We start from the raw sequence: 72,089 nt of genomic DNA on the forward strand, positions 1-72,089 counted from the left end.
ATCATTATGTGATTTCTTTTATTGTGGAGCTACTCTTAGTTGAAATTGTCCTCACATGATATCCTTTTGTTGCCGGGTTGTTCCCATGCATTTAGATGTAGTACTAGTTCGTACCAACTCCTTCATTGTTAGCCTAATTCATACACTAGAGTCTGAAGTTTTCTATTTCATGGAAGTAATTTCACTATCGAGGTTATCCTTAAAAAATTAATTAAAATTGAAGTTATCGAGAGTCATTAATCTATTCTAATTGAAGTTGTGTTTAAAGGGGGTGTTATTCCTTGTTGAGTTACCTTTTTGTTCATTCGGTTGTTATTGAGATGCTATATACGTTGTGTTGAGCCGTGGGCTATTTGTTGTGAAAATATTGATATCGTTGAATCTTTGAAAAGGTTGTGGCCTACGGGTACTTGTGATACGAGTTGATATGTTATGTTATTGTGATGATAGCACATGTCAATTATTGTGTGGTTTAGTTGTTGTTATATAAGGGTGGCATTTCACCGTTGTTGTTAGACAGAGTATAAGGGTGCCACTTAACTGTTGTTGTTATGCTAGGCATAAGGGTGGCATCTCACTATTGTTGATTATACAAAGTGATACATGTCTATTGTGTTATTGTCCGAGCGGAGTGATAAGGGTGGCTATTATACGGAGTGATACGAGTGGCTATAGGAGGGATAAGGGTAGATAATGATAATTTCAGGGCGGAGTGATATAGGTGGCTATCAGAGAGATAAGGGTGGCAATATCAGGGATGATGTGTGATGATTTAGAGACATTGTGTTGGTGATTTCATGTGATGGTGTGCTTTTCCTTATGTTTTTCATACACCTTGCATTACTTGCTTTGTTATTTCGATGAGCTATTCGATGTCTTTGATATTACCTGTTGACATGGGCTGTAGTAGTGCACTCGCACAAGCATACAGCGTAGCATGCCACTTATACTAGCTCAGGAGTATGAAACTTGACATTTATTGATCATGCCTATGTGTTCTTGTATTATCTATTTCCATGTTGATATTGAGAAGTGACCATGCGGGGCGGATTGTGATTGTGAGCCTTTGACCATGCCGTGAAGAATGTGATTGTGAGTCTGTGACCATGCCGGTCGGATTATGATTGTCAGCCTGTGACCACGCCGGGCTGATTATGATTGTGAGCCAGTATTCATGCTGGGCGGATTGAGATATTGGCACGTGAGTTGTCCGTGTGGTTGTGATTCCAGATGTGGGCACGAGGTGTCGTGAGTACATGATGATAGTTTGAGACCCGTGACTATGAGATGAGGTATCAAGGGGTGATTTCGTTATGAATCGTGTGTTAGAACGGCTGGATTAATTGATTGTTCTTTGTGTTCCGTATTTGGGTTCAATGATACTTCACAGTGTTCTTGTTGCTTTACTGTTTATATCACATGTTGATTCTATTGCCATTTACTGATTTCTGCCTTCCATTATTAGCTTTATACCTCTATACCTTATTATTTTGACTAGTGAGTGTATTGACTTGTACTACCAGTCCTTGGGAACTCTTTGTATAAAAGTTCTGTTATATTATCTTCATTTCTCTTAGTAAATCTCATTTGAATTGGATTATTATTAAATTGGCTTACCTAGCGAATTGAGTTAGGTGCCATCACGACTAGTTGGATTTTGGGTCGTGACATTTATTATCCGAGATTATTTCCTATGGTTTTATTTATGATATTAAGTTATTTTGGCTAGATTTGAGCCGTCCAGATATTGTTTCACTCGAGAAGGTCATTTTAGAGTATCAATTTAGCTTCTTTGAGGTAAGTATCTTGCCTAACTTTTTGTGGGGGAACTACTCCTTAGGATTTGAGTCGTTTATGCTATTTGTATTGTATGGAAGCCGTGTACGTGAGGTGACGAGTACGTACTCGGACTTATATGTAGAAATTGACCGGTCTAGACTCTTAGGCATCTTTTATGTACTTATTTGGAATTGTTAGCACATGTTATATCTTTTATTGGTCATGTCTACTATCACATGCTTTATTTGAAGTTGTCGTTACATGACACACTCTTTACTTGTTGAGTTTGCTCTTATATGCTTTATTTGGAGTTGTTATCACTTTTATCATTATGTGATTTCTTTTATTGTGGAGTGTCAAATTACCAAAAAGGATAGTACCAAGATCTTATAATTCTTTTAAAGAGAAAAATGAACTTAAATATTTATCGTAAGAGACTTTTATTATTTTTTATTTTATTTAATTAAGATATAAAACATAAATTAAATAAACATATTAAAGATTTAAATCAATTTTACATATATAGTTATACCAAAGCAGGGGTAAGGAAACAACCTCTATGTCTTCTTAAAGGCAGGAGTAAGGTCTGTGTACACTCTACCCTTCTCAGACCCCACTTGTGGGATTCCACTGAGTTGTTGTTGTTGTTATTGTTGTTGTACCAAAGCATATAATATTATCTAGTATAATTACTTATTGTTACCCTAACGACCCGACCAGTCATTTTGAGAATTAGTGTCCCGTTCAGTGGCTTAAGGTCTCGAACAACTTCGTATTATGTATATGACTCGTGTGTGGTCGAGTTCGGATTTCGGATGATTCGGGATTGATATGGAAGGCAGATTTTTGTTTTAGAAACTTAAGTCAAAAGAGTTGACCGGAGTTTGACTTGTATGTAGACAACTCCGGAATGGTATTTTGATGATTCCAATAACTTTGTATGGTGATTTTAGACTCAGGCGTATCTCCGGATTTAAATTTGGAGGTCCGTAGGTTAATTCGATGCATTTTGGCGAAAAATGGAAAGTTGAAGGCTTGGAAGGTTAAGAGGTTTGATCAGGAGTTGACTTTGTAGATATCGGGTTCGGATTTCGATTCTCGGAGTTGGTATAGCTCCGTTGTACCATTTGGAACTTTCACGCAAAATTTAACGTCATTCCGAGTTAATTTGATATGATTCGGCACGAGTTGTACAAGTTAAAAGTTCATTAAGTTCGATTCGAGGTGCGATTCATAGTTTTGATGTTGTTTGATGTGATTTGAAGCCTCGAGCAGGTCAGCGTGATGTTATCAAACTTTTTGGTCTATTTCGACGGGGTCCCGAGAGCCTCGGGTGTATTTCGGATAGGCTACGAGCCATTTCTCCATGTTATTGGACTGCTGATTTGCTGGTGCCTGATGTCCTTATTCGCGATCGCTTAGGTCCAGCCGCAATCGCGTAGGCTATTTGGTGGGTGACCCCCTTTTCCTTATTCGCTTTTGCAGTGAATGGTTCGTGATCGCGTACGTGTGGGTTATGCTTCATCGCGTTCGCAGTAGTTGCTTCGCGATTGCGTAGTGGGCGACCATGCTGGGGAGGCCGGTACTTTGTTCTTCGCGTTCGCGTAGATATGTTCATGATCGCGTACATTGAGGCAGTGATGAACTGCGTTCGCATCCCTTGTTTCGCGTTCGCGTAGTGCTTTTGTGGGGACATTGTTATTTCTTCTTCGCGATCGCATGCTTATTTTCGCGATCGCGTAGTGCATTTTTTGGGCAGTTGTTTTTTCTTCTTCACAATCACATTATTATTTCCGCGATTGCGATGTGCAAATGCCTGGGCAGCAGATATTAATTCCCAAATCGAAGTTTTTGTTCCATTTATCATCTTTTGAGCTAGGGACCTCGGATTTGAGGGATGTTTGATGGATTTTCACGTGTTGGTTTGGGGTAAATATTCTTAACCCAGTTTTGATTTTATTTCATGATTCCATAATTATTTTTATCATTAAATTAGTGAATTGAATGAGAGAAAATGGGAATTTTTGTGAAAAGTTTCAAAAATATAAAATGATGATTTGAAGGCTGATTTGATGTCCGAATTGGAAAATTTTGGTATGGTTGGACTCGTATCAGGATGGGTGTTCGGATTTTGTAAATTTTGTAGGGTTCTGAGGTGTGGGCCCGGGGTCGGCTTTTTGGATTGGCTTTTTTCTTTTTATTTAAGATTGAAGCTTTATTATCCGGGATTATTTTCTATGATTTGTATTTATGATATTAAGTTATTTTGGCTAGATTTGAACCGTCCGGAGATTGTTTCACTCGAGAAGGTCATTTTAGAGTATCGGTTTAGCTTCTTTGAGGTAAGTATCTTGCCTAACTTTGTGTGGGGGAACTACCCCTTAGGATTTGAGTCGTTTGTGCTATTTGTGTCATGTGGAAGCCATGTACGCGAGGTGACGAGTATGTACTCTAGCTTATTTGTGGAAATTGACCGGTCTAGACTCTTAGGCATCTTTTATGTACTTATTAGATTGGTTAGCACATGTTATATCTTTTATTCGTCATGTCTACTATCACATGCTTTATTTGAAAAGTTGTCGTTACATGTCACATTCTTTACTTGTCGAGTTTTCTCTTATATGCTTTATTTGGAGTTGTTATCACTTTTATCATTATGTGATTTCTTTTATTGTGGAGCTACTCTTAGTTGAAATTGTCCTCACATGATATCCTTTTGTTGCCGGGTTGTTCCCATGCATTTAGATGTAGTACTAGTTCGTACCAACTCCTTCATTGTTAGCCTAATTCATACACTAGAGTCTGAAGTTTTCTATTTCATGGAAGTAATTTCACTATCGAGGTTATCCTTAAAAAATTAATTAAAATTGAAGTTATCGAGAGTCATTAATCTATTCTAATTGAAGTTGTGTTTAAAGGGGGTGTTATTCCTTGTTGAGTTACCTTTTTGTTCATTCGGTTGTTATTGAGATGCTATATACGTTGTGTTGAGCCGTGGGCTATTTGTTGTGAAAATATTGATATCGTTGAATCTTTGAAAAGGTTGTGGCCTACGGGTACTTGTGATACGAGTTGATATGTTATGTTATTGTGATGATAGCACATGTCAATTATTGTGTGGTTTAGTTGTTGTTATATAAGGGTGGCATTTCACCGTTGTTGTTAGACAGAGTATAAGGGTGCCACTTAACTGTTGTTGTTATGCTAGGCATAAGGGTGGCATCTCACTATTGTTGAATATACAAAGTGATACATGTCTATTGTGTTATTGTCCGAGCGGAGTGATAAGGGTGGCTATTATACGGAGTGATACGAGTGGCTATAGGAGGGATAAGGGTAGATAATGATAATTTCAGGGCGGAGTGATATAGGTGGCTATCAGAGAGATAAGGGTGGCAATATCAGGGATGATGTGTGATGATTTAGAGACATTGTGTTGGTGATTTCATGTGATGGTGTGCTTTTCCTTATGTTTTTCATACACCTTGCATTACTTGCTTTGTTATTTCGATGAGCTATTCGATGTCTTTGATACTACCTGTTGACATGGGCTGTAGTAGTGCACTCGCACAAGCATACAGCGTAGCATGCCACTTATACTAGCTCAGGAGTATGAAACTTGACATTTATTGATCATGCCTATGTGTTCTTGTATTATCTATTTCCATGTTGATATTGAGAAGTGACCATGCGGGGCGGATTGTGATTGTGAGCCTTTGACCATGCCGTGAAGAATGTGATTGTGAGTCTGTGACCATGCCGGTCGGATTGTGATTGTCAGCCTGTGACCACGCCGGGCTGATTATGATTGTGAGCCAGTATTCATGCTGGGCGGATTGAGATATTGGCACGTGAGTTGTCCGTGTGGTTGTGATTCCAGATGTGGGCACGAGGTGTCGTGAGTACATGATGATAATTTGAGACCCGTGACTATGAGATGAGGTATCAAGGGGTGATTTCGTTATGAATCGTGTGTTAGAACGGCTGGATTAATTGATTGTTCTTTGTGTTCCGTATTTGGGTTCAATGATACTTCACAGTGTTCTTGTTGCTTTACTGTTTATATCACATGTTGATTCTATTGCCATTTACTGATTTCTGCCTTCCATTATTAGCTTTATACCTCTATACCGCATATATTATTTTGACTAGTGAGTGTATTGACTTGTACTACCAGTCCTTGGGAACTCTTTGTATAAAAGTTCTGTTATATTATCTTCATTTCTCTTAGTAAATCTCATTTGAATTGGATTATTATTAAATTGGCTTACCTAGCGAATTGAGTTAGGTGCCATCACGACTAGTTGGATTTTGGGTCGTGACATTTATTATCCGAGATTATTTCCTATGGTTTTATTTATGATATTAAGTTATTTTGGCTAGATTTGAGCCGTCCAGATATTGTTTCACTCGAGAAGGTCATTTTAGAGTATCAATTTAGCTTCTTTGAGGTAAGTATCTTGCCTAACTTTTTGTGGGGGAACTACTCCTTAGGATTTGAGTCGTTTATGCTATTTGTATTGTATGGAAGCCGTGTACGTGAGGTGACGAGTACGTACTCGGACTTATATGTAGAAATTGACCGGTCTAGACTCTTAGGCATCTTTTATGTACTTATTTGGAATTGTTAACACATGTTATATCTTTTATTGGTCATGTCTACTATCACATGCTTTATTTGAAGTTGTCGTTACATGACACACTCTTTACTTGTTGAGTTTGCTCTTATATGCTTTATTTGGAGTTGTTATCACTTTTATCATTATGTGATTTCTTTTATTGTGGAGTGTCAAGACCCGAAATTTCCCACTGACGGAACCGTGAGGGCACCTAACATTTCACTTGCTAGGCAAGCCAACGTTAGAAAATCATTAAACTAATTCCTTATTTCCATTCAGTAAATAACAATAATTAACTGAGATGAAATATCATAAGTGAGGAATATTATAAAACTGTATTATTTACTACAACCCGGATCTGGAGTCATAATTCACGAGCATTCTAGAATTTTCTACAAGTAATAGTCTAAAAGAAATACAATTGTCTGAATGAAATAAATAGTAGGACAGAGGAGATAGACGGGGACTTCAAGGTGTGTGAATGCCGACAGATCTACCTTGAGTCTTCGGACAGCGGACCAATAGCAAAAATCTCGATCAACCCGAGCCGGTACCAAAATCTGCACAGAAAGTGCAGAGTGTAGTATCAGTACAACCGACCCCATGTATTGGTAAGTGTCGAGCCTAACCTCGACGAAGTAGTGACGAGGCTAATGCTAGGCACCTACAAATTAACATGTACAATTTAACAGTGTATATACAAATAATATAAATTAAGAACTAAACAGGAAATGTCGGGAGGGGAACATGCTGAGGGGAATACAAGATAAATAACTACAACAGAATGATCACCGGAGCAGTCAATATACCATGAATCAATAGAAATAGTGAATACAGTAAAGAAAAAATGCACGGCATCACCCTTCGTGCATTAACACTCTCCCTTACCATAATAAAATGCATAAATAACAACAGGGAGATAGAATAACAAGTACAAACCTTACTTCAACATTTGGTTCCACAATATAAATCTCAACTTTTAAATGAATACTCGATTACCAATAGAAAATCCGTAACCATGATAATGACGATCAATTTAACAACACTAGTATAAACATGTAGCATTTAGGCATAAGAAAGAGACAATATAAGAAAACGGAAGAAACATGGAATACAGGTAAATTGGCGGCGCATAAGTACTCGTCACCTCACATATACGCCGCTCACATGAATTTTACTTAGCAAATAATCTAAGGTTCCTAATTCCGTCAAGTCAGGGTTAGACACAACACTTACCTTGCTCCGAAGGCCACTTAATTCTCAATCACAGCTTTTTCTTTGGAATCCACCTCCAAACCACTCGTATCTATTCAAAAATTACTCAATAATATCAAATATTGCTAAAGGAATGAATTATATTTCATAAATTAAATTTCCCAAAAATTTCCTCCAAAAAGTCGAAAAATCGACCCCGGTCCCGCTTGGTCAAAACCCGAGGTTCGGACCAAAATCCATTTACCCATTCACCCCTAAATTTTCGAAATCCCTAGTTTTTACCCTAACCCCTAATTCTACCATGAAAACTCTATATCTTAGGTTGATAATTCATAAATTGTAATGGCTAATTGAAAGAAAATGGTTTAGAAGCACTTACTAATACTTTGGGAAAGAAACTGACTCATGAAAATTGCCTCTACCCGTTTGCTTCTTGAAAAATGTTGAAGAAATGGCTTAAACCCGTGTTGATTCTGTTTTATGCACTGGGCGACAGTGTTCATCGCGATCGTGTGAACACTGCCGCATTCGTGAAGAGCAGCCTCCTAAGGACTTACGCGATAGCGGGAGGCTTTACGCATTCATGAAGGCTTAGCCCGCCTTACCTTCGCCTTCGCGTAGAGCTTCCCCAGGTCCCCTGTCCAGCATAGCTAAAACTCCCCCCAATGCTCCGCGTTCGCGACCATGGTCTCGCGTTCGTGCAGAGTAAATGCTCCGCCAGCCCAGTTTTCCCTTCGTGATCGCGAGAGTGAATACGCGATCGCGAAGCACAGTATTGCAGACATCAGATACAGCAAAAATACCAGATTTTTCTAAGTTCAAAATATCCTGTGGCCTATCCGAAACTCACCCGAGCCCTCGGGGCTCTAAACCAAATATGCACACAAGTTTAAAAACATCATACGAACTTGTTCGCGAGATCAAATCGTCAAATAACACCTAGAACTACGAATTTAGCACCAAATCAAATAAAATACTCAAGAACACTTTTAAAATTTCTATCTTCTCAACTAGACGTTCGAATCACGTCAAATCAACTCCGTTTCTCACCAAATTTCACAGATAAGTCATAAATATTATATTGGACCTATACCGGGCTCCAGAACCAAAAATACAAATCCGGCATCAACAAGGCCAAACATCAACCAATTCTTAAAAATAATAAATTTTCATACTTTTAATTTTTATCAAAAGTTCATAACTCAAGCTAGGGACCTCCGAATTCGATTCCGGGCATATGCCCAGGTCCCATAATTTGATACGGACCCACCGAGATCGTCAAATCACATATCCAGGCCCATTTACCAAAAATATTGATCGAAGTCAAATAAAATCAACCTTTTAAGGCATAAATTCTTGTTTTCATCAATTTTCAACATAAAGCTTTCCGGAAACATGCCCGGACTGTGCATGCAAATCGAGTAGGGTAAAAATGATATTTTTAAGGTTTAAGAGCGCAGATTCGAGGTCTAAAACATAAGATGACCTTTTGGGTTATTACATGGAGCTACTCTTAGTTGAAATTATCGCCACATGATATCCTTTTGTTGCCGGGTTGTTCTCATGCATTTAGACGTAGTACTAGTCCGTGCCATCTCCTTCATTGTTTGCCTAATTCATACACTAAAGTTCGAAGTTTGCCATTTTGTGGAAGTACTTTCACTATCGAGGTTATGCTTAAACAATTAATTGGAATTGAAGTTACCGAGAGTCATTAATCTATTCTAATTGAAGTTGTGTTTAAAGGGGGTATTATTCCTTACTGAGTTACCTTTCCGTTCATTCTGTTGTTATTGAGTTCTATATACCTTGTGTTGAGCTATGGGATATTTTTTGTGAAAATATTGATATCGTTTAATCTTTGGAAAGGTTGTGGCCTACAGGCACTTGTTGTAACCCCCCGAAAAACTTTTCTAATGATTTAATATTTTAAAGTACGCCAACGGTATTAGAACCACATTGTTTATAAATGAAAAGTATATGTTTAAGGTGTGTTGAAACATACTAAGAAGTTTTATGAATGGAAAGAATTCTTGTGGAATAAGTAGGATACATTAAGTGGAAAGGATGTCTCAATTTGTATAAGATCCTACTTCAAACGTATGCTTATACCAAACTATAATGACTTATGAGGTGATCTACCTCTAAAATTAAAGCCTTTGAGTCTAGTTTCTAATGTTTCAAACCGTTCGTCATTCGGATATTCCTACAAGAAGTTATGATCAAACATCCAAAGGCTAGCCTGTAGCTCGCTACAGAGCTCGCGAGGCCATGTGTAATACCAGGCTTTAGCCTGGCGAGGCCAGGCCTGTAGCGCGCTAAGACCAGGCTTTAGCCTGGAGAGGCCAGGTGTGTAGCCTGGTCCGAAAATTTTAGAGTATCCATTCTTCTGTTGTTATAACCCGACCCAACTTCGATAAATAACCCTTGAAGCTCATTTTGGAGCAAAAAACTAATATTTTTAGAGAGAAGTGAGAGTGTTCTAGAGAGAGGAAGAAGCTCAAGTTCTTTGTTCATCAAGATCTTGTCCAAGCATTGAAATTCAACAAGAAATCCCTCAAGTTCTTCATCTAAGAGGTAAGGTTCCATACCCTAGTTTTCAATTTAGAATTTGGGCAAAAGATGGTTGATTTGGAGTATGATTCTTAGGTGTGAGAGTATTATTTATACATTCATGTACCAATAAGTTTTATGGGGAGATTGTTGAGCTCAAATGGGTAAATATTGGGTTGTGAAGTGAGAGAAACCTTATGGAAGAATCTTGTAACCAATTTGCACATATATTGTTAGATAAAATGCTTAAATGAGCTGAGACCATGAATATCTTCCAAATAATTGTTCAATTTTGTTATGTCTCAAAATAGACTGGGATTGCTATAATTTCCAGAACGTTGTAGTAATTTAAGGAAAGCTCAAAGCAAGGTATGTTGGCTAAACTTTCTCTCTTAGAATAGATATCCATAATGTTTCTGTAAGATCAAGTATGATTGGCTCAAGATTCTTAACTTCTATATTCCGGGTTATTCCCTATAAACTTGTTTATTCCGAATGACCCTTATGTCGAAAGATAGATGTTCAAAGTATGGTTTTCATATTAAAATGTTGTGGCTTGGAGTCGTGTTTTAGATTAGAGCTAGTATACTAATTGTGTGACAAAGCCTCAATATTCTCAAGACTCGAAATTGCTCATATGTGTACCTAAAGTCTGGATTGGAAATGTATTATTGTTGATAGCCTATAAAGGTTGTTGGAAATGAAATAAGCGAATTGAGATGTAAAGTGTGGCCAATGTGCAAGAGTGAAAGTTATACTTATGGCCAATGGTGCCAATGAAATGAAATGATGCGAGAAAGGTTATGAAATGACTCTCGATTCAAATGTTTTAAAATGACTTCGAAAATAGAATTGCCTAAAAGCTTTCATACTCAAGTCATGCCATAAGTGGCTGTTTAAACAAATACTATGCTTTGTGAGTATTTTCAATGTGTTTTGTGTTCTTACATATTCATGAGTGGGAATTGTGTATTGCCCTTTGTGGGGGAAAATGTGTCAAGAATAAATGGTGTGTTATATGCTGATGATTTAAACTTGCGCATCAATTGCCAATCGTTTTACTCCACTTCTCGGAAATAAATCTATGGTGCTTAAATTGGTCATTTCAAATGAACTTAAAATTGTGATTTTCGGAATATTATATGTATGTTGATATTTATGATGATGATATATTAAAGGAAAGAAATAAAAGTGTGGAATAACAAATATGGCCACGGTGCCTTGAATAAAGAATATTGTGAATGACCAAAAGAGCCAATGAAATATTGTTGTTATTATTGGTTGAAAATACTAGTGGAGATTTATACAATGTGGAAGATGATGAGGTAAATACATTTGTACCTATGTTATTTTTGTGAATTATTCCCCTTATTTGGGATGAGATTGATGTGATAAAATTATTCCTCTTAATTGGGATAAGATTGATTGATATAAAAGGGTTGATGTCTCGAATGAGATGGCCTAGCCGATTGGGTCATGATCGGACACCATGACGCATACATGGTGGTGATTGTGATTGAAATTGATATTGATAGTAATTGTGGTTGATGTCTCTAATGAGATGGCCTAGCCGATCGGGTCGTGATCGGACTCCGTACTAAATTTACGGTGGTATTGGTATTGACAGTAATTGTGGTTGATGTCTCTAGTGAGATGGCCTAGCCGATCGGGTCGTGATCGAACTCCGTACTAAATTTATGGTGGTATTGGTATTGATAGTAATTTTGGTTGATTCTCTAATATGATAGCCTATCCGATCAGGTCGTGATCGGACTGCGTGCTAAAAGTACGGTGGCATTGGTATTATGAATATTGGTATTGTGAACAATGGCATATTGATACTAAATATCTCCCAATGTGAGATATGGAAATTAATTTGAACACTGTCTTGATCCTAAATTGAGGTTTGATGTTGATTAAGGTTTTCATTGATATTATGATAATCTTGTTTGTATTATTTTTTATTCTATTGAGAGGATGTTTAGTTATACATACTAGTGCTATTCGACAGTACTAACGTCCCTTTTGTCGGGGGCGCTGCATCTTTCAATGGATGCAGGTGGTTCCACAACAGGAGACATTGATCAGTGATAACAGTGCACCTTCTTCCCAGCTTACTTGGTGAGCCCCACTTCATCCTGGGGTCATGTATCGTTTGTACCTTGTGTATTCCATTTGAGGTATTGCTGGGGCCTTGTTGCCGGCATTATCATTATACTCTTCTTTATCCATAGAGGCTACGTAGATATAATGTGTTGTGTAATGGTGCTGGAAAAGTCTATATATATATATATATATATATATATATATATATATATATATATATATATATATATATATATATATATATATATATATATATATTATGTTGTGGTTGTATTACTGTCCCATTGAGACTTTAAAAATGATGAAACTATTGGAAATGAATTGGTATTGGAGACTTGAACACCTTTTGTCTAATTTAGGAAAATATGCATTATCTCCATTCGTGGATGAGTTTGGGTAGAATGAAATCTAACAGGCTTGCTCGGTTGGGTTCACTCGGTTGAGCGCCGGTCGCGCTCCTCGGTTTTGGGGAGTGACAAACTTGGTATCAGAGCCTAAGGTTTTAAAGTGTCTTAGGATGTCTCAGAGCCGTGTCTAGTAGAGTCCTTCTTATCGGTGTGTTGTTGACCACATCTATAAGTTGGAGGCTACTTGGACATTTAGGAATAATACACTTCTTTGATATTTTGAATCGTGCGATGAAACTGGTTGTGAAACTATTCTTCCTCCAACTTGTGCGTTGAGGTTCAAGGTAAGTTTAAATGCTCTTTTGGTTTATTCCAAGTAATGTTGTCATGTGACATGACGAAGGGGTAAAGGCCATATTAAACAGATGGCATATGAATCATGTTGAATGAATAGTATGACCATATGAGACAAGTATATAGTACCATGAGCATACTTTATATGAGAAGAGTGCTAGAAGTGATTACCCACCTCCAAAGAGGCATTGACGTGATAAATGAGACCTAAGCTTAACTAGTACATATGGATAGTGTGGGAACCATGTATATGATTCTAAGATGTAAGCATGTTACATAGGTACGTGATATATGAAAGGCATGGCCTGGAGAGTAATGATAAATGTGTAGGTCTCTCACGGGAGACAAGAAGTTATGAAAGGAGAGTTGATTGAACCCACAATGAGAAGACCCTAACACTATGAATATTATTAAAAATATTTCAGGAATGTGTGGAGTGGTGTTACACTCCAAAAAGGATATTGACATGAGGGATTTGGATCCCAAGCCTATGTGGCTGAATAAGAGTAGAGAACTTCTGAGGTTAATACCATGGGAACTTAAATCTCCCTAATAGTCAATCATATACATGAGGACTAGAGATGTGAAACATGTCTCCCTCGAATTGCTAAATTCAAGACTTGTGTCAAAATGTGAATCATTCACCCCAAGTGAGGAGGGAAGGTCCATGGTGAGGCTACTTAAGTTCGATAAAACGAGACTAGGGCCATGTAGCTATGATTTTTGGATATTTTGTAGAAGACATGTGTAGTATAGAAAAGTGGTAAGGGTAACGTGATTATCTGATAGGGTATGCAAATGATAAACCACTAGTACGAAAATAATGTGGAAGGTTAGAAAATGTAAATTCTTCGTACGTGGAAATATACATGACAAGGTCAACGATACTAGAAACTAAGAGTAAGGTTTGCAAAAGGGTTTTATACTTGTTAGAGAGTCAGGGACAATGGAACCCAAGGAAGTACTATAGATCAAATGTGAAAGGCTTGCGAGTTCTTAGAATGAGTTAATCAAGGATTTGTGATTTAGCTAAAGTTCCAAGTCTTTAAGAAAGACAGAACGAGTGATAGAGATAAATATGATATTATAATAACCCAAGAGTGCATCGGGACTTGATGGAGTGTCTCATAAGAATCTTACAAGAAAGGAAATGTTAAGTGATACACGAATGAACACACTTTCCCACGGATATCCCAACAAGTGTCGAGAGGCGAGCATGATGAATTCCCAACTAAGGAAAAAGACCATGTAACACATGGAATAACGCATGGTTATTCACTAACTAGGAAGAATGAGGCGAGAAGAATTGGAAAAGAATGAGCAAGATGGTTCTCGCAAAATAGTTCATATCAGAATGATGGACTCGCCTAGAGCACAAGTGTTAATAGAAGATATACAGGATCAATTGTAATGCAGTCAACTTGAGTAACACTGAATATCAACTAAAATATATAGAGGGAGTTCATGTCTACATATTACATTGGAAAGTGAGACTACTGGTGATGAAGTGGTAGTGTGATAAACTCAACAAACCATGCACAATGATACTACGAGTTCATGTGAGGCGAACACGTGTGTGGCACAATAAGGTTGTCAACTATGAATTAAGGGCAAAATGGGATGGGAGTGAATGCTCTAGTCACAAAGGAAATATAGTACCAACATATTGTCTAGACCAAAGGGGAAATGTTCGAAACAGATTAAGAGAGGATGACCACTTGTTTCGAACCAAACATGTTTAACATGATAGCTCTTACGCTGCAATACCAGGAAACACTATTGGTGACTACAATACTGTGAATAAGGTGAGTTACTCATCGAGGATGGAATCAGGTGGACTAAGTCCTACACTTATAAGGAAAACAATAAGGAGTCCTTGAAGAATTTAGGAGGATCTCAAGTTTTAGAAAATGCCATGTTTGGGCCAATGATTTTTGTTGAAGTAAATATATATGAAGGGTGTTGATATGTGTTTTGGGAAGTATTTCGCAGTAAAGAGGGATTGTGAGAATGTTCACGAGGGAAGTAGAGTGGTTTCTTAAAATCCTATAAGACTTATAAGGAGAAAAGAGGGTGGCTAAGAAAGGTATGAGAACGATGTTACTTCACTTATTGAGGCAATGCCATGCAGGTTGATGTTATCAGGGTGTGCGCGCAAGCTAGTAGATGTTATTCATTTGAAACATATGGTCCCATAAGAAAATTGACCTAGTAATGTCTTTTGTTGGGAAATTTGGAAAAACCAAGTTGCAAGTACTAATAAGATTGTAATTGTATCAAGGAAAATTTTGTAGAACTCAATTCCTAGGAGGTCATATGAAAGAGAAATCTGATATAGATGTTCCACTAATGATGAAATATGGAAAGATGATCATTTATGCCTCTAGGCAACTCTATGCCTCATGTGTCGAATCAATGATGTCATCACAATGATTAACAATGTAAGCACTATTGGTAGTAACCTTCATGTCTCTTAGGATATAACCTCATGAAATGCCGTGCTCAGTACCTTGATGGATTTTTCAATTATTTTAGCCAATCTTGAACCTCGTTGTTCATAATTATAGAAACCAGTGGGGGTTGAAGGCTCAAATATGTCAAAGAAGCACCATCATCCAGTGATCAAATATAATGGATATGATGTTTTATGGTCATATTCAAGCTAGCACATCTTAGAGTGATTATTGGAGGTCTCCAGAGGTTTAGTTTGGGTGTTTGACGTAGGGATTTAAGAGTTGAAGAAAGTGAACAGGCTATTCTAAAGATTTTCTCTATGAATATATTGGGTGAATTGTTAAGGAAGATATGTATGCATAGTCACGCCTTATGAAATCTTGAAGGAAATAGGCCAAACTAAGAGTATGATGTTTCCCTATTATTGTTCTCTGTGTACCCGGTGTATCATGTGTCTATGTCTATTAAGGTAGTCGTAAATCCTTTGTCTATCGTTCCAATGAAAGCTAGTGAAGATGAAGTTAATGGATAATTGGATTATGAGGGGTATCTATGTGCCATCCTTGTTAGATAAGTTCGAGGGTTGAGATTGCCTCCGTTAATGTGTTATGACGAAGTCTATAAGTCGAGAGGCCACCTTGAGGTCCAAAAGTGTTAAGGAAATAAAAACAATTGCACTTGAGCGTATATTCAAATGATTGTGGATCAAAATACACTTTATATGTGTTATGATTTAAATATGTGCAGCTCATGTCCAGATACCACTCTTGATAATATGATGTATGTAATATTGAGATTAATGCTGTTGATATATATTGTTATGCTTTGTTGAGTTATGGAAGTGATGTTAGGGTGGTTTTGGTGTTACTTTAGCAGGTGGTTAGGCCCAAATACAGGGGAGACTCTGCCGAAATTTCTGAAAAATAATTTGCGAGTTAGTCAATTTAGGGACTTGAGGTATGTGACAGAAGAGAAAAATTATGTTAAGTGTTTGGGACAGACACTACTCCTCATTCAAGGACGAATGATCCCAAGCGGGGGAGAATGTAATGCCCCGAAAATTTTTTCCAACGATTTAATATTTTAAAGTACGCCAACGGTATTTGGGAATAACATGTTAGAGTATTAAAGGAGACCCATGGGATAGAACCACATTATTTCAAAATGAAAAGTATATGTTTAAGGTGTGTTGAAACATACTAAGGAGTTTTGTGAATGGAAAGAATTAGTGTGGAACAAGTAGGATACATTAAGTGGAAAGGATGTCTCAATTTGCACAAGATCCTACTTCAAACGTATGCTGCTACCAAACTATAAAAACTTATGAGGTGATCTACCTATCAAATTAAAGACCTTTGAGTCTAGTTTCTAACGCTGTAAACCGTTCGTCATTCGGACATTCCTACAAGAAGTTATGATCAAACACTCAAAGGCTGGCCTGTAGCTCGCTAAAGAGTTCGCGAGGCCTGGTGTAAGACCAGGCTTTAGCCTGGCCAGGCCAGGTGTAATACCAGGCTTTAGCCTTGCAAGGCCAGGTGTCATACCAGGCTTTAGCCTAGCAAGGCCAGGCCTGTAGCATGCTAAGACCAGGCTTTAGCCTGGCGAGGCCAGGTCTGTAGCCTGGTCCGAAAATTTTAGAGTATCCATTCTTCTATTGTTATAACCCGACCCAACTTTGATAAATAACCCTTGAAGCTCATTTTGGAGCAAAAATCTGATATTTTTAGAGAGAAGTGAGAGTGTTCTAGAGAGAGTAAGAAGCTCAAGTACTTTGTTCATCAAGATCTTGTCCAAGCCTTGAAATTCAACAAGAAATCCCTCATGTTCTTCATCTAAGAGTTAAGGTTCCATATCCTAGTTTTCAATTTCGAATTTGGGCAAACGATGGTTGATTTGGAGTATGATTCTTAGGTGTGAGAGTATTATTTATACATTTATGTACAAATAAGTTTTATGGGGAGATTGTTGAGCTCAAATAGGTAAATATTGGGTTGTGAAGTGAGAGAAACCTTATGGAAGAATCTTGTAACCAATTTGCACATATATTGTTAGATAAAATGCTCAAATGAGCTGAGACCATGAATATCTTCCTAATAATTGTTCAATTTTGTTATGTCTCAAAATAGATTGGGATTGCTACAATTTCCAGAACGTTGTAATAATTTAAGGAAAGCTCAAAGCAAGGTATGTTGGCTAAACTTTCTCTCTTAGAATAGGTATCCATAATGTTTCCGTAAGATCAAGTATGATTGGCTCAAGATTCCTAACTTCTATATTCCGTGTTATTCCCTATAAACTTGTTTATTCCGAATGAGCCTTATGCCGAAAGATAGATGTTCAAAGTATGGTTTGTATATTAACATATTGTGTCTTGGAGTCGTGTTTTAGATGAGAACTACTATACTAATTGTGTGAGAAAATCTCAATATTCTCAAGACTCGAAATCGCTCATATGAGTACCTAAAGTCTGTATTGGAAATGTATTATTATTGATAGCCTATAAAGGTGGTTGGAAATGAAATAAGTTAATTGGGATGCAAAGTGTGGCCAATGTGCAAGAGTGAAAGTTATACTTGTGGCCAATGGTTCCAATGAAATGAAATGATGTGAGAAATGTTATGAAATGAGTCTCGACTCAAATGTTCTAAAATGATTTCGAAAATAGAATTGCCTAAAAGCTTTCGTACTCAAGTCATGCCATAAGTGTCTGTTTTAACAAATACTATGCTTTGTGAGTATTTCCAATGTGTTTTGCCTTCTTACATATTCGTGAGTGGAAATTGTGTATTGCCCTTTGTGGGGGAAAATATGTCAAGAATAAATGGTATGTTCTTTGCTGATGATTTAAACTTGCGCATCAATTGCCAATCGTTTTACTCCACTTCTCGGAAATAAATCTATGGTGCTTAAATTGGTCATTTCAAATGAACTTAAAGTTGTGATTTCCGGAATATTATATGTATGTTGATATTTATGATGATGATACATTAAAAGGAAGAAATAAAAGTGTGGAATAACAAATATGGCCACCGTGCCTTGAATAAAGAATATTGTAAATGGCCAAAAGAGCCAAGGAAATATTGTTGTTATTATTAGTTGAAAATAATAGTAAAGATTTATACAATGTGGAAGATGATGAGGTAAATACATTTGTACCTATGTTATTTTTGTGAATTATTCCCCTTATTTGGGATGAGATTGATGTGATAAAATTATTCCTCTTAATTGGGATAAGATTGATTGATATAAAAGGGTTGATGTCTCGAATGAGATGGCCTAGCTGATCGGATCATGATCGGACACCATGCCGCACACATGGTGGTGATTGTGCTGGAAATTGATATTGACAGTAATTGTGGTTGATGTCTCTAATGAGATGGCCTAGTCGATTGGGTCGTGATCGGACTCCGTACTAAATTTACGGTGTTATTGGTAGTGACAGTAATTATGGTTGATGTCTCTAATGAGATGGCCTAGCCGATCGGGTCGTGATCGGACTCCGTACTAAATTTACGGTGGTATTGGTATTGATAGTAATTGTGGTTGATTCTCTAATGAGATAGCCTAGCCGACCGGGTCGTGATCGAACTTCGTGCTAAAAGTACGGTGGCATTGGTATTGTGAACAATGGTATATTGATACGAAAAATCTCCCAATGTGAGATATGGAAATTAATTTGAACACTGTCTTGATCCTAAATTGAGGTTTGATGTAGATTAAGGTTTTCATTGATATTATGATAATATTATTTGTATTATTTGTCATTCTATTGAGAGGGTGTTTAGTTATACATACTAGTGTTATTCGACAGTACTAACGTCCCTTTTGCCGGGTGCGCTGCATCTTTCAATGGATGCATGTGGTTCCACAGCAGGAGACATTGATCAGTAATAGCAGTGCACCTTCTTCTCAGATGACTTGGTGAGCCCCACTTCATCCCGGGGTCATGTATCTTTTGTACCTTTTGTATTTCGTTTGAGGTATAGCCGGGACCTTGTTGCCGGCATTATCATTGTACTCTTCTTTATCCACAGAGGCTCTGTAGATATAATGTGGGTTGTGTATTGGTGCTGGGAAAGTCAAAATATATATATTATGTTGTGGTTTTATTATTGTCCAATTGAGACTTTAAAAATGATGAAACCATTGGAAATGAATTGGTATTGTAGATGTGAACACCTTTTGTCTAATTTAGGAAAATATGCATTATCTCCATTCGTGGATGAGTTTGGATAGAATGAAATCTAACAGGCTTGCTCGGTCGGGTTCACTCGGTTGAGTGCCGGTCGCGCTCCTCGGTTTTGGGGCGTGACACTTGTGATACGAGTTGATATGTTATAGTTATGTGATGATAGCATATGTGAATTGTTGTGTGGTTTGGTTGTTATTATTTAGAGTATAACGGTGGCATTTCACCGTTGTGGTTATGCAGAGTATAAGGGTGGCATTTCACCGTTATTGTTATGCGTGGCATAAGGGTGACATCTCACTATTGTTGAATGTACGAAGTGATACTGGTGGCTATTGCGTTATTGTTCGGGTGGAGCGATAAGGGTGGATATTATACAGAGTGATACGGGTGGCTATAGGATGATAATGTCATGGCGGAGTCATACGGGTGGCTATCAGAGAGATAAGGTTGGCAATGTCAGGGATGATGTGTGATGGTTTGGAGACATTGTGTTTGTGATTTTCGTGTGATGGTGTGCTTTTCCTTGTGTTTGTCATACACCTTACGCGACTTGCTTTGTTGTTTCCATGAGCTATTCAATGTTTTTGATATTATTTGTTAACTTCGGCTGCAGTAGCACACTCGCACAAGCATACACCGTAGCATGCCACTTATACTAGCTCAGGAGTATGAAACTTGACGTTTATTGATCATGCCCGTGTGTTCTTGTATTATCTATTTTCATGTTGATATTGATCATGTGACCATGTCAGTCGGATTGTGATTGCGAGCATGTGACCATGCCGGGCGGATTGTGATTGTGAGCCTGTGATCATGCCTAGCGGATTAAGATATCAGCACGTGAGTTGTCCGTGTAGTTGTGATTCGAGATGTGGGCATGCGGTGCGGTGAGTACATGATGATGGGTTGGGACACGTGACTCGTGACTATGAGATGAGGTATCACAAGGTGATTTCATTGTGAATCGTGTGTTTGAACAACTAGATTAATTGATTGTTCTCTTTTTCCCTTATTTGGGTTCAATGATACTTCACGGTGTTATTGTTGCTTTACTGTTTTTATCACATGTTGATTCTATTGCCATTTACTGATTTCTACCTTCCATTATTAGCTTTATACCTCTATACTGCACAGGTTATTTTGGCTAGTGAGTGTCTTGACTTGTACCTCGTCACTACTCCACAAAGATTAGTCTTGATACTTACTGGGTACCGGCTGTGGTGTACTCATACTACACTTTTGCACATTTTTGGGTAGATCCAGGTACTTCGGAGTCTGTTGATTGTTAGATAGTGGATCAGTTATTGCTGTGGAGACTTCAAGGTATACCTGTCATCGCGTTCGCAAGCCTTGGAGTCACCTTCAGAAGTTATTTTTGTACAGTTTATTTCCATTCCGGAACAATTGTACTTAGAGATTTTTTAGTGAACTCAGTAGAGTTTATGACTTGTACTATCGGTTTTGGGATTGCTGACTTTGTATAGAAATTTCTGTATCATTTTTAATAGTTGGTTGAATTTTGCCATTAATTTAGTAAGTGTTAGGCTTACCTAGTCTTAAAGACTAGTGCCATCTCGACGTCCTATGGAGGAAAATTGGAGTCGTGACAGTTACACAATAATTTGAATAACAAAATGCATCATTTAGTATGAATTAGAAATCTATTCCATAAATTATTATATATTGATAATCCACCATGAAATAATAAGTAAAGTCACTCACACATGATAATATTTCTCAATAATTTAATCTCTACTTCTATCACACAATGCCTCCATATTAGTAGAAGACTTGCCTTGCATTTCTAAAGGAATACCAGAAGGCCCATCTCCTTCCTCAATCTCTGCAATAATGTCTTCATTAGCATAATAGTTAAATTCCTTGTTGGTAGAAGAATGTCGTCGGATGATATTTTGTATAGCTATGATAGTATTAACAAGATGTTCCTGAGTTTCAAACTTGAAAGATGGCATTGAGCATAAACAACAACAACAAACCTAGTAGTCTCCCACGAGTGGGTTCTGGGGAGGGTAAGATATACGCCGCCTTACCCCTACCCCTGGAAGGGCAGAGAGGTTATTTCTGATAGACCCTCGGCTAGGGAACGACTGAAAAAGAAAAGGTAATTGCAACAAGTGGGAATAATAACAAGATAAAATAAGATCGAATCCAAGAATACAGTCAAACTCTAGGTATTAATAGCTATCTATGAATAAAATATAACATACTGACACTAATGCTAGCGAACTGAGTAAGACAAAGAGAAACGCTCGACTACCTACTAACCTTCTACCCTAATCTTTGACCTCCACACCCTCCTGTCTAGGTCCATGTCCTCAGTCAGCTCCAGCTATGCCATGTCCCGCCTAATAACCTCTCCCCAAGACTTCTTAGGCCTACCTCTACCCCTACTGTTGTCCATCGAGGCTAACCGCTTACACCTTCTAACTGGGTCTTCTATACTTCTCCTCTTAACATGCCCGAACCATCTCAACCTCGCCTCCCGTATCTTATCCTCCACATGGGCCACTCCCACCTTTTTCCGAATAACTTTATTCCTAATATTATCCAACCGGGTAGGCCCACACATCCATCTCAAGATCCTCATCTCAGCTACTTTTAGCTTCTTGGTATGAGAGTTCTTAACCGGCCAACACTCTACTCCATATAACATAGTTGGTCTAACTACAACCTTGTAGAACTTACCTTTAAGTCTCAGTGGTTCATTCTTATCACATAAGATACCAGAAATGAGCCTCCATTTCATTCATCCTGCTCTGATACGATGCATGATATCATCATCAATCTTCCCGTTACCTTGTATTATAGATCCAAGATACTTGAAACTACCTCTATTGGTGATGACTTGCGTATCAAGCCTCACCTCCATATCCATTTCCTGGGTATCGTTGCTGAACTTGCACTCCATGTATTTTGTCTTGGTCCTGCTTAACTTCAAACTCTTAGACTCTAGGGTCTGCCTCCAAACTTCCAGTCTCTCATTAACACCACCCCGCGTCTCGTCAATTAAAACTATGTCATCAGAAAATAACATACACCATGGTACCTCACCTTGAATGTGTCTCGTCAATGCGTCCATCGTCAAGGAAAATGGGAATGGACTAAGAGTTGATCACTGATGCAACCCCATCCTAATCGAAAAGAGTTCTGAGTATCCTCCCGCTCCCCTAACACGAGTCTTAGTTTCATCGTACATGTTCTTAATCACCCTAATGCAGGCTACTGAGACCCCTTTAGCCTCCAAGCATCACTAGAGCACCTCTTTCGTGACTTTGTCATATGCTTTCTATAGGTCAATGAACATCATGTGCAAATCCTTCTTCATCTCCCTATACCGCTCCACCAATCTCCTTACAATGTGAATGGCTTCCATAGCCGAACGCCCCGGCATGAAACCAAACTGGTTCTCAGAAATGGACACACTGGTCCTTACCCTCACTTCAATCACCCTCTCCCAAACTTTCATAGTATGGCTTAGCAGCTTAATCCCTCTATAATTATTGAAACTTTAGATATCGCCCTTGTTTTTACCCAGAGGAATCATCATACTCCACCTCCAATCATCGGGCATCTTCTTCATCCTAAAAATGACGTTAAACAACTTAGTGAGCCACTCCAAACCTGACCTACCCACATTCTTCCAAAATTCCACAGGTATTTCATCTGGCCCGGTAGCTCTACCCTTGTGCATCTTCCGCATAGCCCCCTCGACCTCTTCTACTCTTATGCGCCTATAATACCCGAAATCCCGACGCATCTCAGAGTGCTCCAAGTCACCCAGCACAATGTCCCTATCACCCTCTTCTTTCAGGAGTTTATGGAAATATGTTTGCCATCTTCGTCTAATCTGAGCCTCTTCCCTCAAAACTCTACCTTCTTCATCTTTGATACACTTAACTTGATCCAGATCACGGGCCTTCCTCTCTCTCACCTTAGCTAGCCTGTATATCTTCTTGTCCCCGCCTTTGGCCCGAAGCTCTTCATGCAAACGCGCAGTCTTAGCCGCAGTAACCGCTAACTTCACCTCCTTCTTAGCCCTCCTATACCCCTCCCTGTTCTTCCCTCTCGCCTCGTCGTCCATGCTCTCTATAAGCATTAAGTACGCCGCTTGCTTGGCTTCCACTTTTTCTTATACCTCCTAACTCCACCACCAGTCACCTTTGTGGTCGCTAGAGAAACCCTTCGAGGCCCCTAACATTTCTCTCGCAGCTACTCTAATACACTCCGTTATCGTGGCATTGAGCGTAAAATAGAAATAATTTTAAACATATACAAAATTATTATTTTCGTAAAACAAAATAGCTAAGTATGTTTAAATTCAAATTCAAAAAGAGTAACTAATACTAACAACACATAATGCATAATATTTTTTTAAAATTTAAATTTAAAAAGAAACTAATTATTACCTAACCTAACTAACTTTATCCTAAATTGCCAGGTGGCCTATTGTGAGACTTCCACTTGGCTTAATGTAGAGGCTTTTATTTTTAATAATATATAGATTATGCGATGCAATTATAAATTTATTGCCTATATGTAGATAATTTTCACAAATTAGATTTGATAACTGCTTTAAAGATTCAGGAATTAATAGCCTATCAGAGAAGAAATTATAAATGATTATTTGTAAGAAAAGAATTGATAATCCAAAGAAGGATGTAGATAATTTACTTTAGTATGAAAAAAGAAGAAGATAATTTGAGGAGTTACAAGACATTACACAAAGAAAAAGTTAAAAAGAAGAAAAGTCAATAAAGAATTTAAAAAGTTACAATATGATTCATGTATATGATATCTTTAAATTTATAAGAATGGTAAAAACTAGAAACAAAAATGAAAAAAAAAACTTAAATCAGTAATGGATAATTTGGAAAATATAAATTTATAGTGAGGATAGTTTTGTCTTGAATAAATTAATTTTCTGCTTATGCTTATGCTTATGCTTCTTGGAAGAAGCTAGAATTTTCTGCTTCTTCCCAAAAGCAGAAAAACTGCTTTAGCTGCTGGCCAAAAGTACTTTTCCGTCTTAGCCAAACAGCTTAAAATTTCTATAAAAAAAAATGCTTTTTGGGGGAAAAAAAGTATTTTTGGCCTCCCAAAAGCTTGGCCAAACAGGCTCTTAATCTCATTGCAAATTATACTCCCCCCCCCCCCTCCCTCCCCCATACTTTTTATATTTTATCCTAAAGATAGCCAAGTGGATTTTATTATCTTGCCACTTGGCTTAACCACAAAGCCAATTATATATGATAACTTTATTCCTTTAATATATATAGATATAGATAAATTAATATTATCTTCTCTTTTTAGATGGTGATTTCTGTTAAGCATTGAAATTTACGCCACATGTAATCAAGTAGATTGTTGACTTGTTCTATATACTAGTATTAGAACCCGTGCGATGTGCGGATAATTTGACACTTGGCATTATCACCTTCTATTCTATATAGATAGTGTATACTGTCAAAACCTATTAGTCAGTCGTACGGTCTGGTCGAGATGATAATGCTTCGATCAAAGGGTATCTGTGTAATGTCAGGTCGAGGTCTGAAGTAAGGACTTCATGCTTCGAGCTCTAAGGCCGATCAATGATCAGCTCGGTATCATTATCGAGCCCATAACCAAATCAAACTATGAGGCGACTCGAAAGTTATCAAAGATGTATAGATCGGCCAACGCCCACCCCGAATATCAAGACTCCGAATCAGGATCAAGCTCGAGTCAAGGCCGATGGCTCGATCCAATATCGAGTTCGAGTCAGTATCGAGCTCACAGACAAGGGTCGTTGCAATAGCACTAAGGGAGAGAATCCTGGCAGGGATTAGGAAAGAGACAATTCATCATGGGTTCTCCACTATATATTTTTTATTGTATATAAAGTATGATCCCTTTACTATAAAGAGGAGGGATTGTTGTAAGCATGGGGAGATTCACACATTGTAACAAGAGTCTACTTCTGATATTGAAAGATCAACCTCTTGAGCCTGTTTTACTTTATCTCATTCATTCTTCTCGCTCACTATTTTTTCTCTCATTCCCATAGTCTAGAATATACGCATTTTTGTTTCTCTGTAAGATTTGTGTCAAATTATATCACACAACCTTAGAACTAATAAATTTAACTCTATCCAATTTTTCGGGTAATCAGATAGATTGTTACGAGAAATTTTATGTTTCGCATGCCCTCTCATACTTGTGGGTCCCACAATACTTCATCACTCTCTTCCTACCCTGGCTGCACCCTTTTTTCTTTCATCACTAAACCCTTAAAATTTGGGAAGGCACGGTCAATACCTCCATTGTAGTTAAGATTGAACTTTATGGAGTCGTTTGGTTGAGAAACAAGTTATTCCAAGATTAACTATCTCGAAATTAATTATTTTACCATCTCATATGGATAAAAATAATATTACAATCCCGTAATAACTAATACGAGATTAGTTATACCGCGATTTTATCCCAACCAAACGTGGATAAACTCATCTTAAATTTAATTCCGGGATTAATTATCTTTTATCCCTAGTACCAAACAAGCCATACTAGTTTAATCCCCACCAGTTACCCGGTATTTGTGTCTAGGGATCCTCCTCATTTCTTTCATTCTTCTAGATTCTAGGTATTTGTGTCTAGGTATCCTCCTAAAGTGAAGGTGTTTCCGTTAGCAATAGCAAGCCGAATTTTTCTGTCCATTTTATACCTTGTTCTGAGAAATATTTTTCTTTTTTCAAATTAATTATTCTGATAAGTAGTTATTTATGTTCTTCTAGCTTGAATGGCTAATTTATGGATTTTTTCGTAACTGTTTTTTTTAAAATTTTTTTTTATAGATCTTTGTGATATAAATTTAAAATATATAAGACAAGGGAGGGGAAGAAGATGAAACTTTAGGAGTAGATAAGTCAAACTATGGAGTACTGAATTTTATGGCACATGCAAGTAGATTCTTGACTTATTTTGTGTATCATTAAATACTATATGCATTACATATGAAATAACAGAGATAACTTTAAGTATAAATTACAGATATTTATATGCATAGTTGAAAAAATAACCTTCACAATAAGAATAGAAAAAGAAGAATACTATCATTTATCGTGTATACCGTAATGTCGTGGCTTCATTTATCTATAAAGAAAGCCCCGTAATCACAAATCAAAGCTTTTTTATCTAGTGACAATTTGGCCTACCACTGCTTTCTGTGCGTGGCAAGAAAGATCAAAGGCAAGATCGGTTCAAAACTCCAATAACTGATGGTGAGAGTGACAGCTGAAAGCATCAAGTCCTAACGAAATCTTTCGGAGAAAAGAACGAATGGATCTTTTTATTTTTCTTTTGGTGTCTTTTCAAAAGACAAGTTTGGAAAAGGACTCTTCAATTAACCCATTCTATCATTTCATTATTCATATATGCTTTTCTTATGTTGGACATTTTTTGCAACTTTGCAAGAACCAAGATGACCTTTTTCAAAAGTGTGTACGTGTTTAGTGGCTAACACTCTAAATTGAATCAAATTATGAAAACAAATTGAAAATAACAGAAGTCTATTGGTCTGATCAGTATCTTTAAAGCTTTATATTTCACATTATAGTCCTGGCGCATGTCCATAACCAATTTACTCTCTATTTGTATACAAGTAAATTCAGAGACACACCTAACTAATTTGTTTCGAACATTGGTTTATGTAAACATTCCGGTTACTAGAAGAAATCAGATTCAAAATTGGTCCATAACGTTAGTGTTTATAATTGTTCAATTTTCCAAGGGCATGGATCAGAGATGTGTCAATTTTGACAAAGAAAATTGCAGAAGAAAAATAGAACTTATGACATAGAAAAGTTCATTTATGACACGACTTGGAAGAATTTCAAAGAAAATACAAGGTGGTGGTCTCCGTACGAGATCAAACGATTTACACTTAGATAGGCAAAACGTTAGAAGAATAAATTGAGGAAATGTATATTACAGATATAGACAAGAAGTTGTTCCTTCATGTGCCGTCTATTTCTTGATTGACGAAGAAAGAAAAAACAGAAAAAAAGGAATTTCGCAATCAATTTTACTTGCAAAATAATAGAAATGACATTGCAACTGGTTGGTTTCTTTCTTCATTGATTGCATCAAAGAGCAAGGTGGCAGCAAAATCTCGGTTCTACTTTCTTGACTCTATTATTGTTAAAATTTATTTGCCCTATGTGATTTATGAAATCAGATTTTATAAATGTTAGGGCAGATAATGTGATGATCTCAAAAATTATATTCTAGTTGCATGCTGTGAAACTAATTAGTTGGTTATACAATTTGGAAGCATGCATAAAATATATATATATGAAAAATTATTTCCATGCTTTGTAAGATTTGAATTAGACTTACATTAATACTTGAAAATTATTTTGAGATCATGAAGATGATATTTTGTATGTGGATCTAGATATTACATATGTTTGTTTGATAAGAAAAATCTTATCAAACTGTTGACATATTTAGGGGTTATACTGGTTTAGTTGGAAAGCCATTTGAAAGAAAGAATTAAAATACTTGTGATTTTCTACCCGTATTTTGGAGAATAAAATCCTCGTGATTTTCTACTCCTGTTATGGAGAATAAACTCTTTGTGATTTTTTACTTCTGCTTTGAAACTAAAATCTGCGTGATTTTCTACCTAGTGAGATTAAAGTCTTTGTGACAATCTACTCATTTGACGGAGTAAAGTCTAAGTGACTTTCTACTCGTTTTGGAGAATAAAATCTTAGTGATTTTGTACTCCAATTTATTACTCGGTTTGAAGATTAAAAACTTCACCGTTTATTAAATTTGATTGTGTCATATATTGCTCGGTTTGAAGATTAAAAATTTCACCTTTTGTAAGATCGGGTTGTATTAGATATTGCTCGGTTTGAAGATTAAACACTTCACCGTGTATTAGTTTTGGTTATGTCAGATGCATTTGATTTTTACAGCTAACCGAATACTCAATTGAGTTACCACAGAAAAACACAATCCATTCCATATGAAAAATGGAAAGAAAGCCCAACTTAAAATATTTTTTTAAGTGTAGGGGTGATTGGCTAAAGTGCAAGTTCCTAAACCCAAAAGGGTAAAGATCGAACCGGAAATTATTGATTGCATTTTCATAGGATATCCAACAAAAAGTAAGGCATATCATTTTCTGGTTCATAAATCAGAAAATCCCGAGATTCATATTAATACGGTGATCGAATCAGATAATGCTGAATTTTTTGAGAATATTTATCCATATAAAAAAGAATGTGAGTCGTCTAGTGAAATATCTAAGCGACCTCGGGAAGAAGCAAAGAAAAGTATACCTAATGAGGTGAATCCAAGACTTAGTAAACGTCAAAGGACAATTACTTCCAATGAATCAGATTTTATGACATTCTTGTTGGAAAATGAGTTTCAAACATTAAAAGAAGTTATGTCTTCCTCGGAAAGAAGCAGTCAATAGTGAGATAGAATTCATATTAAATAACCATACTTGGGAGTTAGTTGATCTTACTCCAGGGAATGAACATTCTCAAGAGGAAAATAAAAGATGATGGCATTATTGACATGTATAAGACAAGACCTATTGTCAAAGGATATAGACAACGAGAAGGTTTTGACTATATTAATACATACCGGTCAGTTATGAGTATTACGTACATATAGATGCTAGTAGCATTGGCTACAGTGTATGGTCTTGAAATCCATCAAATGAATGTGAAGAGAACCTTCTTAAATTAAGATTTAGAGGATGGAATTTACATGGAACAACCTGAAGGGTTTGTGGTTCCTGAAAAAGAAAAGAAGGCGTATATAATTGTTTAGTCTCTTTATGGACTAAAATAAGCACCCAAACAATGACATGCGAGATTTGACCAAATAATATCGTCAAATGGTTTCAAAATTAATGAGTGTAAACAAATGTGTTTACGTTAAGAATAATTCAAATCATATAGTCATTATTTGATTATATGTGGATGATACGTTGATGAAATATTTAAAATATGGGGGGCTTTTAGCTTATGCATGACAAAAGCCAAGGTTAGATGTAATGTCTAAATGATATAATTATTAATCCCCATCAATCCTTAGTGGATATTGATATGATAGTCGGTGAATTCATTGATAGTTCAGTCTTAGCGATGACTAGTGATGAAACTATAAATTCCTTAAGATTGTTAGAATCACTGTTTGAAACAAGAATATCAGAGAAATAAAGAAATGTTAGTTCAATAAAATAAAATATAAAATAATTTCTGAGCCCTCAAGTTGCTTGTGTGTCCTTAAGGAATTTAATCACTCATTGTTGCCCAAGGTTATGGATTACTTCCTCCTAGGATAGAACGGAAAAACTATTATGTAATACTGGCAATCGAAATTGCAGAATTTTAGCGAACTCAACAAATGGAGCAAATCACGTTGACACTTTGTTTATTGGAAAAACGGTGCAATAATGTAGAGAAGAGGAGAAGTTTTCAAAATTTTCTATATCTAAAAAATGAGGCCAAGCCTCTAAATTTATAGACAATGAAAGAGTGAGATGAAGATGTGCAATTCAAAAGGTGCCTCTTTCATTTCCCATTAACACCCCTTCACGGAACCTAACATAATTTTAAAAGGGCAACAGATTAACTTAAGATATAAATTTTGTAACGACCCGACCGGTCGTTTTGCCTTCTAGATCTCTGTTCCCCAAAATAAGACTTCTCCTATGTGCTTTTACTGTTTTATGACTTACGGGGATGGTTAGTTCGGATTTGGAAGGGTTAGCATTGAAATCGTAACACCTAGTTTCTTAACATTGGCTTAAATGGTTAAGTTTGATTTGAGTCTACGTTTTGAGTAAACGACCTCGAAACTGGGATTTGATGGTTCCAATATATTCGTATAATTATTTTGGACTTGAGAGTATGTTCGGCTCGGGTTTCGGATGACCCGAAAGCGTTTCGGCGCTTAATATTGAAAGTTGGAGCATTGGAGGTTTTCAAGTTCTTTAACTTTAGTTTGGAGTAAGTTTTGGCATTATGGAGGTCCGTTTGGGATTCCGATCCTGCAAATAGTTCTATATGGAGATTTAAGACTTGCACGCAAAATTTAGTGTCTTTTCGAGTAGTCTAAGTATGATTCGGTGCGGGATCTAAGTATGATTCGGTGCGTCGGAGCAAGTTGAAAACTTGAAATTCATAATTTGATTCAATTTGGTTTTGTAGTGCGGTTCTTAGTTTTGATGTTGGTTTTCGTATTTTGAGCATTCGAGCAAGTCCGTATTATGGTTATGGACTTGTTGGTGCATTTGGATAGGGTGCCGGGGGACTCGGGTGAGTTTCTGACCGTCTGGAGCTAAGTCCCAAAAATCTGGTATGCTAGTCCTAGTTTCCTTCTTTGCGATCGCGAAGGCTGTGTCGCGTTCGCGGAGAAGGAAAAAGTGGGGGATAAGATTTTTCTCTATGCATTCGCAACCCCTTTCCTGCGTTCGTGAAGGTCTGGGACCTGTGGCCTCCTCATACGTGTGAGGAGGCCCGCGTTCGCGTAGGGACATGGGCCTGGGAGGGAGGGGGTGAGCTCCTTCTTCTTCGCATTCGTGAGTTGGACCCCGCGTTCTCGTGTGGGATCTCGCATTCACGATGGCCATTTTCCGGGGCCCTGGGCAGATTGCCTTCACGATCGCGATGGCTTTTTCGTGATCACGAAGAAAGAATGCCCGGGCGGTGATTTATTTTAAAAACGGGACTTAGGCCATTTTCTCTCATTTTTCATTTCCTTGGACAATTTTGGAGTTTCTTGGAGAGGGGTTTTCACCTAGCTATTGAAGGTAAGTCATTACTACCTAATGTAAGTTTAATACATAGATTATGGATAGATTTTAACATGTAAAATATCGAAATTTTGGAGATTGTGGAAAAAACTAGGTTTTGATAAAAATGGGATTTAACCACGAAAATGATTAGGGATTTGTGTAGAAACTATCTATTTGAGTTCGTGAGGTTATGGGTAACATTTATCTTCAAATATTTTCGGAATCCGGGCACGTGTGCCTGGGGGTGAGTTTTAGGGATCGTCCAATTTGGGTTAGGTAATTTCTCTAATGGATAAATTATGAACTTATGAGTGTGTATTGATTAATTTATATAATGTTTCCCTAATCTTGTAAGAGGGAACTCATCCCCTTAGGTGTACCTTTGTTGTGTAATACTTGTGTGGGAAGCTACGTACGCACGAGGTGACGTGAGTCTGTGTGTAGCTATATACTATGGTATGTCCGGGTAGTCTTAGATCTACATCATGCTTTAATTGTACTGTTGTATTTATTATGAATATTAATTGTCTTTAATAGAGCTTAGACTAGGGATTCTAAAGTTGCAAATTTTCAATTTAAATTTCTTATTTGGGGAAGAATTGAGGAATACATAATAACTCTGAGAAATCCACGTCCTCTCGCATCACGAGTACTTCCGTGAGTGAGGTAAACTTCTCTACTCTCATGGGAGTGGGTCGTTCGCCTCGGCAGTATAATAGATGCGTCTATGATTCGTGTTGTTCGACCCTCGACAGTGCACACAGTATTTTGGATCGGGCCGTATGACCTCAGCATAAACCGTGCGTGATAATACTCGAAGCCCAAATACACTTGATATTATTTTTATTACTTGAGAGATTATAATTTAATTAATGGCCTGAAATTGTTGAAGTTAGCGCATGTCAATTGGAGACTTTTAAATTGACTATCAGTTAAAGAACCATTTATTCATTGCTGGTTATTGTGTTATCTTTATTATTCATGTATTCCATGCCTATGTAGAATTTCTGTATTTATATTATTAGCCCGTAGTAAGTGTCGATGTCGACTTCTCGTCACTACTTCTTTGAGTTTAGACTGGATACTTACTGGGTACATGTTGTTTATGTATTCACGGTACACTTCTGCACTAATCGTACAGGATCTGAGGCAGGTGCATCTGGCGTTCATTCAGGCGCGCACCCCCATCATCCTAAGGCATAGTGGTGAGTTGTTCTCTGAGTCCGTTCTGCAGCATCCGCAGTCTCTCTTTTGTATTTACTTTCTGTCTATCTTATTTCAGACAATAGCATAGGTATTTTATATATTCTACTAGTTGCTCATACATTTGTGACACCAGGTCTTGGGAATATGCTAGTAAACACTTCATGGTTTTTGGTATTTATTTCCCATATCTTGCTCTTTCATTGGTTCACGCCTTATTTTACTATAATTTTTCACTTCTCATTTACTTAATAAATAAAAATCAACTATTTTGAAATTATTAAAAAGAATAAATACATGGCCAGTTCACTGTTGGCTTGCCCTAGCGGCGACCTTGGGTGCCATGACGGCCTATAAGGAAAATTGGATCGTGATAACATGGTATCATAGCACTAGGTTCTGGTAGGTCTCACAAGTCATGAGTAGGCCTAATAGAGTCTTGCGGATCGGTGCGAAGACGTCCGTACTTATCTTCGAGAGGCTATAAGGTGTTAGGAAACTACTCTTAAGAGCAAGTAAGTAGGCTTTTCTCCGCAATCTTCATCTCATATCATGCAATTGATGTTGTGCTAAGTATCTTTTTCTTATTCTCTCACAGATGGTAAGAACACGCACGGTAGATGTACCCGATCATGGAGGAGCTGCTCCCCCTACTGCTAGAGGTCGAAGGAGGGCTCCAGCTCGTGGTAGAGGACGAAGGCATCCTAAAGTTGCTCCAGTTGTGCCACCAGTGGATCCAGTGGGGGATCCTGTTATTGAGGAGCAGGGCGAGGTGCCCGCAGCGGAGCCGACCCTAGTAGATTTCATGTCTGCACCAGGATTCCAGGAGGTCATGGGCCGTATGTTGCGGTTCTTGGATTCTATGACACAGGCTAGTTTATTTCCAACAGACCCAGCCACATCTTAGGCGGGAGGGGGAGCACAGACCCTACCGCTCAGGCTCAAGGGCATGCAGCTGCCATATATCAGACCCCGAGAACACTACCCGTGGGCGGATCTCAGCCAGTTGCAGCGGCTATTCCAGCGCCCGAACCAGCTGTGGTCGGCAAGCTGTAGAACCTATTGGATAGATGGACCAGGCTATATCCTCCTGCTTTTGGAGGTGAGCGATATGAGGACCCCCAGAACTTTATTGATCGTTGCAGGGACAGAATGCACAACATGGGGATATTGGAGTCCCACGGGGTGGACTTTACCATCTTTTAGCTGGAGGGCAGGGCCCGTAGATGGTAGCAGTCCTATCTTCTCGGCAGACCAACAGGTTCTCCTCCCTTGACGTGGGACCAGTTCATACATCTCTTTCTGGATAGATATATTCCACCCCATCAGAGGGAAGAGTTGCGATTTTAGTTCGAGCATCTCCACCAGGGTTAGATGTTGGTGACCGACTATGAGGCGAGATTCTCTGAGTTGTCTTGCCATGCACTTATGATACTCCCCATCGATGCATAGAGAGTGCAGAGGTTTGCACTCAGGTATCTAGGCCACTATGGCCCGAGAGGTTGAGATGGGGACTTCTTGCGAGCTGGTTGTGGAGATAACTCGGAGGATCGAGGGTCTTTCACGGAGCTGAGAGCAGACGTCGAGGGACAAGCAGTTTTGATATTTTGGAGGGTTCAGTGGTGCTCCGTCTGGGGGCAGAAGTCAGTTCGTGAGGGGTCAGCCTAGCAGGCCCACATATCCAGTACCGCTGCCTTCTCGGGGTGCTCCAGTATGGCCCTATTTCAGCGCCATTCCAGAGAGCTCCTACCGTCCACCAGCTATTCAGTGTTGCTCAAGTGGGTATTTACGCCATCAGGGTCAGACTTCATGTCAGGAATCCACCGTTCCGAGGGGTTATTTCGAGTGCGGGGATCTTGGCCACATGAAGAGGTTTTGTCCCAGACTTTGGGGCAAGGCAGTACAGTAGGGTCATCAACTTATAATTACAGCACCAGCAGCCGCACCAGTCGTCCAGTCGTCCAACCACCCAGAGGCGGAGGCCATGTGGGTAGAGGCCGTCCTAGAGATAGAGGCCAGTCAGTCGGTGCTCCAACTAGGTTCTATGCTTTTCCAGCCAGACCAGATGCAGTAGCCTCAGATGCCGTGATCACATGTATTATTTTTGTCTGGGGTAGGGATGCTTCGGTATTATTTGATCCAGGGTCTACATATTCATATGTTTCATCTCTATTTGCTCATATTTTGGGTGTTCCTCGTGATTCATTGGGTACTCTTGTTTATGTGTCTATGCTAGTGGGTGATTCTATTGTTGTGGATCAGATCTATCGGTCCTGTATCGTGACTTTTTATGGTTTTGAGACTAGAGCGGATCTTTTGTTGCTTGATATGACCGACTTTGAGATCATCCTGGGCATGGACTAGTTGTCTCCAAATCATACTATCCTTGATTTCCATGCCAAGGCTGTTACTTTGGCGATGTTGGAGTCTCTTAGATTGGAGTGGAAGGGTTCATCTGTTGATACATCTAGTCGGGTTATCTCTTTTATGAAGGCTCGACACATGATCGAGAAGGGATATTTGGCTTATCTAGCTTATGTTCGGGATATGGTTGTAGAGACTCCGACGATTGATTTAGTGCCCATGGTCTGTGAGTTCTCCGATGTGTTTCCTTCTGATCTACCAGGCATGCAACCAGATCGTGATATCAATTTCTGTATTGACATGGCTCCAGGTACCAAGCCTACCTCTATTCCACCGTACCGCATAGATCCGAAAGAGTTAATGGAGCTGAAAGAACAACTTGAGGAGTTACTAGCAAAGGGGTTCGTCAGACTGAGTGTGTCGCCTTGGGGTGCACCGGTGTTGTTCGTGAAGAAGAAGGATGGGACTATGCGGATGTGCATTGATTACCGCCAGTTGAAAAAAGCTACCATTAAGAAAAAGTACATGTTGCCGTGTATTGATGATTTGTTTGACCAGTTGTAGAGTGTCGGGGTGTTCTGTAAGATTGACTTGAGATCGGGGTATCATCGGTTAAAGATTCGTGATTTGGATGTTCCGAAGACAGCTTTTCGGACTATATATGGCCACTATGAGTTTCTAGTGATATCCTTCGGTTTGACCAACGCCCCGGCGATATTTATGGATTTGATGAACCGGGTGTTCAGGACATATATTGACTCATTTGTCATTGTCTTCATTGATGACATATTGATCTACTCGCGTAGCATGGAGGAGCACGAGCAGCACTTGAGAGTGGTGCTTCAGACCTTGCGGGAACAAAAACTATATGCTATGTTCTCCAAGTGCAAGTTCTGGTTAGATTCTGTGGCATTCTTGGGGCATGTTGTATCAGGCGAGGGTATTAAAGTAGATCCTAGGAAGATCGAGGCAGTTTAGAGTTGGCCTCATCCTACCACAACGATTGAGATCGGGAGTTTCTTGGGGGTTAGCAAGTTATTATAGCCGGTTTGTGGAGGGCTTGTCATCTATTGCAGCACCTTTGACTAGATTGACCGAGAAGGGTGCTACGTTCTGATGGTCCGATGATTGCGAGGCAAGCTTTCAGAAGCTCAAGACCGCATTGACTTCAGCACTGATATTAGTGTTGCCTTTCAGTTCTGGGATGTATACAGTGTATTGCGACGCTTCACGCATTGGCCTAGGTTGTGTATTGATGCAGGAGGGGCGAGTTATTGCATATGCTTCACATCAGCTAAAGCCCCACGAGAAGAATTACCATGTACATGATCTGGAGTTGGCCACGATAGTTCATGCTCTCAAGATCTGGAGGCATTATGTTTATGGGGTGTCCTGTGAGATTTACACCGATCATCGCAGCTTGCAATAATTGTTCAAGCAGAGGGATCTCAACTTGAGGCAGCGTAGGTGTCTTGAGTTACTAAAAGATTATGATATCACCATCCTTTATCATTCGGGCAAGGTGAATGTGGTTGCGGATGCTTTGAGCAGAAAGGTTAAGAGTATGGGTAGTTTGGCATTTATTTCAGCAAAGGAAAGACCATTGGCTTGGTACATTTAGTCCTTGGCTAACAGACTTGTGAGGTTGGATATTTCAGAGCCCAATCGAGTTCTTGTATGCATCGTCACTCAGTCTTTATTATTCGAGCAGATCAAAGCTCGTTAGTTCGACGATCCACACTTATTGGTTCTCAGAGAGACGGTACTACAGGGTGGTACCAAGAAGGTTGTTATCCGTGAGTGTTCTGTGGCTCCAGGGTTGCCTATGTGTTCCTAATGTTGATGGCTTGAGGAAGAAGATTCTAGAGAAGGCACACAGTTCTCGATATTCTATTCATCCAGGGGCTACGAAGATGTATCGTGACCTGATAAAGTATTATTGGTGGTGGCGGATGATGACGGACATAGTTGAGTATGTGGCGAGAGTCTAAATTTCCAGCAGGTCAAGTATGAGCAACAGAGGCCAGGTGGCCTACTTCAGCAGATGGTTAAACCTGAGCGAAAATTGGAGTGTATCACTATGGACTTCATAGTTGGGTTGCCGCGGACCTTGAGGACGCTTGATGCAGTTTCGGTCATTATCGACACGTTGACCAAGTTAGCACACTACATTCCGATTGTGTCTATGTATTCTTCAGAGAGATTAGCCCAGATTTACATTCAGGAGATTGTTCAGTTTGCATGGTGTGCATGTTTCCATCATATCAGATATAGGCCCTCAGTTTACTTCACATTTCTAGAGGGTAGTAAAGAGTGAGTTGGGGACTCGGGTAGAGCACATCACAACCTTTCATCTGCAAACCGACGAGCAGTCGAAGTGGATGGTTCAGATCTTGGAGGATATGCTCAGGGCATGTGTCATTGACTTCGGAGGGCAGAGGGATTGATTCTTGCCTTTGGCCAAGTTTTCTTATAACAACAGTTATCAGTCTAGTATTGAGATGGCCCCATTTGAGGCTTTGTATGGTCGGCGATGTCGTTCGCCCATCGGATGGTTTGAGCCCGGCGAGGCTAAGTTATATGGTATTGATTTAGTGAAGGATGCCTTGGAGAAAGTGAAGTTGATTCACGAGCAACTTCACACAGCACAGTCCAGATAGAAGAGTTATGCGGATCATAAGGCGTGTGATTTATATTTATGGTGGGCGAGAAGGTTCTCTTGAAAGTCTCGCCGATGAAGGGGATCATGAGGTTCAGGAAGAGGGCAAGTTGAGCCCAAGGTTCATAGGTCCATTTGAGGTATTGAGGAGAGTTGGGGAGGTTGCTTATGAGCTTGCCTTACCTCTAAGTATATCGGAAATTCATCTGGTTTTCCATGTTGTGTTGTCTATGCTCCGAAAGTATCATGCCGACAGGTCACGTGTGTTAGACTACAGCACGATTCAGCTAGATGAGAGCCTAGGTTATGAGGAGGAGCTAGTTGCCATTGTTGACAGGCAGGTTTGCTAGTTGAGGTCCAAAAAGATTTCTACGGTAAAGGTTCAGTGGAGGGGTCAACCAGTAGAGGAGACGACTTGGGAGACCGAGGAGGACATACGAAACAGATACCCACACCTATTCGGCACTCCAGGTATGATTCTAGACCTGTTTGAGGATGAACATTTGTTTAAGAGGTGGAGAATCTAACGACCCGACCAGTCGTTTTGCCTTCTAGATCTCTATTCTCCTAAATAAGACTCCCCGTATATGCTTTTACTTTTTTATGACTTGTGAGGATTGTTAGTTCGGATTTGAAAGGGTTCAGGTTAAAATCAGAACACCTAGTTCCTTAATATTGGCTTAAAATGGTTAAGTTTGACTTGAGTCAACGTTTTGAGTAAACGACCTCGAAATCGAAATTTGACGGTCCCAATAGGTACGTATGATGATTTTGGACTTGGACATATGTTCGGATCGGGTTTCGGATAACCCGGGAGCATTTCGGCGCTTAATAATGAAAGTTGGAGCATTGAAGGTTTTCAAGTTCTTTAAGTTTGCTTTGGAGTAGGTTTTGGTGTTATCGAGGTCCATTTGGGATTCCGAGCCTAGGAATAGTTCCGTATAGTGATTAAGACTTGCACGCGAAATTTGGTGTCATTTCGAGTAGTCTAAGTATGATTCGATCCGTTCAGAGCAAGTTGAAAACATGAAGTTCATAATTTGATTCAATTTGGTTTTGGAGTGCAGTTCTTAGTTTTGATGTTGTTTTTCATGTTTTAAGAGATCGAGCAGGTCCGTATTATATTTATGTACTTATTGGAGCATTTGGACGAGGTCTTGGGTGGCTCGGGTAAGTTTCGGAACGCCCATAACTATGTCCCAAAATTCTGGTGTGCTGGTTCTGGTTTCCTTCTCCGCGATCACGAAAGCTGTGTCGCGTTTGCGGAGAAGGAAAATGTGGGGGATGATATTTTGCTCTACGCAGTCGCGACCCCTTGCCCGCGTTTGCGAAGGTCTGGGACCTGTGGCCTCCGCGTTCGCGTAGGGACATGGGCCTCAGGGGTGTGAGCTCCTTCTTCTTCGCGTTCGCGAGCTGGACCCCGCGTTCGCGTGTGGGACCTCGCTTTCGCGATGGCCATTTTCCGGGGCCCTAGGCAGATTGCCTTCGCGATCGCGATCGCGGTCTCTTTTCCGCGATCGCAAAGAAGGAATGCCTGGGCAGTGACTTGTTTTAAAAATGGGGCTTAGGCCATTTTCTCTCATTTTTCATTTCCTTGGCCGATTTTGGAGTTTCTTGGAGAGGGGTTTTCACCTAGCTATTGAAGGTAAGTTATTCCTACCCAATGTAAGTTTAATACATAGATTTTAGGTAAGTTTTAAATGTAAAATGTGGACATTTTGGAGATTGTTGAGAAACCTAGGTTTTGATAAAAATGAGATTTAACCACAAAAATGATTAGGGAATTGGGTAGAAATTATATATTTGAATTCGTGAGGTTATGGGTAACAGTTATTTTCAAAAATTTCCGAAATCCGGGCACGTGTGCCCGGGGGTGAATTTTAAGGATCTTCCAATTTGGGTTGGGTAATTTCTCTAATGGCTAAATTATGAACTTATGAGTGTGTATTGATTAATTTATATAATATTTGGCTAGTTTCGGATTGATTGGCACCAAGTTGAGGCTTAAGAGCGGATTTATGGACCGGAAGTGAGCTTGAGAACGAGGTAAGTCTCTAGCCTAACCTTGTAAGAGGGAACTCATCCCCTTAGGCAGTGGCGAGGCCACATGGTTATAAGGGTGGTCAACTGACCACCCTTCGTCGAAAAATTACACTGTGTACATAGGTAAAATATTATATTTTAGAGGTATATAACACATATTGAACACCCTTTGTCATAAAATTTTTACTTTTTTAAAATTTGAACACCCTTGGAGAAATTTCAAGCTTCGCCACTGCCCTTAGGTGTACTTTTGTTGTGCATTACTTGTGTGGGGAGCTATGTACGCATGAGGTGACGAGAGTCCGTGCGTAGCTATATTTCACGATATGTCCGGGTAGTCTTAGATCCACATCATGCTTTAATTGTACTGTTGTGTTTATTATGCATATTAATTGTCTTGAATAGAGCAGATTTTCAATTTAAATTTATTATTTTGGGAAGAATTGAGGAATACATAATAACTCTGAGAAATCCATGTCCTCTCGCGTCGCAAGTACTTCCGTGAGCGAGGTAAACTTCTTTACTCTCATGGGAGCGGGTCGTTCGCCTCGGCAGTATAATAGATGAATCTATGGTTCGTGTCGTTCGACCCTCAGCAGTGCACATATTATTTTGGATCGGATCGTACGACCTCGTCATAAATCGTGCATGATAATACTCCGAGCCCGAATACACTTGATATTATTTTTATGACTTGAGATGTTATTATTTATTTAATGGCCTGAAATTGTTAAAGTTAGCGTGGGTCAATTGGAGACTTTTAAATTGATTATAAGTTAAAGAACCATTTATTCATTGTTGGTTATTGTGTTATTTTTATTATTCATGTATTCCATGCCTATGTAGAATTTTTGTATTTATATTATTGGCCCGTAATAAATGTCGATATCGGCCCCTCGTCACTACTTCTTCGAGGTTAGATTGAATACTTACTGGGTACATATTATTTATGTACTCACGCTACACTTTTGCACTAATCGTACAGGATCTGAGGCAAGTGTATCTGGCGTTCATTCAGGCGCGCACCCCCGTCATCCTGAGGCATAATGGTGAGCTGCTCTCTGAGTCCGTTCTGTAGCACCCGCAGTCTCTCTTTTGTATTTATTTTCTGTCTATCTTGTTTCAGACAGTAGCATAGGTGTTTTGTATATTATACTAGTTTCTCATACACTTGTGACGCCGGATCTTGGGAATATGCTAGTAGACACTTCATGGTTTTTGGTATTTATTTCTCGTGTCTTGCTCTTTCATTGGTTCACGCCTTATCTTAATATAGTTTTTCACTTTTTATTTACTTAATAAATAAAAATTAACTATTTTGAAATTATTAAAGAAAATAAATACATGGCTAGTTCATCGTTGGTTTACTTAGCGACGACGTTGGGCGTCATCGCGTCCTATAAGGGAAATTGGGTCGTGACAATTTTAATATATTTAATTTGTTTTTTATCAACATATTATTAGAACGATAAATTTAAACTTTTTATAACCGAACATCGTTAGTTACGTCCTTAGATTTGAAATACCAGCATCCAAATATAAAGCCATACATATAAAGAATTGGCATAAACTGTGGGACAAGAGTGGGTTGCTCTAGTGGTGAGCACCCTCCGCTTCCAACCAAGAGGTTGTGAGTTCAAGTCACCCCAAGAGCAAGGTGGAGAGTTCTTGTCGGCTATGTCTATCGGAAACAAACATAGGATATTCTTGTAGCTAATTAGCAGTAACCAAAAAAGGTTGCAAATATAACTACGAAGAAATTGTTAAAATACAAGTAATTTTTTAACTATGGTTAAAAATAATAATTATAGTTATATAAGGTAATATGTGTTATATATTTATTAATCGGATATAGAGATAAAGTTTTATCAAATTTCAATCACATATAATTTAATCGTTTAGAATATATCTAAAAAATTAGTAAGAACTCAATCAATTTTAGAACAATCAGCCGCGCTGAAGGTATTGATCTTACATACATAGATGCGAGAATAAAACAAAGATAGCAAGAAATATAATTACTGGATAACTAGACGCCTAGTGCAGATGGTCCAATAATATTTACGTTTTTTCTTGAAAGAAAGCGGAACAAAGCAGAGTCTCCACTGGCTCTCCAAATCCACAGCTTGAATCATCCCTCCACAGTAAGGACAAGCCCCTGCTGCTGCCTGTCTTTGTAGAAACCTTTCATCTTCATCGCAAACAAATACAAAGCACATCCCCTTAAAGTTTTTTATGTTCCTCCTCTGCTTAGTTCTTTATGTATACCTTTACTTATATTTGATTAATTGAATATTTAACAATCAACCAGTTTCCTCTTTCTGGATTGATTTGATTGTCAAAGAAGAAAGATGTTAAAACTGAAGCTAAGTTTATTATTGTATATGGTAGAACAGAGCTGGGTTAAAAGGATGATGGGTTTGGGGGTTAAAAGGGCCAGAAATATATATTTACAAGGACGTGGGAATCTAGTAACATCTGCACCTTTTTCTTAGATATGAAGATTCAAGTAACAAACAAAAACCGTGTTGACTGTTGAGGTATGCTTAATTTTCTTTTCGATTAACTTGAACAGGGAACACTAGATTGTTCTATCTTAATATCTTGTGTGAACTGATCAAACATATTTTTCATCAAAGATACTTGTCAACTGCATAGATTAACCATATCTTATTTTTAACGGGAATTTTGTTGAGTGCTAAATTTTATGTCACATGTAAGTAGATAAGATTGTTGACTTGTTTCGTGTATTATTTAATGTACAAAATACATGACATGAAGAAGCACGCAGAGAATGAGTAACAGATAAATTTATGTTCATAAATAATTTAGAAAATAACGTCTAATAAGAGTTGAAATCGTCTATTCATAGTGTATTGCCGTGCTCTCACGACTGGGTACTGACCATATAAATATAGAGAGAGATTTTGATTGCCGTGCTCTCACGCCCAATTATTCACGTCTTCTTTTTATAGTGATTTTGACAATTTGGCCCACAGAGCTGCTCTCCGTCCGTGGCAAAGGTGAAAAGATCAAAGCATGGATTACACATTCCACAAACAAATGGGCGAGTGACGAGCATCATCAAGTTCCACAAAACCCTTTTTCTCTTTTGGCGTCTGGTCATTAAGTACAGATTTATTCTAAACATACCCGTATTAGTTATGTAGCATAAAATCACGGCGGGTTAATATAGTTTGCCCCGTTAGTTGGGGGCCAAATCTTTTCGACACACCTCTCCCATACGAACAAACTGTATATTCTGCCTAAAATCATCAATATCTGGATTTAATTATCCATTTCATCAAGTGGTATTGTTAAGTTGGATCCCGAAAAGCTATTTCAATAAAGACAAATAAGAATGTTAAGACTAAAGATTAACTACTTTTAACATCTACAATGTGTTGGTGTTATATACATTTTAATATTAGAACTATAACATTAAAGTACATTATTTCTTGTGAGATAGTGGATATAAATTTGCAAGAAGATAATCATTTTCTTTAGTGTAACTCATGAAACTAATAATGTCATGATCTATCACTAATTAGCCACGAAAGATTAAATTTTATAACCACCAATCATTTTCTGTAATTTTTACTATCTCATTGCCTTATTATTTATTTCATGGAGGAGATTCTACACCTATTAAATATTACGGTTTCTTCCTTGTGTTTGGTATGGAAAAATATTGAAAAATTTACCTAACTATACTATACTAGAAACGTATTTACCACATTTATTTAGGTTCCTTATAAATTACTTTTTATATCTATATTTACAAGTTATATACAAAACCATAAAAAGAAGAAAATTCAAGTTCCCTTAAATTTAGCCTATCAGTTACACGACACCCACCCTTATTTCCAATAATTCCCCTACATTTAAGATTTTGTTCCTTTTTCAAACGATATCAAAAATATTTTCTCTCTTTCTTAATAATCACCCAAAATCTCTATTTTTTTTGGTAACCCCTCCCCCCCCACCCACCCACCCACCCACCCAAAAAAACTAATGATTCTTTTCCATTTTCAAAGGTCTTCAAATCCAACTTCTCTCTTTCTTACTGATCACCCAAAATCTCTCTTTCTTATTGATACAACGTAGACGAAATTCGGAATATTTCTCTAAAATCATTTTTTTTTCTTTATTTTGTCTCTCTTTCAAGCTTTACTCTGCATTAACAATGGCTTCACTAATAATAAGAATCATTATATGACTTTTTTTTAATAGAAATCTTCCCAAATTGCTATGTCTTCACTAAAATCTTACGGGTTTGAACTTCGATTTGCAGCTGCTCTCTTCACTGATAGGTTAAAAAATATGAATTATATGATAATTGTATCATATTTGTTTTAGAATTGAATCACAACTGTATCAAAATTGTATGTGACTTGTATATGATACATCAATACTCAAAATAATACTTGATACAATACTAATATAATTATAAAACGACTATATAAGATTTTTAGTGTAGAGTTGCGATTGAAACTTGAATAAGATGAAGATCATAATTGTATCACAATTTTTTAGAAATGCATCACATTTGTATTATAATTGTATATGTATCATAATTCTTGCATGAGTTGTATTACAAATGTATGATAATTGTATATTTATTGTATATTGTTACAAGCAGTTGGTGAGTTTGTAGCCAATTTCATAGTTTGTATCACAAATATATGATAATTGAATATTAATTTATTAGTATTGTATCATGTATTGTTTTGGGTATTAATGTATACACGTTAGATACAATTGTGATACAAATATGATACAATTATGTTTTAGGCATTGATGCATCTGATACAATTCAAATACAATTATCATACAATTACTGCAACTTCTTCTTTTCGGGTTTCAATATGAAATTTCACATAAAACCAACTTTATACCTAACTAATCTCCCTCATAATTGAAATATAAACTCCAAAGCATATTCTCAATCATTTGCAAGAATATTCAATCCAAATAAATCACAAAACTGAAAATATGAATATCGAATTCAAAGTTTCAAAACTTTTTAATGGAACAACATTGGAAATAATTCTGGCAACAATCTGAATGTTTCTTCATTTTTAATGTTGTCTAGTCTCCCAGCAAAAGAACTGTGATGACCCAGAAGGTCATCTTATGTTTTAGAACTCTAATTTGCACTCTTAAGCCGTCAAAATCTTATTTTTACCCTTCTCGATTTGTGTACGCAGTCCGGGCAGATTTTCGAAAGGCTTTTATGTTGAAAACTAATAAAAATAATAATTTTTGCCTTAAAAGTTGATTTTAGTTGACGTCGGTCAACATTTTTGGTAAATGGGCTCAGATTCGTGCTTTGATAGTCCCGGTAGGTCCGTATCAAATTATGGGACCTAGGCGTATGCCCGGAATTGAATTCGGAGGTCCCTAACTTAAGTTATGAATTTTTGATGAAAATTAAAAGTCTAAAAATTATTTATTTTTAAGAATTGATTGATATTTGACATTGTTAGTATCAGGTCCGTATTTTAGTTCCGGAGCCCGGTACAGGTTCATTATGATATTTAAGACTTGTCTGTGAAATTTGGTGAGAAACGGAGTTGATTTAACGTGATCCGGATGTCAAGTTGAGAAGATATGAGTTTTAAAGTGTTTTTGAGATTTTCATTTGATTTGGTGGTAAATTCATAGTTCTAGGTGTTATTTTGGTGATTTGATCGCGCAAGCAAGTCCGTATGATATTTTTAGACTGGGCATGTTCGGTTTGGAGCCCCAAGGGCTTGGCTGAGTTTCGGATAGGCTACGGAGTGAGATTTGGCTTAGAAAACACTGCTGGTGCATTTGATATTATAGCAGGCCTCTTATCTCGCATTTGCGAGATCAGGCATCGCAATTGCAACTTCTGAGAGGTTCGCATTTGTGAGCTTCTCATCGCAAATGTGAAGAGAAGCTGGGCCAATAGTTTTCGCATTTACGAGTTTTCTTTCGCAATTGCAAAGGGAGTCGGGGAAGGGCAGTGATCGCAAATGTGATCATTTAGTCGCATTTGCGAAGATGGGCTGGGACTGGGATTCTCGCATTTGCGAGATTTTCATCGCATTTGCGAGGGTTCAATGTTCGCAATTGCGAACAAATGGTTCGCATTTGCGAAGGCAGTAGAGATGCGAGGAGTTCGCATTTGCGATACTTTTCTCGCATTTGCGGGCTTTGCAATTGCGAAGCCCAGGTCGCAAATGCGACATCTACAGCTGATCAAAATGACTTTTGGACGGGAATTTTCATTCATTTCCCAAATTTTCAAGACCTAAAACACAAGAAGAGATTTTTCCAAAGACCATTTATTCCGCAAATCATAGGTAAGTGATTCTAAACTGGTTTCTTTCAATATTTCACTACATTTTACAAGATTTCAACCTAAAATCTAAGGTTTTCATGATAGAATTAGGGGTTTTGGGTAGAAACTAGGGATTTCTAAATTTGGGGATTTAGACCTCGAATTGAGGTCGGATTCCAAAACTAATTGTATATCCGGGCTCGGGGGAGAATGGGTAAATGGATTTTGGTCCCAACCTCGAGTTCGGACCAAGCGGGCCCGAGGTCGATTTTTGACTTTTGTTGGAAAAACTTAGGAAAACTGTAATTTTGCAGTAAAGTTGATTCCTTTAGCGATAATTGATGATATTAAACTAATTATGATTAGATACGAGTGGGTTGGAGGTGTATTCTAAAGGGAAAGCGATACTTGAGCAGTAAGTGGCTTGCGAAATTGAGGTAAGTATTGTGTCTAATTTTGGCTTGAGGGAATATGTATTGTGTGAGTATTTGCTACGTATTTTGTTGTTGAATATGATGTATAGTTGAGGTGACGAGCATCTATACGTTGTGGTCGAGTCATAGCATGTGAGTGAAATTCCATTCTTGCAAATTTATAGTCTTAAATCTTGTTATCCATGCTTATTGTTGTTGTTGAAATATTGGGAGACTTGTATCCGGTTCTACCAAGGTCGATAAAATTGTGAATATTGATTTGAGGTTGAGATGTTAAATTGTGAAAGTAATCATTGATGAAATATTGATTTCTTTGTGAAACTTCTCTCTATCCGTTGTTATTTATTCTGTGAATTGTGAGGAAGAGCGTAAAGCACGAAGGGTGATGCCGTGCATGATTTATTTATATTGTGAGGAAGAGTGTAGAGAATGAAGGGTGATGCCGTGCATGATTTATTTATATGGTGAGGAAGAGTTTAAAGCACGAAGGGTGATGTCGTGCATGATTTATTTATATTGTGAGGAAGAGTGTAAAGCACGAAGGGTGTTGCCGTGCAATCTTATTTATTATTTGGTGAGGTTGAGAGTAAAAGCACGAAGGGTGATGCCGTGTAGTTTTCCTTGCTTTCTTAATTGCTCATTTCTTTTAAGGATTTCCGGTTTAATTCTGTCCTTTTCATTATTCTCACTCTTTATGTTGTATTCCCCCACTGTATGTTCCCTTCCCATTATTTCTGCATTATTTTTTTATTTAATGTTGTTGCCACTAGCATGATTATATTGTTCAGGTTATATGTGGGTGTCTTGTCCTAGCCTCGTCACTACTTCGCAGAGGTTAGGCTCGACACTTACCAGTACATGGGGTCGGTTGTACTGATGTTGCACTCTACACTTTCTATGCAGATTTTGATACCGGCTCAGGTTGATCGAGATTTTTTATTGGTTCGCTGTCCGGAGACTCAAGGTAGATCTGTCGGCGTTCACAGACCTTGAAGTCTCCGTCTATCTTTTATGTCCTACTATTTCCTTTCATTCAGACAGTTGTATTTCTTTCAGGCTATTACGTGTAGTAAAATCTAGAATGCTCGTGAATTGTGACTCCAGATCCGGATGGTAGTAATTAATACAGTTTTTATAATATTTCGCACTTATTATATTTTATCTTAGTTAATTATTATTAATTACTAAATGGCAATAAGGAATTGGTTTAATAATTCTCTAATGTTGGCTTCCCTAGCAAGTGAAATGTTAGGCGCCATCACGGTCCCGTCGGTGGGAAATTCTGGGTCATGACAGTTGGTATCAGAGCACTAGGTTGCCTAGGTCTCTCGATTCACGAGCAAGCTTAGTAAAGTCTGGAGGATCGGTACGGAGACGTCTTTGCTTATCTTCCAGAGGCTATGAAGTTTAGGAACAAGTTTCACTTCTATTCTTCTCTGTCGTGCGATTTTGCTTGCTTAATACTTATTGAACTCTTCTACTCTTATTCTCTCGCAGATGGCGAGAGCACGTACCGCTTCCTCAGTTGAGCTGCAGCCAGAGCCTCCAGTGGCATCTCCTACGCAGGGTAGAGGTCGAGGCCGAGACCGTGCCAGAGGCCAAGGCAGGGGCATAGCTCCGCCTAGGGCCCGAGCAGCAGCCCCAGTAGTGGAGCCTCAGATAGAGCTTGACGAGGAGGTTCCAGCCCAGACTGTTCCTGCCGGACCATCTCAGGTTCCGGAGGGGTTCATTGCCACCCCAGTACTTCAGGACGCTTTGGTCCATTTGGTGGGCCTTATGGAAAGTGTGTCCTAGACTAGCGCATTTCCCATGGCACCAACAGTCTCTCAGGCTGGAGGAGGAGCCCAGACTCCAACCATTCCCGCTCCAGAGCAGATAGCTCCCCAGTATCAGGCTCCAGTAGCTCAGCCATTCAGATTAGTTCAGCCGGTTATTGCGGCACAGGTCAGATATGGGCCAGCTATGTCTTCTGAGGCCTTATGGAGATTAGACAGGTTTATTAAGCTCTTTCCTGTTCACTTCAGTGGTGCTCCTTCAGAGGATCCCCATGAGTATCTTGACAGTGTCACGAGATTTTACGGAACATGGATATAGTGGAGACCAATGGGGTCGATTTTGCTGCATTTTAGATGACTGGTTCCGCCAAGAAATGGTGGAGAGATTACTTGTTGACCAGACAAGATGGGTCGCCTGCTCTTACTTGGGACCAGTTCTCTCAGCTCTTCATAGAGAAGTTTCTGCCTATCACATTGAGAGAGGAGTGTCGTCGTTAGTTCGAGCGTCGCTAGTAGGGAAGTATGATTGTTACTTAGTATGAGACCCGTTTTGTGGATTTGGCCCGTCATGCTATTCTTCTGCTTCCCACCGAGAGAGAGAGAGGGTGAGGAGGTTTATTGATGGACTTGCTCAGCCTATCAAATTACAGATGGCCAAGGAGACTGGGAGTGAGATTTCTTTTTCGGCGGCTGCTAATGTCGCCAGACGAGTCGAACTAGTTCTTACTCAGGGAGGTCAGGGGTCTGACAAGAGACTGCATCATTCCGGTGAGTTCAGCGGTGCCTCATCTAGAGGCAGGAGTAATTTTGGTAGAGGCCATCCTCCCAGGCCATTTCATTCAGCGCTCCAAGCATCCCACGGTGCCTTAGGTGGTCGTGGCCCTCAGATGCATTATTCCGGCCAGCTAGCCTACAGTGCACTACCATAACCTATTAGTGCACCTCCACTCCAGCATTATCAGGGTGGTTATTCAGGTCGACAGGGCCAGCTTCAGGGTCAGCAGTCACAACAGCCGAAGTTATGTTATACTTATGGTGATCCGAGGCACATTTCTAAATTTTGCCCTCGAGCAACAGGCAGCTCACAGCATCAGAGTTCGCGTGCCATGGTCCCGACACCAGTTGCTGCACCACCTGGTCAGCCAGCCAGAGACAAGGGTCAGGCAGTCAGAGGTAGAGGTCAGGTCGTTAGAGGTGGAGACCAGCTAGCTAGAGGCCATCCCAGGGATGTAGTTCAGGGTGGTGGGGCCCAGCCCCGGTGTTATGCTTTCCCAGCTAGGCCTGAGGCCGAGTCATCTGACGCTGTTATCACAGGTACTGTTTCAGTTTGTAGTAGAGATGCTTCAGTTCTATTTGATTCGGGATCTACTTACTCCTATGTGTCATTCTATTTTGCTTCCTATTTGGTTGTGCCCCGTGATTCTTTGAGTGCTCATGTGTATGTGTCCATAGCAGTGGGAGATGCTATTATTGTAGATCGTGTTTATTATTCGTGTGTGGTCACCATTGGGAGTCTTGAGAGTCGTGTAAATCTCCTACTTCTCAACATGGTTAATTTTGATGTCATATTGGGTATGGATTGGCTGTCACCTTATCATGCTATATTAGATTGTCATGCCAAGACGGTGACCTTAGCCTTGTAGGGGTTGCCTCTATTAGAGTGGAGAGGGAATCTTGGCCATTCTGCCAGCAGGGTTATCTCTTCTGTGAAGGCTCAGCATATGGTCGAGAAGGGGTGTCTATCGCGATTCTAGTGTGAGGGTTCCTTCCAAAGATTCGGTACCGGTTGTTCGTGAGTTTCTAGAGGTGTTTTCTGCAGACCTGTCGGGGATGCCACCCGACAGGGATATAGATTTCTGCATTGATTTGGCTCTGGGCACTCAGCCTATTTCCATTCCTCCATATCGCATGGCCCCGCCAGAGTTGAAAGAATTGAAGGAGCCGTTGCAAGATTTGCTTGATAAGGGCTTCATTAGACCTAGTGTCTCGCCCTGGGGTACACCCGTGTTATTTGTGAAGAAGAAATATGGATCGATGAGGATGTGTATAGATTATCGGCAGTTGAACAAAGTCACCATCAAGAACAAGCATCTACTGCCGAGGATTGATGATTTATTTGATCAGCTTCAGGGTGCCAAGGTGTTTTCAAAGATTGATTTGAGATCTGGCTACCATCATTTGAGGATTAGGGCATTTGATGTTCCTAAGACATCTTTTCAGACTCGGTATGGGCATTATGAGTTTCTAATGATGTCATTTGGGCTGACAAATGCCCCAGCAGAATTCATGGATTTGATGAACCAGGTGTTCAAGACAGCTTTGACTACGACACCGGTATTGGTGTTACCCACATGTTCAGGATCTTATACAATATATTGTGATGCATCCCGTATTGGTCTGGGTGCAGTGTTGATGCAGGGTGGCAAGGTTATTGCATATTCTTCGCGGCAGCTGAAGGTTCACGAGAAGAATTACCATGTTCATGATCTAGAGCTGGCAGCCATTGTTCACGCGCTGAAGATTTGGAGGCACTATCTTTACGGCGTGCCATGTGAGGTATTCACTGATCATCGGAGCTTGCAGTATTTGTTCAAGCAGAAGGAACTCAATTTGAGGCAGAGGAGGTGGCTGGAGCTATTGAAAGACTATGATATCACCATATTGTATCATCCCGGAAAGGCCAATGTGGTGGCCAATGCTTTGAGTAGAAATTCAGTCAGTATGGGTAGCCTTGCATATATTCCAGTTGGTGAGAGACCGCTTGCATTGGATGTTCAGGCCTTGACCAACCAGTTCGTGAGGTTGGATGTTTCTGAGCCAGTCATGTCCTAGCTTGTACAGTCGCTCGGTCTTCTTTGTTTGAGAGCATCAGAGATTGGCAGGATGACGATCCTCATTTACTTATCCTTAGAGACACAGTGTGGCACGGTGGTTCCAAGCAGGTTACTGTTGGAGATGACGGAGTTTGAGGATGCAGGGTCGTATTTGTGTGCCATATGTGGATGGGCTTCGTGAGTTGATTCTTGAGGAATCCCACAGTTCCCGGTATTCTATTCATCCGGGCACCGCCAAGATGTATCAGGACTTGAGGCAGCATTATTGGTGGAGGCGAATGAAGAAGGACATAGTTGCCTATGTAGCTCGGTGCCTAAATTTCTAGCAGGTAAAGTGTGAGCATCAGAGACCTGTTGGTTTACTTCAGAGGTTAGATATTCCTGAGTGGAAGTGGGAGCGTATCACTATGGATTTTTTTGTTGGGCTCCCATGGACTCAGAGGAAATTCGATGCAGTTTGGGTTATTGTGGACAGGCTGACTAAGTCAGCGCATTTCATTCCTGTGGCAGTTACCTATTCCTCGGAGCGGTTGGCAGAGATACATTCATGAGATCGTCCGTCTTCACGGTGTTCCCGTGTCTATCATTTCTGATTGAGGTACGCAGTTTACCTTGCACATTTGGAGGGCAGTACAACGTGAGTTAGGTACGTGGGTTGAGTTGATCACAACATTCCATCCTCAGACGGACGGACAGTCCTAGCGTATTATTCAGTTCGAGTGTAGTGGAGAGGTCAGCCTGTTGAGGCAGCTACTTGGGAGTTCGAGTCCGATATGCGGAGTAGATATCCCCACCTTTTCACAAACGCATGTACTTTTCTATGTCCGTTGGAGGACGAACGATTGTTTTAGAGGTGGAGAATGTGATGACCCAAAAGGTCATCTTATATTTTAGAACACAAATATGCGCTCTTAAGCCATAAAATCCTCATTTTTACCTTCCTCGATTTGCGTGTGCAGTCCGGACAGGTTTTCGGAAGGCTTTTATGTTGAAAACTAATGAAAATAAGAATTGTTTCCTTAAAAGTTGATTTTAGTTGACTTCGGTCAATATTTTTGGTAAACAGGCCCGGATCTGTGCTTTGACGGTTCCGGTAGGTCTGTATCGAATTATGGGACCTGGGCGTATGCCGGAAATTGAATTCAGAGGTCCCTAGCTTGAGTTATGAATTTTTGATGAAAATTAAAGTCTGGAAATTATTTATTTTTATGAATTGATTGATATTTGGCATTGTTAGTATCGGGTCTGTACTTTGGTTCCGAGCCCGGTAGATATTCATTATGATATTTAAAACTTGTCTGTGAAATTTGGTGAGAAACGGAGTTGATTTAACGTGATTCGGACGTTCAGTTGAGAAGATGTGAGTTTTAAAATGTTCTTGAGAAATTCATTTGATTTGGTGCTAAATTCGTAATTCTAGGTGTTATTTTGGCGATTTGATCGTGCAAGCAAGTCCGTATGATATTTTTACACTTGTGGGCATATTCAGTTTGGTGCCCCGAGGGCGCAGGTGAGTTTCGGATAGGCTATGGAGTGAGATTTGGCTTGGAAAACATTGCTGGTGCATCTGATATTATTACAGGCCTCTTATCTCGCATTTGCAAGATCAGGCATCGCAAATGCGACCTCTGAGAGGTTCGCATTTGCGAGCTTCTCATCGCAAATGCGAAGAGAAACTGGGCCAATAGTTTTCGCATTTGCGAGTTTTCTTTCGCAATTGTGAAGGGAGTCGGGGAAGGGCAGTGATCACAAATGCGATCATTTAGTCGCATTTGTGAAAATGGGCTGGGACTGGGATTCTCGCATTTGCGAGATTTTCATCGCATTTGTGATGGTTCAATGTTCGCAATCACGAACAAATGGTTCGCATTTGCGAAGGCAGTAGATATGCGAGGAGTTCGCATTTGTGATACTTTTCTCGCATTTGCGGGCTTTGCAATTGCGAAGCACAGGTCGCAAATGCGACATCTGCAGCTGATTAAAATGACTTTTGGATGGGAATTTTCATTCATTTCCCAAATTTTCAAGACTAAAAACACAAGAGGCGATTTTTCCATAGACCATTTCTTCCCCAAATCATAGGTAAGTGATTCTAAACTTGTTTCTTTCAATCTTTCACTACATTTTACAAGATTTCAACCTAAAATCTAAGGTTTTCATGGTAGAATTAGGTGTTTTGGATAGAATTTAAGGATTTCAAAATTTGGGGATTTAAACCTCGAATTGAGGTCGGATTCCAAAACTAATATCCAGACTCGGGGGAGAATGGGTAAACGGATTTTGGTCCGAACCTCGAGTTTTGACCAAGCGGGCCCGGGGTCGGTTTTTGACTTTTGTTGGAAAAATTTAGGAAAACAGTAATTTTGCATTAAATTTGATTCCTTTAGCGATAATTGATGATATTAAACTATTTATGATTAGATACAAGTGGGTTGGAGCTGAATTCTAAAGCGAAAGCGATACTTGAGCAGTGAGTGGCTTGCGAAATTAAGGTAAGTGTTGTGTCTAACTTTGCTTGAGGGAATAGGTATTTTGTGAGTATTTACTACTTTTTTTGTTATTGAATACGATTTATAGTTGAGGTGACGAGCATCTATATGTTGTGGTCGAGTCATAGCATGTGAGTGAAATTCCATTCTTGCGAATTTGTAGTCTTAAATCTTGTTATCCATGCTTATTGTTGTTGTTGAAATATTGGGAGACTTGTATCCGGTTCTACCAAGGTCGATAAAATTGTGAATATTGATTCGAGGTTGAGATGTTAAATTGTGAAAGTAATCATTGATGAAATATTGATTTCTTTGTGAAACTTCTCTCTATCCGTTGTTATTGATTCTGTGAATTGTGAGGAAGAGTGTAAAGCACGAAGGGTGATGCCGTGCATGATTTATTTATATTATGAGGAAGAGTGTAAAGCATGAAGGGTGATGCCGTGCATGATTTATTTATATGGTGAGGAAGAGTGTAAAGCACGAAGGGTGATGCCGTGCAATCTTATTTATTGTTTGTTGAGGTTGAGAGTAAAAGCACGAAGGGTGATGCCGTGTAGTTTTCCTTACTATCTTAATTGCTCAATTCGTTTCAGGATTTCCGGTTTAATTCTGTCCTTTTCATTATTCTCACTCTTTATGTTGTATTCCCCCACTGTATGTTCCCTTCCCATTATTTCTGCGTTATTTCTTTATTTCATGTTGTTGCCAATAGCATGATTATAGTGTTCAGGTTATATGTGGGTGTCTTGTCCTAGCCTCGTCACTACTTCACAGAGGTTAGACTCGACACTTACCAGTACATGGGGTCGGTTGTACTGATACTGCACTCTGCACTTTTTGTGCAGATTTTGATACCGGCTCAGGTTGATCGAGATTTGCTATTGGTCCGTTGTCCGGAAACTCAAGGTAGATCTGTCGGCGTTCACAAACCTTGAAGTCCCAGTCTTTCTTTTATGTCCTACTGTTTTCTTTCATTCAGACAGTTGTATTTCTTTCAGGCTATTACTTGTAGTAAAATCTAAAATGCTCGTGAATTGTGACCCTAAATCCAGGTGGTAGTAATTAATACAGTTTTTATGATATTTTATACTTATTATATTTTATCTTAGTTAATTATTGTTAATTACTGAATGGAAATAAGGAATTGGTTTAATAATTCTCTAACGTTGGCTTGCCCATCAAGTGAAATGTTAGGCGCCATCACGATTCCGTCGGTGAAAAATTTCGGGTCGTGACAAGAACGATGTAATTGATAATTTTTTAATAATATAAAGTTGTTGGCAATGGTGGAAAGAGAGAAGATGGAGATACTTGGCATAGATTAAGGGATTTTGCTGTAAAAAAAAAGGATAGAGAAGAGGAGATGGTATATATATATATATATATATATATATATATATATATATATATATATATATATATAAAATTGAATCCCTTAATTTAAGGCACTAATAATGGGGTGGGATCTTTTTACAGAGCAATGTATACAATTTGTAAGAAAAATATAGATACTTATTAAAAACTAAAAAATATAGAGAAAAAATAGGTAAATAAGTTTCTAATCTAGTATAGCTAGGGGAAAATCTAAACTCTCATTTGGCAATAGATTTTGGCTACTTTTAAAAAAGTAAAATAGTGTTTGTCATGGAATATAATCAGTTTTTGAAAAACAAAAATTCAAGTTCCCAAAATCTAGTAGTTTTTGGGTGAAACTTTTTCTTGCACTCACAAAACTTCAACTTTTTTCTCAAATAAAATGCATGTCCAAACACAAATTCAACTTCCAAAAATTATTTTTTAACACAACTTCAAAATTTTATTTTTTCAAGTTTCAACCAAATTTATGTCGAAACGCTAGCTAAGTCTCTAACTTATTCTCTACAAAAAAGAATATTATTTTCACTACCAAAAAAATAAAAATTAGCGACGGACAAATTCCGTAGCTAAACAACAAAAACCGTCGCTAATCCTTTTAGCAATAGAGTGTTGAAACCAAATCGAAAAACTGCACCAAACTGAAAAGTCAAAGCAAAGCGATTAAAAAACCTGACTAGGTTTGGTTGGTTTGGTATTGAGTAAAAAAACTTCCGAACCCAACCAACATATAAATATATAATTTTTATATATACTTTTAAGATTTTATATTGAATTTTCTTTAAAAAAATATAGAAATATTTGAGATCCTCTCATGGGATGGAGTAATATTTAATAGAATTATGAAGTGCATTCATTTTTATTTACTATAAACATTGGGTTGTAACTTGTATCACTTACTTATCAAATATTACTAAAATGCGTCAATCATCTCTTTATTCTTTCATATTCATATGTCAAGATTTCTTATATATTTTTCGAATTCGAAATGGTATTTCGATGATTTAAAATAAAATATTTCATTATTTAGGCAGCGTCTTGATTTTTATGTTTAATTATTAAATTCGATTAGCCTTGAAAGCGTACATTAACGAAAAATTACTGTTAGACAACTAAGAAAATAACTATCATGTATTACTAAAAAAAAATATCTCCCATAAGAATATTTTAATAGATCATATGTTTGTCAATCTTTTTAATTTTTACTAAACATATATTCACTTATCAAAACTTTATCTATAACTTTAACAAAATAAGATTGAAAGATATTCATTTAAAAAAGAATCCGAAAAACCCGACAAAATCGAACCAATCCAAACCGATATAGTTGGTTTCGTTTTGATTTTAATAAAAATCGAACCAACCCGGTCCATGTATACCCCTAGCAACGGATTAGCAACAGATTATCAATAAATCTATTAGCTACAAGCAATTTAGCGACGAAGTTCGTCGCTAATTCAATTTTTTTGTAGTGTTTGTTGAGGAAGGTGTTCATTTTGGTGGAGCTTTGGACTCAACAACTTGCCGAGAGTTTGTTCGAGTCATACGACTTGTCGGATTGTTGTGTCCTGGAGGGGACAAATCAAGAGCAGGAGCGGAGCCACAGTATAGGATGCGGGTTTGTCCGAACCTAGTAGCTTTTGTTCATACTTTATATTTATCTTAAAAAATTTATTAAATAAGTATAGATATATAATTTAGAACCCAGTAACTTAAAAGAATTACAACGCCGAGACCATAAACTTCAGATCTTGTCTTCGGCTCTGGTAAGAATATTATTGTTGGACCGGTGAAGATGCTATCGCAGTAAATTTAAATCTCCTTAAAGAGAGCGATATATCTGGACTTCAACCTGAAGAATATTTATTTATTTTTCTTCATCTTATGTTTTAATTGTAATTACTTGTAATTTCATCGATACAATGCGCATTATTTCTTAGACAAATTAATAAAAAGGGAGTGTCACATAAGACGCATACGGCCTCAATTTGATTTGATCACGTCGAGTCATTATCTACCCATTAGCAAACGAAACTTCCTGGCGTTATTCACCCATAACTGGACGTAATTTTCTGATTGATATGCCACTATATATTTTTATTTAGGATTGAGACAGTGACTAAGCAAGAAAATTTTGAAGACCGGGAGACTGGAAGTTAGATATATCCTGATAACTCTCACGCAATAGAATATTGATTTCAATGCGTGTTCTTTTCGCTTTTTAGTTTTAGGCAGGAACAGGGTCAATATAGATAAGCACAAACACGATGGTTACTAAAATTTTATGAAAATACTACAAGACCAAATAGACATCTATCTTGAAAGGATGAAAACTATATACTCAAGATGTCAGCTTTAAGTTTATAAAAAAGTGAGCAATTTAATATTCCTTAAATAATTAAATAAAAAATTAACGGAAACTTACATTTGGAGATGTAATATTTATAGTTTTGTATTGGGTAAAATATATTATGGCACATGGTCGTTCGAGAAAGGGACACGTGGAACTCAAGACAGGAGATGACTGAAGACTGAAGATAATTATTTTGTTTATCACCAGAAAGAATAATGTTCATAAAGATGTGATAAATGCTCGTCTCCCGGAAGCATTCAATAGAGAATATTCATAGCATTAAGAGCAATTATCCGTTACAAGGAATTTGGCATTTATGTTCACCATTACATCTTTATCAATGCCCCTCATAATTGACATTAAAGAAGGGCACGACCCTAGGACTTTCTTCATAGCTATAGTGAGCTCAGTTGTCATTGTAAGGGAGGATATTTCTGGCAAACTTATACTATATTTTATACAAAGCTCAATCCAATTTTATCTTCTCATTTCTCGATTCTTTTGTTGTTGTGCCCGAAAACCTTATTCCCGGAATTGTTGCTTCTGATGTTTCGTCTATATCTTAAGGCTAAGTATTGCGTAACTCTTCAATTATTTAATTATTTCTGGATCAAATTAATTCACTTATCTAGAAATCACGTATAAATTCAATTGTACCATTTTACGGGTAAACAGTTTGGCGCCCATCGTGGGGCCTAGATAGCCATGTAATTAAATTGATCCTTGCCTTTTTTACTAACGTGTTTTGATCGTTTTTGTATTAGAAAAAATCATAAGAAATGGCAGATAACATTATTAACGACATGTACAACCCCGAGATTCGAAGGGATCAGCCTCATTCCGACGACTCAATCAGTGATACCCATAACGAATGGAGTGACGCTACACCAGTGCATGACATGCAGTATCCTCGACATGTTCGGGGGACCACTCCCGATGATGCTGATGAAGAGCATGTCGACGACGCAGTAAGGGTCTTGCAAGAGCAACAAGCGATTATTCTAGGTCATCTCACGCGACAAGATAAAGTTATGACGGAGTTGAAGCAAGCGCTGACGGGAGCTTCAAATGATGCAAACAGACGAGATCCGATCCCTCCCGAGATTTTCATGAATCAAACAACATGGAGGATCGACAACAACGCTCCAATGGGAGAAATTGGCTCCGATGGAGCAGGGGGAACGAATCCGGTCTCAACAACTAGAACGATTCTTTTAATAATGAAGTTTTACGGTTCATGAGGGAAGTAAACGCCTGCATGGACAAGATCCTTGGCGCACCACCAGTGCTGAAAGGCCCAGACTCGAAGTAGTATACTCAATTGTCGTACATGCCAAGTGCGGCACTAGAGTTAATTCCCAAGCGATTCAAAATGCCTGAAATGCCAAAGTAAGATGAAACTTCAGACCCACATGAGCATATTATCACATACACAATAGCATTAAAAGGGAATGATTTAGCTCCTCACGAAATTGAATCTGTGATGCTGAAGAAATTTAGAGAAACCCTCACGAGGGGGGTCTTGACGTGGTATTCACTGTTACCCGAGCATTCCATAGATTCCTTCGAAATGCTTGCGGATTATTTCATCAAGGCTCATGCTGGGGCAATAACAGTACAGGCCCGGAAGGCCGATATATTCAGGATAGTGCAAGGAGAGTCCGAGCTGCTACGAGAGTTCATTACCCGATTCCAGAAGGAGAGAATGTTGCTCCCGGCTATCCCGGATGAATGGGCGGCTGAGGTGTTCACCAAAGGATTGAATCCGAGGAGTTTAGACGCTTCCCGAAAATTGAAAGAGGGCCTACTCGAGTTTCAAGCAACGACCTGGGCAGACGTCCACAACCGGTATGAATCAAAAATAAGGATCGAAGATGATCATGTTGGTTTTCCATTGTCGACCAAAGGACAGGAAAAGAATAAGGAAAAATCAAAGGATGATTATGACGCGGACAAGCGGACATTGAGGGCCTGTTTTTGCCTTACGAGCGAACAATATCAGTATAGTAGAATTGGTATCGACCATGAGAAATATCAAAGAAGCACGGTTCCCAAGACCGATAAAATCTGATTATAACCAGAGGGATCCCAACTTGTGGTGTGAATATCACGAGATGAATGCCACCGGACAGGGGACTGTCGACAACTCCGGGAGAAAGTGGAAACGTTACTAAAGAATGGTAACCTAAGAGAATTTTTGAGTGATCAAGCTAAACAATTATGGTCTTAACCGAGACAATACGGAGCCCTTCAAAGAGGGAGAAGATCCCTCATGTCAAACAATCAACATGATATTCGGAGGGAACGAGATTAACGGGGTCACCTTTTCAGCAGCAAAGAAGATAGAAGTATCAATAACGCATAGAAAAAGGCTTCGGGAAGACGATATCACTTTTACGGATGAGTACGCATACGGATTGCTGCTACCACAAAACGACGCATTGGGAATTTCTTTAAATGTGCTAGATTTTAAGATTACACGTGTTTTAGTGGATCCAGGGAGTTTGGCTAATATCATACAATGGAGAGTATTGGAGCAAGCTAAACTCACCGGAAGCATTATTCCGGCCACAAAGCTCCTTGCCGGATTCAACCTCGCAAGTGTGACAACTAGGGGAGAAATGTTTTTACTCACAAACGCTGAAGGAGTAATGAGAACAATTCTTTTTGAAGTGGTAGATGATGATATGGGATACAACATCATTCTAGGAAGGTCATGGTTTGTAACGACCCGGCCTGTCGTTTTGAGAGTATTAGCCCTGAACCCCTATTTATTTCTCCCTCTATTTCATTTTGTGGTTACGTGACTTGCCAGGAGGTTTAGGTTTTGGTTTCGGAGTGAAATGGGACACATAATCCCTAAAATAGAAATTTAAGTCGTAGGAATTGACCGTAGTTTGATTTATGTGAAGACGACTCCGGAATGTAGTTTTGACGGTTCCAATAGCTCCGTAGGGTGATTTTGGTCTTAGGAGCATGCCCGAATGTTGATTTGGAGGTCCGTAGGTCATTCCAGCGTTAATTGGCGAAAGTTGGAAAATTGGATGATTTTTGGAAAGATTGACTGGGAGTGAACTTTTTGCTATCGGAGTCGTATTCCGATTCCGGAAGTTAGAGTAGGTCCGTAATGTCAATTGCGACTTGTGTGCAAAATTTGAGGTCAATCGAACTTGATTTGATAGGTTTCGACGTCTGATGTAGAAGCTAGAAGTTCTAAAGTTCTTTAGGTTTGAATCAATGCACAATTCGTGTTTTTATCATTGTTTGATGTGGTTTTTGGACTCGAGTGGGTCCGTTATGTGTTTTAGGACTTATTGGTATATTCGGACGGGGTTCCGAGGGCCCCCGGGTGTGATTTAGATCGAAACCGGAACAATTTGAGACTTGTGAAATCTGCTGAGTGCAGATGCGAACTCAAGTAAGCAAGCTTTGAGTCGCAGATGTGAAGCTGGCCTTGCCCAGCAGTGGTCGCAGAAGCAGGACATTTTCTGCAGAAGCGCCTTCGCTTCTGCGATGGCAGGGGCGCAGAACGGCAGAAGCGCCGGTGGTAGTAGTTGCGGTCGCTTTCCCGCAGAAGCGGTCTCGCAGATGCGGGCCCTTATCTGCAGAAACGGAAGACCTGAACTTAGGCGTTTTCCGCACCTACGATGATATTTCCATAGGTGCGGCATTGCAAAAGCGATTCTTGGTCCGCATATGCGGTTTAACTGGGCAGAAAAGGCCTAAGTTTGAGGGTTTGATTTCATTCTACATTTTTGGACCTAGAGAGCTCAGATTGAGGCAAAATTTTGAGGGATTTTCAGAGGAAACATCTGGGTAAGGATGCTTGACTCATTTTTGATTAATCTCCACTAATCTATCATTAATTTCTTCATTTAATTAAGGATTTGGGCTGAGAAATTTGGAAAAATATGGTGAAAGTTCTTAGACCGAAATTTTGGGGTTTGAAAGGCCAAATGAGTTCGGATTTGAGTAATTCTTGTATTGTTGGACTTGTTATCGAATGGTTGTTCGGGTTTTGTGATTTTGGTCAGGTTCCGAGACGTTGGCCCGGGTCAAATTTTTGGAGCGATTTTTCAATTCTTTTGCTAAAGTCGTAATTTTATTATTTAATTTAGTTTCTTATAGTTATATTTATAGTATGTAATTGTTGTGGCTAGATTCGAATCGATTGGATTTGGAGATTCCCCTTAGGATTTAGTATTGTTATGGTAAATTGAAATATGTGAAGGCCGTGTACGCGAGATGTGAGTGCGTACTCGGGCTAAATGTTGAAATCCGATTTTTTCTAAATAATTCCTTTTATTTCCTTAATTGAGTTACTCTAGCACGTGTAGTGGTCATGTTTAGCCTAATATCACATGCCTATGTGCCTTATCTCTTACTTGCAATTTGTGCACCATGTTTAATTGAATTACATGCTTCCCTATTTTTGTATTCAATCTTTAACTATAGGATTCGTTGTTGTAATTTCATTTTTGCATTGGTTATGTATTGCATATTTACTTTTGGGACTACGAGGCAGTACCTCAGGAGCGCCCCTGTTGCATATTTACTTTTGGTACTATGAGACATTACCTAGGGAGTGCCCTTGTTATGTATTTACTTTTGGGACTACGAGGCGGTACCTCGGGAGCGCCCCTGTTGCATATTTACTTTTGGGACTACGAGGTGGTACCACGGGAGCACCCCCTGTTGTTTACCTCTATTTGCAGTGTTGTTGTTGTTGTTTCTTAACTTGTAAGAACCTTGTTTTTTCTCACGTGTTGTAGTTGTCTTCTTGAATCCCGTGTTGTTATCTTTCTGTAAATTCTCATTGTTCACTTCTCAGTCATTTCATTATATTATTATATCTTCTGCCTTGCTTCCTAATATTTCCAGTAGGGCCCTAACCTGACCTCGTCACTACTTTACTGAGGTTAGGCTTGGCACTTATTGGGTACTATTGTGGTGTACCCATACTACACTTTTGTACATCTTTTTGTGCCGATCCAGGTACTGCTTACCAGAGCAGATACCAGTGAGTTAGCCCGTATGTGAAGACTTCAAGGTACATCTGCCAGCGTCCACAGACCTCGGAGTCCCTCTCTATCTTTAATATGTTGTTTTTCCTTATTCCTCATTAAACTCTGATGTATAGAGATATTTAGTATTTTTCTATTTGGAGCTTGTGACTTATTTCTAGCGGGTTTTGGGAGTTGTAACTATTTTGAATCGCAATTTTTATTTAATTCAGATGTTGAGGTTGCATTTCAGCTTTATATTCAATTATTCCGCAAATATTGTTAGGCTTACCTAGTCCTAGAGACTAGGTGCCATCATGACATCCTACGAAGGAAAATTGTGGTCGTGACAAGTTAGTATCAAAGCTCTAGGTTCATAGTTGTTATGAGTCACAAACAGGTTTAGTAGAGTCTCACGGATCTGTACGGAGACGTATGTACTTATCTTTGGGAGGATATGGAACTGTTAGGAAAAGATTCAGTTGTTTGATTCCTTATCGTGCGAGATTTTGACTTCAGATTCTAAATTTCTGTCTTTCTATTCTCTCACAGATGGTGAGGACATGTACAATTGGATCAGATGACCAAACACCCACGCCCCCTGCTAGATCCGTGAGAGGCCGGGGTAGAGGCCAAGGACGTCCATATGGTACAGCTAGAGCACCCGCACGAGCTGCTACAGAGGGGCCATTAGTAGCTCCAGTTGGAGGGCAAGCACCTGAGATGCTTGTTACTGTACCAGCCTTCCAGGAGACTCTCACCTAGTTTCTGAGCATGTTCAGCACGTTGGCTCAGGCAGGATTGATACCACTTGCTCCTGCCACATCTCAGTCATGGGGAGGAGCATAGACTCCCGCCGCCCGTACCCCATAGTAGCGGGTCCAGGTCGACCAGGTTCCAGATGTCATACCAAAGCAGCTGGTAGCCCTAGTTCAGCCTGATGTTAGAGTAACAGTTTCTGAGGAGGATCAGCTCAAGCTTGAGAGGTACAAGAAGTACCACCCTCATACTTTCAGTGGCTTGGCGTCAGAGGATGCCCATGGTTTTCTTGAGGAGTGCCCCCGTATCCTCCGTACTGTAGGTATTGTGGAGTCTAGTGGGGTTTCTTTCACTACGTTCCAGCTTATAGGAGCGGCCTATTAGTGGTGGCGAGAATACGAGTTAGGTACTCCGGCCGAGGCAACTTCACTCACTTGGACTCAGTTCTCAGATATGTTCTTGAGGGTGTATGTCCTTGAGTGTCTCAGAGATACATGACGTGCAGAGTTTGAGCAGTTACGCTAGGGTACTATGACCATGTCAGAGTATGCGGTCCGGTTTAGTGATTTGGCTAGGCATGCACCATCCTTGGTTGCTACTTTTCAGGAGCGGGTTTGTCAATTTATTGAGGGGCTCAACCCCAGTATCAGATTTAGCATGGCCCGAGAGTTGGAGATGGACATCGCATACCAGCACGTATGGAGGGTCGCGAGGATATTGGAGGGTATGTTGACTCGGGAGAGAGATGAGAGGGAGGACAAGAGGTCTCGAGAGTCTGGCACATATAGTGGTACTCGTGCCCCAGCTGCAACTCGTCAAGGTAGGGGCTGTATGGGTCACCCAGTTCATTCAGCACTTCCAGCCACCAGCGGTGCTCCGGCCACTCCTAGGCCCCAGGCTCCTTATTATGCACTACCATTGTCTAGTGCACCTCTTGCATGGGGTGCTTTCAATGGTCGGTCCAATCGATCAGGCCTGGGCCAGTCATAGAAGACACGCCCTCTGGGACCTTGTTTTGAGGTAGTGACACTTGTTATGTGGTGAGGGATTGACCCAGACACAGGAGGGGTGCACCTCTACAAATCACTCAAGCACTGCATGCTTCACCAGGTCCTCAGGCTATAGTTACAACACCATCTACCACCCCACCTATATAGCCAACTCGAGGTGGAGGTCGGACAGGCAGAGGTCGCCCTAGAGGGGGAGGGGCAGGCCGGATATTATGTCCTTCCTATTAGGGTGGAGACAGTTGCATCTGATTCTGTCATCACAGGTATTGTTTCGATCTGTCATAGAGATGCATCCGTCTTATTTGATCTAGGCTCCACTTATTCCTATGTGTCATCTTTTTTTGCTCTCCGTATTTAGGTGTATCCCATGATTTTTTGAGTTCTCCTGTCTATGTGTCTACACCCGTGGGTGATGCTATTGTTGTGGACCGTGTGTATATGTCGTGTTTGATTGTTCTTAGTGGTTTTGAGTCCAGAGTCGATTTATTATTGCTCAGTATCGTGGATTTCGATGTTATTTTGGGCATGGACTGGTTTTTGCCCTATCACGCTATCCCTGATTGTCACGCCAAGACGGTAACGTTGGCTATGCCAGGTCTACCGTGGTTAGAGTGGAGAGATACCTTAGATCAAGTTCCTAGCAGGGTTATTTCATTTCTAAAGGCTCAACGGATAGTTGAGAAGGGGTGTGATGAATATCTGGCATATGTGAGCGATGTTAGTTCTGACACTCCTACCATCGAGTTAGTTCCAGTAGTGAGAGATTACCCAGATGTATTTTTCGATGGATCTTCCGGGCATGCCGCCCGATAGAGATATCGACGTTGGTATTGATTTGTTATCGGGCACACAACATATTTCTATTCCACCCTATCGTGTGGCCCCAACAGAGTTGAAGGAGTTAAAGGAACAATTACAAGAATTACTCGATAAGGGCTTCATTCGGCCCAGTGTGTCACCTTGGGGTGCTCCTGTCTTGTTTGTAAAGATGAAGGATGGTTTTATGCGAATGTGTATTGATTATTGCAGTTGAACAAGGTTAGAGTAAAGAACAAGTATCCATTGCCACGTATTGATGACCTATTTGATCAGCTTCAGGGTACCAGAGTGTTCTCTAAGATCGACTTGCGTTCAGTCTATCATCAGTTGAAGATTCGGGATCTAGATATCCCGAAGACTACTTTTAGGACTCGGTATGATCATTACGAGTTCCTTGTAATGTCTTTTGGGCTGACCAACACCCGAACAACAATCATGCACTTGATGAACAATGTATTTTTGCCATATCTTGACTCATTCGTCATTGTGTTTATTGACGACATTCTGGTGTACTCCTGGAGCCGGGAGGATCTTGAGCAACACCTGAGGATTGTGCTTCAGACCTTGAGATAAAAGAAGTTGTATGCAAAATTTTTGAAGTGTGAATTCTGTCTAGATTTAGTGGTATTTTTTGGTCATGTAGTATTGAGTGAGGGGATCCAGGTAGATCCGAAGAAGATTGAAGCAGTGCAGAGTTGGCCCAAACCATCCTCAACTACGGAGATCCAGAGTTTTCTTGGCTTGGAGGGGTATTACCGCCTATTCATAGAGGGTTTCTCGTCTATTGCTGCACCTATGACCAGATTGACCCAGAAGGGTGCTCCATTCAGGTGAACCGAAGAGTGTGAGGAGAACTTTCAAAAGCTCAAGACTACTTTGACTATAGCCCCATTATTGTGTTGCCTACTGGTTTGGGGTCCTATACGGTGTATTGTGACGCGTCACATATTGGTCTCAGCGCGGTGTTGATGCAAGAAGGTAGGGTGATTGCCTACACGTCTAGACAACTGAATGTGCATGAGAAGAACTATCCTGTCCACAAACTCGAGTTAGTAGCTATTGTTCATGCCTTGAAGATCTGGCGGCACTATTTGTACTGTGTCCCTTGTGAGGTCTACACTAATCACTGGAGTCTACAACATCTGTTTAAACATAAGGATCTTAACTTGCGGCAGCGGAGATGGTTGGAGCTGCTTAAGGATTATGACATGACCGTTCTCTATCATCCCGGGAAGGCCAATGTGGTGGCCGATACCTTGAGTCGCAAGGCGGAGAATTTGGGCAGTTTAGCATATCTACCAGTAGTAGAGAGGCCTTTAGCCTCGGATGTTCATGCGTTGGCCAACCAGTTTGTCATAATGGATGTTTTCGCGCCGAGCAGAGTTTTGGCTTGTGTGGTTTCTCAGTCTTCTCTTTATGATCGTATCAGAGAGCGTTAGTATGATGACCCCATCTATTTGTCCTTAAGGACACGGTTCAGCACGGTGATGCCAAGGAAGTCACTATTGGACATGACGGTGTATTACGGATGCAGGGCAGGCTTTATGTGCCCAATGTAGATGGTTTGCATGAGTTGATTCTCCAGGAGGCTCACAGTTCGCGGTACTCCATTCATCCAGGTGCCATAAAGATGTATCAGGACTTGAGTTAGCACTATTGGTGGAGGCAGATGAAGAAGGACATAGTGGAATATGTATCTCGGTGCCTAAATTGTCAGCATGTGAAGTATGAGCATCAACGGCCAGGTGGATTGCTTCAGAAGCTAGAGATTCTGGAGTGAAAATGGGAGCAGATCACTATGGATTTCGTTGTTGAGCTCCCATGTACTCAGAGGAAGTTCGATGCAATTTGGGTGATTGTGGATAGATTAACCAAGTCAGCTCATTTCATTCCTGTGGTTACTACTTACTCTTCGGAGCAACTGGCTCAGGTTTACATTCGCGAGATTGTCAGGCTTCATGGCGTGCCAATATCTATCATCTCTAACAGGGGTACGCAGCTTATATCGCGGTTATGGAGAGACATACATCATGAGTTGGGTACTCGAGTGGAGTTAAGTTAAACATTTCACCCTCAGACGGACGGACAGTCTGAACGCACTATTCAGATATTGGAGGATATGCTTCATACGTGTGTGATGTATTTTGGAGGTTCTTGGGATTAGTTCTTGCCACTTACAGAGTTTGCCTACAACAACAGTTATCAATCGAGCATTCAGATGGCCCCATATGAGTCTTTATATGGTAGGCGGTGACGGTCTCCAGTGGGTTGGTTCGAGCCGGGTTAGGCTAGGCTATTGGGTACAGACTTGGTTCAGGATGGTTTGAAAAAGGTTAAATTGATTCAGGATTAACTTCGTACATCCCAATCCAGAATCCAGACAGAAGAGTTATGCAGATCGGAAGGCTCGTGACATTGCATTCATGGTTGGGGAGCGGGTCTTGCTCTAGGTTTCTCCCATGAAAGGTGTCATGAGGTTCAAGGGGAAGGGAAAGTTAAGCTCTAGGTATATCGGGCATTTTGAGATTCTTGAGAGGGTTGGAGAGGTGGCTTACAGACTTGTACTACCACCTAGTCTCTCTGTAGTTCATCCAGTGTTCCATGTTTCCATTCTTCGAAAGTATCACGACGATCCATCTCATGTGTTAGACTTCAGCTCAGTCCAGTTGGACAAGGATCTATCTTATGTTGAGGAGCCGGTGGCCATTTTGGACAGGCATGTTCGAAAGTTGAGGTCAAAGAAAATCTCTTCAGTGAAGGTTTAGTGGAGGGGTCATCAGGTCGAGCAGGCGACTTGGGAGACCGAGCATGATATGGCAGCCATTATCCTCATCTTTTCACCACTTCAAGTATGTCTCTATACTCGTTCGAGGACGAACGTTTGTTTTAAGATGGGGAGGATGTAACGACCCAGTCGGTCGTTTTGAGAGAATTAGCCCTGAATCCCTATTTATTGCTCCCTCTATTTCATTCTGTGGTTACGTGACTTTCCGGGAGGTTTGGTTTTTGGTTTCAAAGTGAAATGGGACACATAGTCCCTAAAATGGAAGTTTAACTCGTAGAAATTGACCGTAGTTTTATTTGTGTGAAGACGACTCCGGAATGGAGTTTTGACAGTTTCAATAGCCCCGTAGGGTGATTTTGATCTTAGGAGCATGTCCGGATGTTGATTTGGAGGTCCGTAGGTCATTTCGGCGTTAATTGGCGAAAGTTGGAAAATTGGATCATTTTTGGAAAGTTTGACTAGGAGAGGAATTTTTGATATCGGGGTCGGATTCTGATTTCGGAAGTTGTAGTAAGTCCGTAATGTCAATTGCTACGTGTATGCAAAATTTGAGGTCAATCAGACGTGATTTGATAGGTTTCGGCGTCGGATGTAAAAGTTAGAAGTTCTAAACTTTTTTAGGCTTGAATCAATGCGCAATTCATGTTTTTATCGATGTTTGATGTGGTTTTTGGCCTCGAGTGGGTCCGTTATGTGTTTTAGGACTTTTTGGTATATTCAGACAGGGTCTCAGGGGCCCCGGGTGATTCGGATTGAAACAGGAACAATTTGAGTGCTGGGTTGTTCTGATGTTTTCACACCTGCGGAGGATTTGACCGTAGGTGCGGACTCGCATAAGCGAGCTTTGAGTCGCAGATACGGAGCTGGCCTTGCCCAGCAGTGGTCGCAGAAGCGAGACAATTTCTGCAGAAGCGCCAGTGGTCGTAGGTGTGGTCGCTTTCCTGCAAAAGCCATCTCGCAGATGCGGGCCCTTATCCGCAGAAGCGGAAGATCTGGATTTGGTTGTTTTCCGCACCTGCGATGATTTTTCCGCAGGTGCGGCATCGCAGAAGCGATTCTTGGTCGGCAAATGCGGTTTAACTGGGCAGAAAAGGCCTAAGTTCGAGGGTTTGATTTCATTCTCCATTTTTGGACCTAGAGAGCTCTCATTGAGGTGAAAGTTTTAGGGATTTTCAAAGGAAACATTTGGGTAAGGATTCTTGACTCATTTTTGATTAATCGCCACTAACATATCATTAATTTCTTCCTTTAATTAAGGATTTGTGTTGAGAAATTTGGGGAACAATGGTGAAAGTTCTTAGACCGAAGTTTTGGATTTTGAAAGGCCAAATATGGTCGGATTTGGGTAATTCTTGTATGGTTGGACTCGTTATCGAATAGGTATTCACATTTTGTTATTTTGGTCGAGTTCCGATACGTTGTCTCAGGCCTACCATTTGGAGTATTTTTTCAATTCTTTTGCTAAAGTCGTAGTTTCATTATTTAAATTAGTTTTTTATAGTTATATTTATAGTATGTAATTGTTTTGGCTAGATTCGAGCCGATCGGAGGTGGAAAGTGGAGGGAAATGCATTCTTATTAATTGATTGAGCGAGATTTGAGGTAAATGACTTGTCTAACCTTGTGTGAGAGAAATTTCCCTTAGGATTTGGTACTGTTATGGTAAATTGCAATACGTGAAAGCCGTGTACGCGAGGTGACGAGTGCGTACTCAGGCTAAATATTGAAATCTGTTTTTTGTTAAATAGTTCCTTTTGTTTCCTTAATAGAGTTACTCTAGCATGTATAGTCGTCATGTTTTGCCTAATATCACATGTCTACGTGTCTTATCTCTTACTTGTAATTTGTGCAACATGCTTAGTCGAATTACCTGCTTCCCTGATTTTGTATTCAGTCTTTAACTGTAGAATTCCTTGCTGTAATTTCATTGTTCCATTGGTTATGTGTTGCATATTTACTTTTGAGACTACGAGGTGGTACCTCGGGAGTGCCCCTGCTGCATATTTACTTTTAGGACTACGGGACGGTACCTCGGGAGCGCCCCTGTTGTGTATTTACTTTTGGTACTATGAGGCGGTACCTCGGGAGCGCACTTGTTGCTTATTTACTTTTGGGACTACGAGGCGGTACCTTGGGAGCGCCCCTGTTGTTTACCTTTCTTTGTTGTGTTGTTGTTTTTGTTGTTTCTTAACTTGTAAGAACCTTGTTTTTCCTCACCTGTTGTAGTTGTCTTCTTGAATTCCGTGTTGTTATCTTTCTATATATTCTTATTGTTCACTTCTCAGTCATTTCATTATATTATTATTTCTTCTGCCTTGCTTCCTATTATTTCCAGTAGGGCCCTGACCTCGTCACTACTCTACTGAGGTTAGGCGTGGCACTTATTGGGTACCGTTGTTGTGTACTCATACTAAACTTCTGCACATTATTTGTGCAGATCTAGGTACTGCTTACCAGATGAGGTACCAGTGAGCTAGCCCGTACGTGGAGACTTCAAGGTACATCTGCCAGCGTCCGCAGACCTCGGAGTCCCCCTCTATCTTTATTATGTTGTTTTTCCTCATTCCTCATTAGACTCTAATGTATAGAGATATATAGTATTTTTCTCTTTGGAGCTTGTGACTTATTTCTACCGGGTTTTGAGAGTTGTAACTATTTTGAATCACATTTCTTATTTAATTCAGATGTTAAGGTTGAGTTTCAGCTTTATATTCTGTTATTCTGCAAATATTGTTAGGCTTATCTAGTATTAGAGACTAGGTGCCGTCACAACCTCATACGAAGGGAAATTGGGGTCGTGACATGGTTGCATGAGATAAAACCTGTACCATCAACATATCATCAATTGCTGAAATTTCCAACACTCGAGGGAATTAAGCAGATAAGGGGCGACCAACCGGCGACAAGGGATATGAATGCAATTTCGATCTCCATTAGCAAAGGAAGGGAACACGTGGCATAGCAATTACAGGGCCTAACACCTACGCCTGAACTAGATGAAATTAGCCAGGCGTCAGAAGATAATCAGGTGCCGAGATATTTCCAAGTTCCAGAAGAGACCGATGCGATGAAGTCCACAACAGAAGAGTTGGAGCAAATGGCATTGTTCGAGGAATTCCTAGAAAGGAAATTCCACCTAGGGACAGGACTGCACCCGAAACGTAGGTCTGACTTCATTATATTCCTTAAATCTAATGCCGGTTATTTTGCATGATTGCATGAGGATATGACAGGTATCCCGACAGAGGTAGTCATACACAAGTTAAGCTTGGATCCTAACATACCTCCGGTAAGACAAAAGAAGCGCCCGATCGCCAAAGCCAGGAATAAATTTGTCAAAGAAGAGGAAACCCTCTTACTTAATAATCGGTTCGATTCGGGAGGTAAGATATCCAAACTAGCTAGCTAATGTAGTAGTAGTTCCTAAAACGAACAATATGTTTCGCATGTGCGTAGATTATAAAGATCTTAATAAGGCATGCCTGAAAAACTCGTTCCCACTTCCAAACATCGATCCAATGATTGATGCCACAGTCGGACATGAGTTAATGAGTTTCCTCGATGCTTATTCTGGGTACAACCAAATTAAGATGAACCTGGAAGATCAGGAAAAAACTTCGTTTTTAACGCGTTTCAGTATATATTGTTACAATTTGATGCCCTTCTGGTTGAAAAATGCCGCAGCCACTTATTAATGGCTCATGAACCAAATGATTGAAAATCAAATAGGAAAAAACTATGGAAGTTTATATAGACGATATGCTCGTTAAGTCTTCAAATACAGGTGATCATCTTAAGCATATGCAAAAGGCTTTTGATATTCTTAGAAATCATACTACGAAGACAACAACAATAAGACCTTTAGTAGCAAGGCACACAAGCAGAGATCCACTTGGGGATGGTTAGATAATCTTTTGCTCTATAGCAAATTCCCACCAGGAAGTTAAGTTTGCTATTGAGTAAAGGTTATCTGATCATACACGAGCACAAACCACTTGAGGGTTGTTAGATAGTTCTTCGCTCGATAGCATAAATTCCTAAGGGGAAGTAAAGTGTGTTACCAAGTCAAGGATTATCTAGCAATGCATTAGTGGAATCTTCGAAGATACAAGACTTGCAGTGTTCCAATTTGCATTCAAACACTGGGGGGAATGATATGAGGATACGGCAACAATAACTGCCTTGTCGACCGAGAAAAAAACCGGAAATATAATTACATTATCGGGATCGGGGTCTACGCGAACAACCCCGTAGAACCAAGTGTTACAAGCTAGCCATAAGTAATGTCGATTTCTTTTCGGCATAGCAAATGCTTATGTATTTTTTGAAAATAGAAGGAATAAAATGAAATCCTTTTTGCTTTTATCTTGTTTCTTGTCTGAACGATGAATTAACTTTGACATTTGAAAGTTAAACAAGTACTTTAAATTCTAGT

At 39.5% G+C, this 72,089-nt stretch overlaps 2 protein-coding genes across 2 annotated transcripts; both read right to left on the reverse strand.

Annotated features, from left to right (window-relative positions):
- Positions 1 to 23,148: 23,148 nt before the first annotated feature.
- On the reverse strand, positions 23,149 to 23,721 carry LOC138905786 (uncharacterized). The gene has a single exon (XM_070194304.1). It carries the CDS (start codon positions 23,719 to 23,721, stop codon positions 23,149 to 23,151), a length of 573 nt encoding a protein of 190 aa, XP_070050405.1.
- Positions 23,722 to 41,623: 17,902 nt separating this feature from the next.
- Positions 41,624 to 42,162, reverse strand: LOC104113176 (uncharacterized). The gene has a single exon (XM_033660525.2). The coding sequence runs from the start codon at positions 41,923 to 41,925 to the stop codon at positions 41,725 to 41,727; it is 201 nt and encodes a 66-aa protein (XP_033516416.1). The 5' UTR covers positions 41,926 to 42,162; the 3' UTR covers positions 41,624 to 41,724.
- Positions 42,163 to 72,089: the final 29,927 nt, after the last annotated feature.

The sequence above is a fragment of the Nicotiana tomentosiformis genome, chromosome 2 (assembly GCF_000390325.3).
Source record: "Nicotiana tomentosiformis chromosome 2, ASM39032v3, whole genome shotgun sequence".
Lineage (NCBI taxonomy): Eukaryota > Viridiplantae > Streptophyta > Magnoliopsida > Solanales > Solanaceae > Nicotiana > Nicotiana tomentosiformis.

Excerpts from the sequence above, each read along its gene's own strand:
- LOC138905786 (XM_070194304.1), bottom strand. The coding sequence starts at position 23,721 with ATGGACGACGAGGCGAGAGGGAAGAACAGGGAGGGGTATAGGAGGGCT.
- LOC104113176 (XM_033660525.2), bottom strand. The coding sequence starts at position 41,925 with ATGTGCTTTGTATTTGTTTGCGATGAAGATGAAAGGTTTCTACAAAGA.